At 40.0% G+C, this 62,897-nt stretch overlaps 2 protein-coding genes across 3 annotated transcripts; both read right to left on the bottom strand.

Moving 5' to 3' along the window:
- Positions 1 to 851: 851 nt before the first annotated feature.
- PON3 (paraoxonase 3) lies at positions 852 to 23,080 on the bottom strand (the record flags this gene model as incomplete). Its single annotated transcript, XM_079711452.1, is given in 10 exon segments — positions 852 to 1,010; positions 3,692 to 3,820; positions 4,059 to 4,094; positions 4,097 to 4,142; positions 5,130 to 5,330; positions 6,687 to 6,810; positions 11,446 to 11,611; positions 15,784 to 15,839; positions 20,929 to 20,999; positions 23,007 to 23,080. Coding segments are annotated over 10 exon segments (1,062 nt in total).
- A 12,706-nt stretch (positions 23,081 to 35,786) lies between these two features.
- On the bottom strand, positions 35,787 to 61,834 carry PON2 (paraoxonase 2; the record flags this gene model as incomplete). Of its 2 annotated transcripts, none has more annotated exons than XM_079711450.1 (9): positions 35,787 to 36,406; positions 36,980 to 37,108; positions 37,829 to 37,910; positions 40,482 to 40,682; positions 42,134 to 42,260; positions 42,792 to 42,957; positions 46,454 to 46,509; positions 53,505 to 53,575; positions 61,761 to 61,834. In XM_079711450.1, the coding sequence occupies 9 exons, from the start codon at positions 61,832 to 61,834 to the stop codon at positions 36,248 to 36,250; spliced, it is 1,065 nt and encodes a 354-aa protein (XP_079567576.1). In that variant the 3' UTR covers positions 35,787 to 36,247. The 2 variants fall into 2 exon arrangements, with proteins under 2 accessions (XP_079567576.1, XP_079567577.1); XM_079711451.1 differs by having other exon boundaries at positions 42,134 to 42,224.
- Between the last annotated feature and the right edge of the window lie 1,063 nt (positions 61,835 to 62,897).

Raw genomic sequence — 62,897 nt, 5'->3', positions numbered from 1 at the left:
AGATTAGCCCTGCCCTGCCTTAAAGTAGGCAGTGTGGTCTTTGTCAGATTTTCCAGAATCTGATTTCCTGTGTCTACATTGGGAGAATGCAAGTTCAAGGAGGACTTTGGGGGCCTCCCTGGTGGCGCAGTGGTTGAGAGTCTGCCTGCCGATGCAGGGGATACGGGTTCGTGCCCCGGTCTGGGAGGATCCCATATGCCGCGGAGCGGCTGGGCCCGTGAGCCATGGCCGCTGAGCCTGTGCATCCGGAGCCTGTGCTCCGCGACGGGAGAGGCCACAACAGTGAGAGGCCCGCGTACCACAAAAAAAAAAAAAAAAAGGAGGACTTTGGGCAGTCCCATGATGCCAATTCTTGCTTTTATCCATGGGCTGGGCACTTGATTGGTAGTTTGTGCCTTGTGCAATTGAGGGAAGAGAGGAGGAATTATAAATATTTGAACATTAGCTTTTCTCCTGGTCTGGACTGCAGGAGGCTCAGAACATCACAGTTGCAGGAGGTTAATTTTGCCACACAGTTTACCAAGGAGCCCTAGGTGAGCTTGGACACCTCACTTACCACAGCTCACTCATCTTATTGTAGAAAGAATATTGGAGGCGGTAGATAAAAAGACTTAAGAGGTTTAGTTTCTTGTTGGACTGTCACTATCTTGACTTGCAATTAGGTGGATATTACATAATCTCTCTGCTTCTTTACTTCTATCCATGAGAAAAGCCGGACACATTTTTATTGGTGTGTCCAATAAAAATTTATTATTTAGTTATTGTTATTGTCATTTACTTACAGTTCCAGTTATCATATAATTAAGGGTTTACTTTTACCAAATATGTAGACTTTTTGAAATATCTGGACCCTAGAGCACACAGTACAGAGCTTTGTGAAATACAGTGCCTATGAGAAGCTTCCCCTGGTACACAGAAGCCACAGAGCTGCCCTGAAGCATTGAGCCATTGTTGGCATACTCAGTGCTTATCCTGGGCTTCTCAGACAAAGCATTCCGGATGCGAAGTACCTGTCAAGAAAGATCATTCATTAGTAGACTATGAACAAACAGCCATCAGGGATGTTTTCCTTCCCAAGTACTCCAGGAGTAATATGTTTCTCAGAAATCAATAAGCTAAAATCCATACATCTTCAATCTTTTCTTTTTCTTCTTCTGATGAAAGTATCAGTGTCCTAACGATATCTAGTCAGTCAAGTGGACTAGTGATCTCACATTAGCCAAATTCCTCAACAGATGGTTTACACAATTTTGATAGTTCGGACTTCTCTATAGTGAGAGGTAAGAACTGTGAATGCTCTTATCTAATCTTGAGTGAACGGTGTTGCTCCCTCTGTGGAAAGGTTCTTGCCTTTGACTGGGCATACAGGATGAGGAGGGAAACATGGGACAAGGTAATGAAAGGACAACCAGTTAGCCAGCCAACCCAACCCAGAACCAGTAGATGGTAGTTTTCACAGCTGGACCCCTCCCTCAAGGAAGCATAAAGAATGCATACTTTGGAATTCAATCTGACACATCACTGCCTAGTACTGTTATTGATCCACAGGATTTACACAGTTTAGTTTGCTAATCAGTAAATACATAAGTGCTCAGGTTTCCAAATAGCCTGGATGAAGTTCATTCAAATAGGGCATGACGTGAATTAAATTAGGATTTAATTGAGGATTAGGATTTCATGAGTCATGAGTCTATATCAACATCTCTTATTAAAATAGAATTTAGGTTTTTTTGTTTTTGTTTTTGTTTTATCTTGAGGAAAATCCTACAACTTTATCTCAGGTTTGTTACATGGAAAACTCAAGCTGGAACTCATGTAGAAAACATTAGCCTCCACCAGAAATAAAGGGTGTCAGTGATTGTGAAGAAAGAAGTCTTATCTAAAATAAACAAATGATTAAACTTGAAAATGGAGACATGAAAAAGAGTCTAAACAATTTTCTTATCATTCTATGGATCATATTTTCATTCTCTTAAAGCAGATGTTGTTGGGCATTTGTAGAAAAGTTATATGTATCACTTTGGGGGGCATATATCTGAGGCTAGGGTAGCTTAGGGTAACAATTCTTCAGGTTCTAGTCTCAGGCTGGACTTTTGTTTCTTTTTATATTTTTTGATGTTTTGGGGTGTTTTGTTTGTTTGTTTTTGGTTGTTGTTGGTTTTTGTCAAGAAATTGTTGACTAGGGAATTCTCTGGCAGTCCAGTGGTTAGGACTTCATGCTTTCACTGGTGAGGGCACGGGTTCAATCCCTGGTCAGGGAACTAAGATCCCACAAGCCATGCAGCAGAGCCAAAAACAAAACAAAAAAAGTCGTGACTAATATGTTAATAAAAGAAACAAATCTTTTAAAAAAATTTTTTTATCCTAAAGAATAGCAATATTGGAAGCAGAATAACTGTATGTTCTACTTTACCCATGGGCCAATTACCAGGGTGGGATTTGAGTCTCAATTTCCCAACTCCCCAAACCTAGATTCAAATATTCTCCTCTTTGTTCAAACTTTACCTTGTCAATGAGGCATAGCCTAGTCTCCATATTTAATAAGACCTGCCATCCCTCTGTTCACAGCAATCCTGATCCCTTTTACTGTTATGCTTTTTCTTCCCATAGAACTTACCACTTTCAAAATTACTATCTAATTTACTTATTTCTTATGCTTATTATTCATTGTCTTTCTCCCTCCCTAACAGCAGGGATCTTTGCATGTTTTGTTTTCTGATTGTTTTCTAAGCATTAGAACAAAGACTAGTACATTGTAAGTGCTCAGTAAATTTTTGTGAATAAATCTCTCATAGTATGTGTGCCAAGAATTTATATCTGTATTTAAATTCACTAGAGATTTTTTTATTCTTAAGCTCAATGCTATAGAAATTGCAATGCTTTATACTATTGTTTCTAATGCCATATAAAATTCAATGGCAGGGCTTCCCTGGTGGCACAGTGGTTGAGAGTCCGCCTGCCGATGCAGGGGACACGGGTTCGTGCCCCAGTCTGGGAAGATCCCACATGCCGCAGAGCAGCTGGGCCCGTGAGCCATGGCTGCTGAGCCTGCGCGTCCGGAGCCTGTGCTCCGCAACGGGAGAGGCCACAACAGTGAGAGGCCCGCATATCGCAAAAAATAAAAATAAATAAATAAATAAATTCAATGGCATATGATATTATTTTAGAAGAGATTTAAAGTAACATCTATAAAATGAGACATTCTTCAACACTATCGTATATAATAGAACCTGCGGGCAAAATCTAATTTTGTTATGAGACTACAGTCGTTTAAACCCTTTCATGGGAGCTTCCTGTTGGGCAGTATGAAAGATGTTTCCATATATGACTCTCCCTTTGCCTAACTTTAGGGCCTGCTCAGAGCCTACATCCTGATTGGAACTATGATATGGGAATCTGGGTCAATATGAATAATCAAGCTTATATTTTCCCATGATTCCTAATAGCAAGTACAGCCTTTGCAAGGATGGGATATGCTGTTTAGCACTGATGTTAAACTGTCACCAGGTGTCCTGAAGGGGTTAGTGGGCTGTATCTCCCCATCCTGCCCCAAATCTTTACTCTTCCCATATGCAGAATTTGTTCAATTCTGGAACATCACATATGACCTGCTAAATTCTCCCAAGTCACCTCAACAAATTGTTTGTTCTTGCCGCGTTTCCCATGAGCTTAGAGAAGTGTAAGAACTTACTTCTGACCCTGGAGGATCCTCAGTACTATACATCAGCAGCTTGATGGCATTAGGATGGCATCCTGCCAAAATATCTCCCGTGTCAGGATCAACAGTTAAGTTATCCACTAAGGTGCCCAACTGGATTACCTTCCAACAAAGAGGAAGTAGTGAAGACATTGTTTTGACTTTCTTCCCTACATCCTCCCTCCCACCAGCTCCTTCTGGCTCCTGAAATTAGATTTTTGCTACTGAATTTTAGAAATGCAAGCATAATCTCACCAACATTCTTCTAAAACAGTCTCATTTCCTTCATTCAGGGAGCACATTCCCAGCTTGGGAACTAATGTAATAGAACACGTTGTGTGGGAAGACAGAGTACTTTTACCTTGAGTTGAGTTAAATCCCAGTTGTCATGTTTTTTTTCATTACATGAATATTCTTATCCAGTACATCAGCTACGTAGATATACCTTTGAAGTAAGTAACATTTACATTTAAGCAAGTAGTAATGAGAGATGATACTAACTTTTATTTTGGAGAAGAAGTATACAAATTCACAATAGCTCAAAGTGCCACTACAGTGCCTTTCTAAACCACAGTAAAAGATAATGGACTGCTATTTTTAATACTCTTGAAGTGCTTTAAGTAAGCGTTGAATATGAGATATGACCATAAGGTAATGGAATTGTGTTTCTAGATGACATATAGGCTCAGTCTCATCAGTTAGGAGTCACACTTTATTCTTTAAATTGAATGGAGGTAAGTGGACCTCTCATAAGTCCAATAGAGCCTATACTTCCAGAAACTCGTGCTTGAAAAGAAGTAGCAGATGATCATGAAACTCAATCACAATTATTTTTAAAAAGAGGAAGAATACTTAGCTTTGTTTTCCACAGGGATCACCTCTATTTATTATGTCACCTTTACATTTAATATTCATGGTACTCTTCTCTTTAAATAACCTTCCATTTTAAAAACACTTTAAAAGAGTGTTTCTCATAAAATTTTATGCTGCATAAAATAATGTCTTCTCATAGAAAATTCTGTTGTAGTATAACAGTAAGTCTGAAACTTATACAATCCCAATGCCCAATCTAAGTTGGGTCTCCCTCTCCAGTAAGAACTTTTGGGTAACTGAACTTAGTATAAGTGATTAAAGACCTTCTAGCCTCATAAGGGGCAGAGGTATCCTGCATTTATACTCTTTTCTAGTCACATAAGAATTTGGAACAAGGACCTCATATCCTTGAGTCAAAATCCCTCATTTTGTTGGGGGACCCTAAAGTGCAAGAGGGCAATGGTTGGCTTAAGATCACACATTTATTGTGAACCCTGGCCACGCTGGATCCCTCCACACATATATTGACTACTTAAGCCTCAGGAAGTAAGCACTTCTTCAGGGAAGGAATCCATGAAAATGTCAAGGGTAAAGGGTTGGAATTTATAAAAGAGCTTACTTCTTGTCTGGTGAGATGGTGATCCCATTGGCAGAACTAAATCCTTTGGCCACCACTTTAACCTCTCTTGGACTGTAAAAAAGAATGTAAGTCCAGCGAAGATCCATGACCATCTCTAATAGTACCAAGAAGAAGTTGGTAAAATAGTGGTCTCTGGTGGCATAGAACTGTTCTGCTCCGAGAACCACAATGTCATTCACACTAAAATGAAAAAGAAAAATAAAAAAAGAGACAGAGAGAGGAAAAGAAAAAACCCATGGGCTATTTAAAATCACTAAATCTCAAAGACCAATAAATTCATCAGTTTGAGAAAGTATACATGAACTAGTATGGATTAAAGGATTCCACAGAAAGTACATGACTTTTCATTGTCCTGATGGATTTTCTTTTAGCCATTTGTTATTTTATCACTCCTCCCTTCCACAGAAATCAGCAAAAACAGACAAGTATACGAATAAACCTCTCAAATCTAAATCTGGTGACTTGTGACTGTTTTTTTTTTTTTTTTTTTTACAGGTGAAAGAGGGATTCTATAATTCCCAACACACTGTGAACCTGATAGAACAAATCTAGGGTTTTTTTTATTATTACTATTTTTCTTTAAACAATTGCCAAGACTGGAATCAAAGATAAATAGAAGGCATAACAGTTTTGCTCTGGTTTTGTGTTATTCAGATTTTTAAATTTTTTTTGTTTTTTTCTTTTTTTACAAATACAAATTAAACATGAAACAACTCTACTTCAAAAAGAAATCTAACAGTTCAAGAAAAGCTTATCAGTTGCATTCTAGACATTTAAAACCTATCTCACAATTTAAATTTCAGTGGTAAAAACAGTAGGTTTTGGAACTGTTTGGTGATTGCGTATCCAAAGAAAAACTCCACCAACACATTTTATTGTTTTTAACCATACCAGAGAGAATCTAAATTGTCCATTTTTCCAACAGCAATTTTTCCGCACCAGAAGGTAGTCCTGACTCTCAAAGAAGAGACAATTTGGGGTTTTCCTGCCTTCAAAATGTTTATCAAATCCTGTAATTCTCCCAGGATTTTGAAACATGTAGAAAATAAGTAAGAAATATTCCAATGAACGAAACATACCAAATGTCAGTAATAAGCAAGAAACATTCCTTTGGGGAAACTGTTAAAAAAAAATCCAGGGCTTCCCTGGTGGCGCAGTGGTTGAGAGTCCGCCTGCCGATGCAGGGGACACGGGTTCGTGCCCCGGTCTGGGAAGATCCCACATACCACGGAGCAGCTAGGCCCGTGAGCCATGGCCGCTGAGCCTGCGTGTCCGGAGCCTGTGCTCCGCAACGGGAGAGGCCACAACAATGAGAGGCCCACGTACCACAAAAAAAAAACAAACAAAAGTTGGAGAATATAAAGATATTCAATACCGAAGACGGCAGTTTCTAGTGAGGTGCTGGTCAGTGTCACCATGAGAACCTTTAGAAAGCTTTAGAAGAAAAAGCTTCAAAACAAAAGTTTAACAAAGGCTGTGAACTAAAGAAAACAAAGCAAACAGCAGAGGCACAAATTAAATACTTTAATTCCATACCTTTTGAGAAGTTCGTGTTTTATAGTTTTCAGGTGTACCAAAGAACGTTGTTCCTCAAATTTAAATATCTCCACAGTGGACTCCATGTGGGGATGATTCACAACATAAAGATAAACAATTTGGTCTAAAGTGGAAAAAAGACATAATTTCCAAGAAGTTTGCTTCTGTTGCAACTATCATTACACCTAGTGTAGAACTTGGTCATGTCCAAGGATTTTTCTTATACATCTTGCATTTGATCCTCGCAACCCATCTGATAGGTAAGTCAAACAAATGCCAGAATCCTCATTTTATTGAAGAAACTGACACTCAGAAGGTTAATGACTTGTCAGCAATTTCATAACCACCCAGTGGCAAAGCCAAGCCCAGATGTTTCTGCAATGCTCCTTTCAGCCTCACCTGCACACCCTCTCTAACAGGAAGATGCAGAACTACAGTGGTGCATAAACACGGATGCGGTTTCCCAAGGTGGCCCCTCAACAAGAGAAGTGGGTACAAGCAAGCAAATCTTTGCCGAGAATTCTGTTCTGTGAGAACTGCCTACATTGCAACACACATTCAAGAAGTGTCAGGCCTGTCTAAATATTTTAAAATGAACATTTCCCAGGTAGAGAATGAACTCCTGACACAAGTCACCTACCTGAGGTTGCAGTAACGATATTTAGTTATTCATGAACCCAGTAGACGTGGAATGTAAATACAAATGTAGAAGAAAATAGATTAGCCAATTTTAGGTATAACCAACCTCAGGAATGTTCACCTATCTGTTCTCATACCGGAATGTGAACTGCTGTGAACAGGATTGGGGGCAGTACTCTAGCTTCTCAGAGTACTGTTTTCTGACTTATCAGGACTTCTAAGTCAGATGCACTCTGGAGTTTGAAAGAGCCTGGGCCCATGCTCCCATTCAGGATTTGATCTGCGTTCATCTCCCCAGTTCCTTTCTTGATGGGGTTTCCAGTCATGCAGCGGGGCAGGCCAGAGCCCTGAGATGTGGGGCTTATACTCAGGGCCCCTGAACCACATGGGCACCTTTACCTGAATTAAGGAAAAGTGCTCCCTCGCAGATGAATCTTTCTTTTGGTCTGACCCAACTCTGTTCCAGGGCATGGCAACTCTGTTCCAGGGACTTGGCAAGCAGAACCTGAGTAGCATTTAGCCCTCACATGGCCCTTCGACAAGACACTCTTGCTGGACACAGCATGAAAAATACATTGCTGCCCTGGCTTTACCCCCTTCTTAAGGCCTCTTTTCATATAAGAGATGCTTGGTGAGAAGACTTTTGTTTTCTGTCTTCTCATTCATGCCACTTTATGTGTACTGTTTTGGCCTTATGAATTAAATACATAATTAAGGGAGGTCACTAACAAATAAAATAAGTTGTCAATCATAACATACTTAACTTCTGAAAGCCTGATTATATGCCTGAGGATTAATCTGTAAACTGGTCCCATCATAAAAAAAAAAAAAAAGCAAAAACAAACCAAAACCAACCCTCACCTCCCCTTCCCCCCTTAAAAAAAAAAAAACCCACCTCTAACACTATCCCATGGAATAAAATAGCTCCAGGTTAATCTGATCACTCATTACACCTCCAATGAAGCATCATATGTCTAGTTGGGTGTCAGGCAAAAAAGTGATGACCCTCAAATTATTTAAATAGAGCCAGGAGCCCAAATTTCACCTGAATTAAGGACATAGGATTAGAAGTAAGACCATCTGGGTTCTACTTCTGGCATTGCCATTTACTAATGACAGAAGTGAAGTCACACTTTACTGCATGTCTCTAAACTCCATTTCTCCATCTATAAAACTATCAGTATCTGCCCTGCCTGACTCATAGGGTTCATTCATTTATTCATTTAACACATGTTCACAGAGCACCTAACATGCTGCAGACACTGTTCTAGACTCTGGGAATCTGGCAATGAACAAGTCACATATGTTTTTATGATGGTTACATTCTAGAGAAGAAAACAGGGAGGAAATAATTAGTAAATAAAAGAATATGGGAGTGGGGAGATATGCCTTCTTCATACAGTTGCACCCACTTGAAAAGTGACAGTTAAGCTTGGATCTAGAGATGAGAAGGAGCCCACTATAGAGCAATAGTGGGAGAGGGAAAGAAGGTTGTTTTAACATTAATAAAAAGCATTAATTACCATTTTGATGAGTGCTAAAAGAGGAAGTTCATTGAGAAGAAATATAGCAAGTTTCACAGCCTGAAATAAGATGATGGGAAGGCTTCCCTGAGAAGGTGACATTTTAGCTGAGGCCTGAATGATGAAAAAGAATAAGCCAGAAATAAATGGAAAGACATTCCAGGCAGAGCGAATTACAGATGCAAAGGCCCTGAGGCATGCAGCATTCTGCAGGACTAAGGGAAATCCAGTGTGACTAGTCCAGAGAGTCAGGGAGACAGTGGTGCCCACTGAGGCTGGAGAGAGCATCCAGATGCCAGAATATGTAGGAGTAGCGCCTAGGAAACCATTCTGGAGATTTGGGGTTTATCTTCAGAGTGACAGGAACAATATGGTGAATTTTCAGAAGGGAGTGACATGATCAGATTTGTACAAAAAATAATGCTTGCTTATAAAAACGGCTTGAGTTGGTATAATAGGGAAAGTGCAATCAGGGACCACTGCAGAATCTAGGATAGACATGTTGGGGACTTGGACTGGGATGGTGCAGTGAGGATGGGGAGAGGTCAGCAGCTTGGAGAGATATTTGAGGGTTAAACTGGACAGAACTTTGTAACTAGTTGACTGAATGCGGCAGGGAGAGGGGAAGAGTCAAGGTTGGGCCCAGGGTTTTATTTTGAGGAATAAAATATATATAAAGTGCTTTATAAACTGTAAAGCAATATAAAATTGTTAGTACAATTATCTTTTAAAGAAGGGCTTGCTAGGCAAGTAAACATCATATATTAGATTTCAGGGGAATATTTAACCTACTTAGTAAGATAGTATTCAAGTATTTTAAAAGGTACCCATTTGTTTAAAAATGAACAAGTCTGTTGGTGCAGATGAAAGAATGAAACATTGATCGGTTGGATAAGTGGATTGAGATAATTATTAGTCATTTTTTATTCATTTAAATCACTCTAGCAAATTTAACTTCACAATTAACAATGCCTTGTAACTTCAGTATGTATTTGGAAGAATTAAAACACCATTTATTTAAAATTTTTGATTTGCAACATTTCCATTTGGCCTTCCCTTCACCTATTAATAGTTACTACTAGTGAGGTTTCATTCTTCTTATCTTCTACATGATCTGTGGACCCACAAATATCTAAAAATTAAGTTAGTCTGGAATTATAAACTATAAAGTAAAAAATAATATTGGAAATTATTGTTTTAAAGCATATACAGTGTATTCATAACTATGCTTTGTTTTCTACAATAGCTTTTTTGAGATAGAATTCACTTGCCATTAAACTCACACTTTCAAAATGTATAGTTTAGTGGTTTTCAGTGTATTCAGAGTTGTGCAACCATAGCCACTTTCTAGTTCCAGAATATTTTCATCACCCCAAAAAGAAATCCCATATCCATTGGCTGTCACTCCCCATTCCCTGCCCACCCCCAAGTCCCTGCCAACCACTAATATACTTTTTGTCTCTATAGATTTGCCTATTCTGCACATTTAATATAAATGGAATCATACAATATGTGGCATTTAAGTGACTGAATTCTTTCACTTAGGATAATGTTTACACGGCTCATCCATGTCGTAGCATTCATCAATACTTCATTTCTTTTTATTGCCGAATAATATTCCATTGTATAAACATACCACCTTTTGGTTATGCATTCAACATTTCATGGGAATTTGGATTATTTTCACCTTTTGAGTATTAGGAGTAATGTTGCTATGAATATATGTGTGTAAGTTTTTGTATAGACCTATGTTTTCAGTTCTCTTAGGTATGTGCCAAGGAGTAGAGTTTCTGCATCATATGGTAGATCTACCTTTAACATTTTGGGGAACCATCAAACTGCATTCAAAAGTGACTGCACTCAATCCCACCAGCAAAGTGTGAGGATGCCAGTTTCCCTACATCCTTGCCAATGTTTGTTACTGTCTGTCTTTTTTTAATTATAGCCACCCTATGGGTGTGAAATGGTGTCTCATTATGGTTTTCATTTGCATTTCCCTAATGACTAAGGATACTGAGTATCTTTTCATGTGTTTATTGGCCATTTGTGTATCTCTTTGGAAAGACATACTGAGATCCTTTGTCCATTTTTTAACTGGGTATTTGTCTTTTTGTTGTTGAGATGTAAAAATTATATATTCTGGATATGAGCCTCATCAGACATCTGATTTGCACATCTTTTTCTCTTATGCTTTAGGTTGTTTCTTCACTTCCTTGATGGTGTCTTTTGAAGTTTTTAATTTTAACAATGTCTAATTCATCCATTGTTTCCTTTTATGTTGCTTTATAAATGTCATGAGATTATTTTCAAAGGGCCTTTAATTTATATGTTAGATTTCTGAGAACAATATCCCAACTGGTTTTGATGGTCAGATGAGAAGAAAAGGGGGTAGGGGAAAGAGGGTGTGACCACAGTCTGGTCTCCCCCTCTTTAACATGACATTAAAAAATGTTTTGATACATATTTATTATCTTATAAATATACATCTTCATGGTAAAATAGCATCTTCCCTCCTTTCACATACATGTTGAATAGCTGAGGATGAGTGGTTTGTATTTCCCTCATTTTCCCCTTATTCTTAAGCATTCAAGCTTTACCTTTGTCGATGAAAGTACTGATCCCATGTGGATTAAATGATGCTTTGTCAAAACCATCACTGATGTTTAGTGCCTGGACCCTTGGGTTTTGCTCATTTAAATCCATCAAGAAGATTTGTCCTGGCTCATCTGGTGCAAAGTTTGGCATGCCTGGATATTTTAATCCCTTTAAAATATAGAGAATAAGTATGCACATATACACATATCAAAGCAGCATTTTCACATGGAAGCTAAAATCTCAAGGCCTAACAAAAATGTTCAGAGCTCTAAATTTCTTTTAGATTTCTGGGATTTTTCACACTGTCAGGTATTGCCATTATCTGATCTGAGGGATTACCAATGTCATCTAAGCCACTGCAGATGGGAATATGGGAAGAACCTATGTTCAATTTTTAATATATAGAGCAGAAATTAGACCAAAAAGCATAATGCAAGAGACTAAGCTGTATTACTTTGTTTGAGTCCCTTGACCTGCCTGTACTACAGGTTTCTCATTTATAAAATGAGGAAATTAAATTATTTAATTGCGAAGGTTCTTTCTAGTCCTATTGTATATATAACGAACGCTCCTCAAAGCAGAGAGAAGGGGTGTATGGGTTTATTGCACTGCTCCCATCCTACATCCATTATATTATGTAATGACAAAGAGAATAATCAGCCAAGAATTAACATAGGGGAACCAGTTTCATACAGTTTACTATTTCTGACCTATTTTGTTCCCACAGATATGTCCAAAGATTTGGATGTGAATCCTTTGCTCCAAATATTGTAAAAAGTTCATTCCAGTAACTTGGACAGTGGCTCTTTCTCCTGGAAGAACCAGGTGTTTATCAACCAATAATAGGCATCCTGAATGTATTGGGCCTTTGCTGCATCCCAGGTCATTGTGTCAAAACTTGGGGTTGGTTTATTCTATACCAATTACAAAACTCAGCCCACTTCCTCCCTGTATCCTTCCCGCATCACTCTGATGTATATCAACATCAACAACATTGTATTTTTTCTTGTACCCTCATTTCCACTTATAATCAGTTTAAATTCTTTCCTTCTCTCTCTCTCTCCCTCCTTCTTCCTTCTTCCTACTCTACCTTCTCCCTTGCTCTCCTTCTCCCCTTCCTTTCTTACACACACACACACACACACACACACACACATACTCTCTTACTTACAATTATACTATTCTTGGCCCTTCCACTGTCCTTCCCTTCCCGCCCCCCAACCCCTGGGGTAGTAATCTTCAGTTTCAAACAACCCCACCTATATCTTCAAGCTTTTCTTAGAGCAGTTCTTCTATGCTTAAATCTTATGGGAAATCTAGCTTTCCCCAGACAATACTGGCCACTGAAGCCCATCAGTGGAAGGTCTGTTCCCTCTATCATTCCTTCTCCTTAAGTCACCACACCTAGAGGAGAGATCGGCATGTCCCTAGCCACGAACTTCTGCTTCCAGAGCTCGAATCTGCCATCGTCAGTCAAGAGCCCGTCTTCTAAGGAAGGCTCACTCTTTGCTTACTGCTTCCTTATCAAATTCTTTGCCAAATCCCTTTGCCCTGTTCTAGCTCTTATACTGCATAGGGCTAGTCTAAATTCTCTTCCTGCCCTTTCCTCCTCTGTCCTCATCCATCCCTCTTTCCTTCTCATTCTACACTCTTCCCTTGTAGCTCTTACTTATAAGGTTACAGGTATTTCTTCTATACCAGTGATTTTCAAATATGCACATTTCCCGGGAACCCCTCTTTGGAGCCCTAGCTGGCATCCCAACTTCTTCCTAAGGGCAGCTCAAAATCAAATGGTCAAAACCAGAATCATCTCTCCTAGAATCCTTGATCTCATTTGTATCTATTCTTCTCTGTTAAGGGAATCACTGCTCTCCCCAACATCAGGCCAGAAAATTGAGTCTCCAAGTCTACCCTTCCCTCCATAGTCAATTTGTCACTAAGTCCAGTAACATTGGGGAAAAAAGTCAGAGACATCTAATTCTTCCCTTTTTCACCTAAGGAAAATTAAGCCCAGAGAAGCGAATTGCCTAAATCACTCAGATCATTAGTTGTACAGCCTCTTTCTGCCACACCATAAAGAAAGGTTTGACAGTAGAGAAGATTGCTCAGGAAGGCAGCTCAAGGTGGAACACCACAGCAAGTACCGTGGGAGCTAGAGGGAATGTGAAGGCACTGACAGCTAGTAGAAGGACTGGGTGCTCTGGAAATGGAAATGATTTGATTGGGGAATAAGGGTAGGGCATGGCAAACAAACTTGGCCTACATTAAGAGTCATGATAAATGAAACTCTTCTAAGAAATGGCTTCACACTTGCCTGGTTTTCTGTTTAAGGCAGTTGGGTAAGAATCTGTGGCAAGTGATTGCAAGCAATTCTTTTGACACCATTCACCACTGAAAATGGTGAAAATCACCTGGATGTGCAGGCATCTTATTTCCACCAGCAGACTACAGGTACATGTGGACAGGCATGGAACTCCTCCACTGCCCTCATTCACCAGTACATACATTCAGTAGGTAGTCAAGCACCTGTGTATACCAGGTAGTATGTTAGGTGCTAGTGTGGCAATGTACATTCCAAAGTCCTGGTCTCAAAAGGATTGAAATCCAGGGAGGCAGCACTGAGCAAGTGTATCAGATATGGTGTGGCATCTAAGACCCTAACCACAGGGAACCTGTAGGACCATCAAAGAGCCACCTTGCCCAGAAAGAGAGTGTTAGGGATTTTCCTGAGGATGATGACCACGATGCCACCACGTGCGTCCACCATCGTGGATGCCACCACGATGAGCCCTCATAGAGAAGTAGGAGTTAGCCAATAACATTGAAGAAGGGAGTAATCTTGCAGGCAAAGAGCATGCCCAGTCCCAAGGTAAGGAAGCAAATAGCCTGCTTGGCACCTCTAAATAGACTAAAGATATCTATCGCACAGAATTACTCTCTAAATCAGCATCTTCCAAACATGTTCTAGGATGGCAAGAAAGGGCAGTAGGAGGTAACCAAGAACAAGGACTTGAATTTATTGCAGTACAGAAAGATTAAAAATAAGCAAAGAACATTATCCTTATCCTATAAGAAAGAGTTGTTTGTTATTTTGCAAAAGGAGCTAACATTTCTCATGGAATTATTTGTGATGAAAATCTCTACTTTCTGAATAGCAAGAATTTAGTACACTTAGTTCTAGTGAAAATAGAAAAGAAACATACAATAGGAACTACAAATATTATTTCCTAATAGCAAAGAAATCTCCTAGCTGTAAAGTAATTATTTTTAAAGGACTATTTGGCATAACATTGAAAATCTAAATTGACAATAGGTAATTTAAGTCAACAAAGAAAAAGCTTTTCTAGACAGCTTTGTTTTATTTTTGGTTTTGGAGGAAAACTAAAGAAATAAAATCCCTCCCACCCACCCTCCCACCCTCACATGTACCACCAGCAGCAGCAATTTAAAATCCAAATGAGACCCTGACTATACTTAAGAATTTAGAAATTGGGGCCATTAAGGAATATTTTATGTGCCCTGTTTCTGGCCAAAAAGATATAGATTTTAAAAATTTATGTTATTTGGTAGTATTTCATTGGCCAAAATGGAATATTAGAGCATGTAATTCCAGCAATCAGAATTCACATTGGAAATGTAGTCAATCTCCTTTTTTCAAAATCCTAGGTCCTGTTCCAAATGCAACTGATTTAATAAGTACATGATAATTTTCAACATCTTCACAACATATACATTTTAATTTATTTAAATTCAGTCCTTCACATAGCTTCCTCATCATCCCAAACCTGTGAAGGTGGTATTGAGAATAAAATGCAGGTTTTTCCCTACTCCTTTTTGAAAGAGCTTCTCTTTGAAAGGCAAGGTACCCAAGATGGAAAATGCTCAGGGTTTTGAATTGAGTAACATGGTTATCATTCAATCCACAAACATTTACTGAGCTCCAAACACAGGAAGGCATGATGAGAGGAATACTAATTAGGGAGAAGATGATTTCCAGAAGCTGAGGCCCAGCAAATAGGGCGATGATGAGGATGAACAACAGCTGAGCAAATCTGGAGCCTCATCTAGGAATCGAATGGAATTCAATATACATTTATTGAGACACTACTGGGTATATAACTGCCCACAGGGAGCTGCCCACCAAGGGTTAGGCAAGCCTGGCATTTCCGTGGTATCTTAATTAGCCTCCTGGAATCCCATTTTGGCTTTTTTGGTTGACTAGTTTACCCATGGGCGGGATGAATGTGTAGGGATCCATCTGGCAGCTGTAGTCAGCAACATTAATGTACTGTCCATGCAGCTATTGACATGAGCATCTGAGGGGCATGGAAAATACTCACACTGGAGATAAAAGCCAGCCCCCTAGGAAGTATATCAATATCTTCAGAGCCATTTTCTGCAAAAGAAGCAGAGGGTCAGAAAGATGCATGTACAAAGGCTTAAAAAGTAAATCTCGCACATAGTCAAGACTTTGAACTTCTTTTGGAAACTACCTTAACTTTTTTTAACTATTTAACTATTTTAACTTTTTAAACTATTTTAACTATTAACTTTCAGGACTCCCACAGGCATGATACACTCCACTAAAACCTGAGCCAGACTCTTGAAATACTAAATTCTTTTTTTTTTTAGAAGTCCCTTTTCAGGAGAAAAAAAGCAAATAACTATAAAATAAATTCATATCCTAGATTTATTCTTTAAATTAAAACTCTCAGGGTATGTCCTAAGAGATTCAGCTTTATTCCCCACAGAAGACTTATCTACAGACCAAGTGATAACATTTGGAAAGTCCTCACTGCGAAGCTCTCTTAAAGGTCTTTCTGCCAAGTATTTCTCCTCTCCAAATTGTTGAGGCCTGAAAAATCTATCCTTCTCCTATCATATTGGGAAATTACTGAGTAACTGTTCTCTGTTATAAAACCAATAGATCTTAGGATGAACTATTGGAAATAATTGAATTTGAAAGATTTTAGTCAGATCTTTTTCTCATTGAGAGCTGGTCATGAGCATTTTTCTATGGAAAGAGGCATATGATAAGTAAGATATGACTAAGAACAGGATGAAAAAGGGGCTCGCGTAGCTTCTCATAGAGAGATAGACCCACATATAATGTGAACCCAAGAAGGCAGCATTGAGGGTGAAATGAAGGCAATGGTTATTGAGTGTGGTAAACTGTAATTTACAAATATGGTAGAAACAGGATGTAACAAAGCCACATGCTCTTCTTTTTTTTTAATTTGAATTTTATTTTATTTATTTATTTTTATACAGCAGGTTCTTATTAGATATCTATTTTATACATATTAGTGTATATATGTCAATCCCAATCTCCCAATTCATCCCACCACCACCACCCCCCACCCCACTTTCCCCCCTTGGTGTCCAAACGTTTGTTCTCTACATCTGTGTCTCTATTTCTGCCTTGCAAACCTGTTCATCTGTACCATTTTTCTAGATTCCACATATACACCTTAATATATGATATTTGTTTTTCTCTTTCTGACTTACTTCACTCTGTATGACAGTCTCTAGATCCATCCACATCTCTACAAATGACCCAATTTCATTCCTTTTCATGGCTGAGTAATATTCCTTTGTACGTATGTACCATATCTTCTTTATCCATTCGTCTGTCGATGGGCATTTAGGTTGCTTCCATAACCTGGCTACTGTAAATAGTGCTGCAATGAACACTGGGGTGCATGTGTCTTTTTGAATTATGGTTTTCTCTGGGTATATGCCCAATAGTGGGATTGCCGAGTCATAAGGTAATTCTATTTTTAGTTTAGTTTTTTTTTTTTTTTTTTTGCGGTACGCGGGCCTCTCACTGCCGTGGCCTCTCCCATTGCGGAGCATAGGCTCTGGACATGCAGGCTCAGTGGCCATGGCTCACGGGCCCAGCCGCTCTGCAGCATATGGGATCCTCCTGGACCAGGGCACGAACCCGCATCCCCTGCATCGGCAGGCGGACTCTCAACCACTGCACCACCAGGGAAGCCCTATTTTTAGGTTTTTTTTTTTTTTTTTTAGATGTTGGGAGTAGGAGTTTATTAATTAATTAATTAATTTTTGCTGTGTTGGGTCTTCGTTTCTGTGCGAGGGCTTTCTCTTGTTGTGGCAAGCGGGGGCCACTCTTCATCGCGGTGCACGGGCCTCTCACTATTGCGGCCTCTCATTGTGGTGCACTCTTGTTGTGGCAAGCGGGGGCCACTCTTCATCGCGGTGCACGGGTCTCTCACTGTTGTGGCCTCTCGTTGCGGTGCACAGGCTCCAGACACGCAGGCTCAGTAGTTGTGGCTCACGGGCCCAGTTGCTCCGTGGCATGTGGGATCTTCCCAGACCAGGGCTCAAACCCGTGTCCCCTGCATTAGCAGGCAGATTCTCAACCACTGCGCCACCAGGGAAGCCCCTATTTTTAGTTTTTTAAGGAAACTCCATACTGTTCTCCATAGTGGCTGTATCAATTTACATTCTCACCAATAGTGCAAGAGGATTCCCTTTTCTCCATACCCTCTTCAGCATTTGTTGTTTGTAGATTTTCTGATGATGCCCATTCTAACCAGCTTTGATTAACCAAACAACTTCCTAGTTAAGACAATCCTTGAGCCTCAAAGCCTTGGAAAAAGGATGAACTTAACACAAAAAGATCTTTGAGGTATGGTTGTTGGAGGTTAGAATTATTTCACCTTTCAAACTTTCTTCCCAGAAAGAATACTGGGGAAGGAAAACAAAAAGAGGAAGAGTTTGTTAGCCAATAAAATTAACCACAAAACTCTAGGTCTTGAAGAAAACACAAATCAGAATTTTTCCCCAGCTCTGTTACTGCCTACCTACCACACCCTGCCTTCAATCCTTTAGTGTTTTCCATTGTTTCATAAAGCTTTTCACTCTGGAATAGTTGGGTCTTGCGAGTATTATCTTATTAGTGAGCTTTATTTCAATATCTAGCCTGCCTTGTCTTGGTCAGCTCTATTTATTAATATTTCACCTTTTTGCATCTCAGATTTTCTGTTTTCTGCTGCTATCATACTTCCCTGAAGTTTCATAATAAAAATGTGCTGTCAGTAGATAAGAAAGGCAGTGTTACACAACAGAGAGTACAAAGGCATAGAAGAAAACTGCCCTGGTTCATAATCTAGGCCTGTCTGTCACCCTCTAGTTCTGGACCACTGGGCAAGTAACTTCAGTCTTCTGGGTGTCAGTTTCCTAATCTACAAAGACAGATGGCAGCACCCACCTTACAGGGTGGTTGTGAGGATGATGTAAACGTTTCCAAAGGACTCAGCAGAAAGCTCATAGACACTAGGCCTTTGATAAGGCAGTATTATTATTTTTAGATATATAGCAATATTGTCCTACTGACAAATGACCCGTGATCATTCTCACTTGTTTAGTTCTGCAAATATAAAATGTACACATGCCAACAGACATGAGAAGTGACATGGCATTTTTTTCTTCTGCTCTAGTTTTAACTTCTCAAGTCTGTTTGAATCATACAATCTGAGAGGTGGATTAGATATTAGAAATGATCTAGTCTAATTACCCCTCTAAATTACTTGGCAGGCTCTTATCTTTTGAGAGATATATGTGTAGTCAATATGAATATTATTCCACAAGACAGTGAACAAATGATTAAATGTTATATTTCCTTATTTTTTAAATCAAATTAAATCTGACCCTGAGCCCACATTCCACTAAACTGGAGGGAAATTCAACCTGAGTCTCTCTTTCTGACTTACTGCCAGGGTTGTGCAAATACCATAGGTGGTGAACTTTAAAACGAAGCTGAATATTTGGGAAAGTCCATCTGGCCTTTATTCTATGCTAGTCACCACTGAATTACTCACTGCCAAGCCCACGTGGTCCCTTTAACTTAGACAATTTTGCCACTTCCACGTCCTGCGTGTGTGCGCATATAACCTTTGCTCAGGCTGTGACGCACGGTATAAAGGATCCAGCCTCCCTAAAGATACTTTCTAACCATTCCTTCCTAGGTCTTCATCTTCCCCCAGAATGGGGCAAAGGTCCCTGTTATTCAAAAAAACCACATATTCTTCTCCCGTCTCCATCAGAATCCCTTGAAGGAGCTCAGGTTTTTAAAAACCAAACTCAGGAAGTAGTTTGTCATCAGTTCATTCTGCTTTCTAGCTGGCAGCACAGACCTCATCTAAGACTAGTGAGCACAAGGACCAGGCTACTTCTCTTCTTTTTTTAGAAGTTGAGAGGGAAAAAAGACAGAAAACTAAAATCAAAAGGGCTCTTATTTTTTTCTGATATATGTGTATATCAGAAAAAATATATACATATATATATATTAGTAACATATCTTAGAGAGCTATATAATATATATAATATATATATATATATCTTATGTCACAATAAACTATGCTTTTATCCTGTCACATACTGAAATAAATCACAGTCCCTGACCCTAGGAGGTTTACTGTCTGATTGTGAGAGAAAGAAAGAACACTGCTGGCTCTAAAATAAAGCATGTAGTAGGTGTCACAAGTGAATCAGAGTTTCAGAGTGCTGTGAGAGTTCAGAGGTACGAGAGGAGTTTCCAGCTGATTTCAGCCAGCAGAGATGAAGAAATCATTGGGGGTAATTTCATGAGCAAAGGTGAGAAAATGAAAGAACACATTCCCAGAACAGTGAACAGAATCTAGCTAGAATTTTGTTTTTCTAGTAGTATTGTCAGGGAGAGTGAAAGACTTGGAGCCAGAATAAGCAGTTGAGGCAGTAAGGAGTAGATGAGATCAGCTCTGTGTGGCGGCCCAGGAGAGGCCAACAGATCTCACGTGAAACAGTGAGGGATGAGGGGACAACAAATGGTTCCTAAATTTTGAACTGAGTCTCTTTGACAATGCGGGTACCATGCTTAGGAGAAGTCTAGAAGAAGAGCTGGTTATAGGTGGGGGTATGAGGGAGGAAATGACAGAAAGGTAAAGTAGATTTCAGATGGGAAAATAAGGCCTGCAGTTTGAGTGATTAGGGATCCAGCTATGGATTTTCAATTAAAAAAAAATACTCAGTCGGTTGTGAGGTTCTTGAGAATAAGGGCTAAGTCATACTCCTCTTAGTACTTGCAGATAAATTTTGAAGGAAGTGACACTTGAAGTTAGAAATATCATCAAGGAGAGGGGAGGGGAAAAAAAAGAAGTAAGACAGGCAACAGAAGAAGACAGAGAAGGAAATGAAATTTCACAGAAGGGACAGGAGCACAGTTCAGCGAGGGACCAACCAAAGAGTAGTCAATAACATTTTTCAAATGATTGAGAGATGTCAGTAGGAAAGAGGACTGAGAAAAAGGCACAGATTTTGACATTTAGGAGACCTCTTGGAGATGCGGGATGAGGTAGCTTGGGTAAAGCTGACGAGGCTGAAGCCTCAATAGGAGGGTTTAAGAAGTAGCAGGAAATTAAATTAGCTGGCAGCCTCTGTCAGGTGGATGGTACCAAGAAATTGTACTGTCACGTACATACCAAGTCCCTCAATAAGGTGGCAGTTCTGGGGTTCTACTGGCTCCACTTCTCGATATGCATTAGTTCTTTCTCTGCAGAAGATAAAAACACTGGAGGTCAATGCACAACATCCAAAATCAACATCTAAACATGGTCTTTAATCACCTTCATATTCATTAACTCTCTTTCTCATCATTTATGGATGATATCACAAATAAGTAGACATCTCCTTTTATTTATTTATATAATGTGGACATTATCTGGGTAATGTGCCTATATTATTTATTTAATAGTAAATAAATATTATTAATTTAAATGCACAAAATAATATTATTTAATGTGCTAAAGTATTGTCTATTATAAATCTACACTTTGGTTCCCTTAACCCCCTATAGTTCTGCCTTTTGATCCCTGTCCCCCCTACTGCTTTCCCAAAATTCAACAGGGTATTTTAATAGCTAAACCCTGTAACTTTTGTTTTAACTCTATTATTTTTAAAATTTTATGCTAATTTACTTTGCAAGTATTTAAATTCATTAAACTGACCACAATTTAAACAATTGGCCAAACTATTTCTGAATAGTGTTTTTGTTTCCACAGTGATACATTCTTCTAAATACCAGGAATAATTTTACATTTTTACTAAATTGTATTCAGGAAGACTCTACACTTAGAGTTATCCTACTGTCACTTTAAAAAAAATACTCCTTAGATCAGCTTTATAATTATTATTATTTTTTTATGATTCTCTCACTTGGGTGCATTGGGAGCAAATGTAACAATACACTCTTTCAAGCTGAACTAGAAAGTATTATCAAAAGGCATTAGGCTCGGGAATTCCCTGCTGGCGCAGTGGTTAAGAATCCGCCTGCCAGCGCAGGGCACATGGGTTCGAGCCCTGGTCAGGGAAGATCCCACATGCCGCAGAGCAACTAAGCCCCTGCGCCACAACTACTGAGCCTGTGTGCCATAACTACTGAAGCTGGTGTGCCTAGAGCCCGTTGCTCTGCAACAAGAGAAGCCACCCCAAGGAGAAGCCTGCACACAGCAACAAACAGTAGTCCCCGCTCTCCGCAACTAGAGAAAGCCCGCGCAGCAGCACGAAGACCCAACGCAGCCAAAAATAAATAAATAAATTAATTAATTAATTAATTAAGAGGAAGAAAAAGGCATTAGGCTCCTCAGTAGATTCTAGACGTGAACCTCTGAGGAGACGACCAGTTTCTACTTAGAGAAATAAATAAAAACAACCCAAAGACAATTGAAAACAAATAGAGGCTAATAGATCCACTCAGAAATGCACATCATCACCTAACGTTTCTTCTTACCAGCCCAGTATTAACTTTTCCTGAGATATTTCTGGGATGGCTATCACCAGGAGATCTTCCGCTTCAAAAGGTCAGATACCTACAAAATGCCAGTTTCCCCCTGCAGGTTTTGGCTAATTTCCCTGCTGTCCACCTAGCCCTTTTTTTTTTTTTTTTTTTTTTTTTTTTTTTTTTTTATGCGGGCCTCTCACTGTTGTGGCCTCTCCCGTTGCGGAGCACAGGCTCCAGACGCGCAGGCTCAGCGGCCATGGCTCACGGGCCCAGCTGCTCCGCGGCATGTGGGATCTGCCCGGGCCGGGGCACGAACCCGTGTCCCCTGCATCGGCAGGCGGACTCTCAACCACTGCTCCACCACGGAAGCCCCACCTAGCTCTTTTAATCTGGGACGAGTTGGTAACCCAGTACTCCTCAGTGTGGAACTTCCCCTGGGCAACCTCTGAGTTCAGCCAAAAAACATCCGGCTGGTAGCCTGGCTCCCTACCCCAAGTTCAGCGCTTCCAAAAGAGTTAGTTTGTTCAGGAGCCGAATGCTAAGGGCGACCTGGGAAAGGGGAGGGGGGAGCATCTCTGCTCCACCATCTTAGGAAAGGCAAGAAGTCAGCTCACTTTCCCTATGTGCGCTTCTCAAGGGACAGTTTGCTAGGTGGGATTGAGGAATGGGGTCCCAAACTGCTCATTCTTACCCGCTATAGGAAGGCGGCACCGGGCAGCCCTTAACCTAACTTGGAAGAAGAGAATAGGAGCCGAGGACGCTCCCAAGATGCCAACTCACCTAAGCGTCATTAGCCTCTCCCCGATTAGGGCCAGGCCGGCGCCCAGCAGGGTAAGCGCCACCAGCTTCCCCATGGTCTTGGGGCGCGATGCGCGAGCGCAAGCGCTGGGGAGGCGCTGCGGGCTGGCGCCTGCCCCGCCCCTGGTGGTGCCCAGCCCGCCCATCGTTTCCTCCCGGGCTGGTGCGCTGCCTGGGCGCTGGGCTAAGGTCACGTTGTCCCGCCCCGCCCCGTCTCGCCCCGCCCCGCCCCGCCCCGCCGCGCCGCTTCTGGTTCAAGCCCACCTTTATCCGCGTTGAATCAAAGCTACCTTTATGCTCGAGGTTCAAGGAAACTTTTACTCGCGGGATTCTTTTATTCTTCAAGGCTCAAAGTACAGAGACGGGAGCCGTAGCCCTGGGTTAAGGTCTGGTGTTCTCTTGGCAGCTTTGGCAAGTTCCCACCGGTTGCTGGGATGATAGAGGAGGCGGTTTGCTGCCCAAAGCTGCGGAATTCTACTTCATCTCCTCGTGTGGCCTGAAGTGGAAACTGGAGGGGCGGGGGAGCGCGGGGAGCTAGAGTTCAGAGCCCGAAAGTTTGCGTTTGTGGAGGGCAAGGAGTAATATGAGACGGCGAATTGATCTCTTGACACAGGGAGCACTGATAAACGGAAGATAATCGAAGCGAAGAGCTTTACGTCACTCTTCTCCAAGATTTGGAGCACAGGCCCTTATGTCCTGGCTTCATGGCCTGTCTCTGAATGCTAACGGGGTGGGTACCCAGTTCAGTTTGTTGACTGGGTGGATTTGTTAATATCAGCATCCGTCCCCCAACGTTTGGGATAAAGAAAAGTCGGGAGAAGTGAAGGAAAAGAAATAAATAGAATAGGTAACAAGAAGATGAGCAGAATGGGGGGAAGGGAAACATCGTTTGTTTGGCAGGTTAAACTTTCAAAAGACTCCTAGATCCTTCTTTTTTGGGGGTCTTCAGATCCTGCCAAGAAAAGAATGCACTTCCCCTGCTCATGATGACGACCAGGTTGGAGGGAGAGGGGCGGAAGGTGAGGAAGACTTGAGTTTGGGCAGAGCAAAGTAGCATCTTCAAGCATGATCTGTTTTTATTTACCAATAGAAAGAAATAGTACTAGTTCTGTTGAGTTTAACTGAGTAAATATGTTTGAGAGAATACAGAACTGGAGATATTAAGGAAAGAAAAGGAGGTTTCTGACCTGTGGGATACATGAATATAGTCTGAATACATAATTACTGTAGGATAATAAAGCCTTCCATTTATGCAGCACCCACTATGTGCCTTGGATTGTGCTTAGAACTTTGCCTACTTTTGATTCTCGGTACTTCTCTGAGGTAGGTAGCATCCCAATTTTATAGGTGAGAAAACCAAAGCACAGGGTAGCTGTGTAACTTGCCCTAGGTCACACAGCTGGAGAGTGGCAGAGTCAGGCAGTCCGGCTCCAGACCCTGTGCCCTTCCTTAACTGTGCTGCTTTTATTAAAGCTGTGGAAGAAGGGCTACTAGAGGAACACTGTAACATCTGGAGTTGTATTGATAAGATAATTATTTCTAAGATTAATTTTAAAAGAGTTCAAGCAGAGGAGGAATTGAATGCTGTTTTCATGAGGACATAGGAGGAGAGATATGAAGAAGAGAGGAGTGCTCCCAAAGCTGAGGGGCCAGGAGGCGTGGTGCAGGCATGCGTCCAGAGTTTAAGGCTCAGGCTACCTGGGTTATATCCAGCTTGGATAAGGTGCTCAACTTTTCTGCCCTGCAGATTCCTATTTTGTAAAAGAATGTCTGCCTCATACGTGGCTTAAAATCAAATGTTATGATGAGAGCAAAGTGCTCACCACTGTGCTTGGTACATTGTAAGAAGCCAATAAGCATTAACCATCATTTAAATCTGAACCTCCTCCACCTGAGAGTGTAGGTTAATTGTAGGGAGAGACCCCCATCCCACTGATCACTGGGTCGTCCAGTGCCAGCCACAGAACTTTGCACTTAATAGTTAGTCTCTAAAAATTGATTAGATGGGTGGATGCAAGATATGGACCTGGGAGAAGTAAATGTTGGGAGAATAAAAAGAAAGGATGATGAAATAGTAGTAATTGTTCCTATGTACTAAGCATTTTGCGTGCTTTATCATATTGCTTCTTATTATCCTCATTTTACAGATAAGGAAAGTGAGGCTTAGAGAGGTTACGTGATAACTTACATAAGGTTACATAACTAAGAAGTGTGAGAAATTCCATTTGGATTGAGATCTACTGACCCTAGAGTACTTGTCCCTATTTCGCTGTGTTTGCTTCCTCCCAGCATAGCATGAAGAAGAGGGTAAGAAAAGAGATATATTCTTGGGCAATTGATTGCAGGTGCTGTGTCATCTATAATTTGTTTTAAATTTCTTCACGTTAGGCAGAGGAGTGTGTGTGTGTGTGTGTGTGTGTATTGACTTTAAGCCTTAGAGGTGGATAGTTATCATCTGAATACCATAACCAGTGATTCAAACCCCTAGCCTGGTTAGTTAGCATTAAAGAAGTCCAAACTTTGGAGATCACCATATCACGTGTCACCATCAAAATCTGCACCTGGAGAGTTCACTCATTAGCTCAAGAGTAAAGCTAGTTTGTTTTTTTTGTTTTTTGCAGTACGCGGGCCTCTCACTGTTGTGGCCTCTCCCGCCGCGGAGCACAGGCTCCGGACGCACAGGCCCAGAGGCCATGGCTAACGGGCCCAGCCACTCCGCGGCATGTGGGATCCTCCCGGACCGGGGCACGAACCCGCGTCCCCTGCATCGTCAGGCGGACTCTCAACCACTGCGCCACCAGGGAAGCCCAAGGTAAAGCTAGTTTTGTCCAAAATATGTGGATTAGCAAGACATATTGTATCAATCTAAGCAGCTCCAGCTCTGCCTAGAGTAAGAACAAGAACAAGGAAGCCAGCATACTCAAACCAGTGAAGTGGGTTCTTGGCTGTCTTAGTCCATTCAGGCTGCTATAACAAAAAACCTATAAACTGAGTGGTTTAGAAACAAGAAACATTTATTTCTCACATTCTGGAGGCTGGGCAGTCCAAGATCAAGCTGCTGGCAGATTCAGTGTCAAGTGAGAAACTGCTTCCTAGACTGCTGTCTTTTTGCTGTGTCTTAACATGGTGGAAGAAACAAGGGAGTTCTGTAGGGTCTCTTAAAAGGGCACTAGTGCCACTCATGAGCGCTCCACCCTCATAAGCTAATCACCTCCGAAGGTCCCACGTCCTAATACCATCACCTTGGAGGTTAGGATTTCAACATATGAATCTGGGGTGGGACAAAATGTTCAGACCATAGCACCAGCTCTAGAACACTGTTGTATGCTGTGTCCACACTATTGACCAAGGAAGATTCTGCTTTCTGATCTGAAGTGAGCTGAATCCACCCTTCAGAACTTTGTCTCAGACTGAAACTTTCTGTCATGTGCTTGTTGAAATACACAGGACAGAGCTGGGACTTCACCGACTTTACAGAACAATGGATCACAGGATGATTTTCATGCCTCCTTGGCATGCCTCACACACACATTTGTGTGTGAGATTTGAGTTTGAGCTTTGTGTTTATTGAAACATACTGGCAGTGAGACTGTGGGGAAAGGGACCCATAACCTCTCATCCATATCTAATCTTTGAAGGCTAATCTTTGAGTGTAATGGTCACTCAAACCCTGTCAAGAGGCCAAATTGGCTTGGTACAGAAACCACTGAGTACATCAGTGTCATAAAAAGGGACTTACTGTCATTGAAAGAGCAGGACAAATGAATTCAAAAGTCCTGAGGTCAAGTCCCAGTTCTGTGTGGAAATGACTCTTTAGTCTTTAGAAATCACCTATTCCCTCTGGGCCTTTCTTACGTATAGAGTGGGGCTCCTCAAAGAGCTAATAGGACCGAATGGAAGCATGTTTGTCTAAACAGTAAGTGCAGTACATAGATCTAGTTAATCCAACACCATGGATAATCAAAGTGCCATTCAGGGGGATGCAGAATGTACATACATATCACCCTATGGTGGAAAAATTAGAGGAATTCTATGTTTTGCATGTGTATGATATGCATAGAAACAGTCTATGACACAAACTGAAGAGTCGATACCTGAGATTGGGGTCATGGAGATTGGGGAGGTCAGTGATCATGGAAGGAAACTTTGCTTTTGTTTTGTATGGCTTATGATGTCTGAACATTTTAAACCATGTATTTTTATCGTGTTTATTATCATACAATTTTTAATTTAAAAAGATCATTCATATTAGTGAATCTTGACCAGGAGTGATAGAGGGAGAGAGCAACAAATCACAAAAGAGAATGTGGTTATATCTCAATAAAGCTGTTTCAAAAAAAAGAGAATATGGATTTTAGAACATTTGAAAAAAAGAAATGTGCAGAACGGTGTATAGTCTGCTACCTTTTGTGAAGTAAAGGGGAAAAATAAGAATATGTATTTGTATCTGTATTTATATAAAAATATTTGAAAGATACACAAGAAACTAATAAATTGGTTTCCCATAAGTGAGGCAGAGGGGATGGCAAGGAGACTTTTCAACTTACCATTTTATATCATTTTGACCTTTGAAAAGTGAAAAGAAACTCCTATGAAAACAATGACGCATATTTCAGAAGAAAATGCTTAAATACACACACACACACACACATACACATACACACACACACCATGTGGAGGTTCTGTGGCTGCTATTGCTTCACATTTCTTCATTTACTCAACACACTACATGTTTGTTTCAAAAATGACAGACCCCACGGATCACTGTGTGGTGATGACTCTCCAGATACGTTCATGCCCAATGAGTTTACATTGTTCTCTAGAATAGCATGTGAGTGAGTCCATGGGAGACTGGGAAGGAAAGGAAGGAACATTGCTTGTCATTCACACTTAGCACTATTTGGTGAGCACTTACAACTGCTTGCTCTGCACTGAAGACGTTGTGTGAACAAGATGCCCTTGCGTTCAAGGAGCTTACATTCTAGAGGGGAAATATATTTCAGGAAAGGAAGGAAGGGAGGGAGTGAGGAAAGAAAAGAAGGAAAGAAGCAGGAGGGAAGGGGAAGCAAAAAAAAAGAGACAAAGTAAAAAAGTAAATTGTTTCGTATTCTTTTATGAAATAATCAGTCATGTGTAGCTATAAGAGGAGACAGGCTCAGGAAAAAATAGTTTATTATACTCACAAGACCTAGAGACAGGAGGCACAGCACGTGGTGCAGGGCCACATGGGAAAGACACCTGGGTGATCAGGAGGCAGAGGACAGGAGGGGAGGGTTTAGGCTGCTGCCTTTATTGGGATTTCTGCAGTAAAGCCAAGGCAGGGCAGGGTGAACTATTTAAGATTGGCTAGTTTGAATAATTTTGGCAAGTTTTGGGCTATAGAAGTGGTCACTAGTTTCCTGGCACCTGGCCCTGGGATGATTATGGCAGAGGAATATTTTCTCTTGGGGTGTAAGGGCCAGATAGAGGGGATATGGCTCTGGACCCGTTAGTTTGGGAATCAAAGACATGCTCCCGGTGGAGCCCTTTGCTGTCTCTCAAAATTGGAAAAGCCTCTCTCAAGAGGTTACATTAAATCTGAGACCTGGGACTTCCCTGGTGGCACAGTGGTTAAGAATTCTCCTGCCAATGCAGGGGGCACGGGTTTGAGCCCTGGTCTGGGAAGATCCCACATGCCGCGGAGCAACTAAGCCTGTGCGCCACAACTAACCTGCGCTCTAGAGCCCGTGAGCCACAACTACTGAGCCCACGTGCCACAACTACTGAGCCCACATGCCACAACTACTAAAGCCCACGCACCCTAGAGCCCGTGCTCCGCAACGAAGAGTAGCCCCCGCTTGCCGCAGCTAAAGAAAGCCCGCGTGCAGCAACGAAGACCCAACGCAGCCAAAAATAAATAAAATACATAAACAAATTTATTAAAAAATTAAAGAAGAAATTAAAAGAAAAACCAAAACCCTGAAACCTGAAGAAAGAGAAGAAACTAGATCTGCAGAGAGTGGGAGGAGGGGCATTTCAGTTGAGGGAAAGATCTTGGTGTTTGTCAGGACCTGCAACAACAGTGTGGCTCAAGCCCTTGCAGGGAGGGGAGTGGTGCCAGATGAAGCTGGCGAGGGACATGGAGCCCAGATCACATCACACAGCACCTTGCAGGCCTTGGTGGAGAGATTGGTAACACAGAAAGGTCTTGGCAGGACATGATGTGATCTGAGTACTTTGCTACCGTGTAGGAAATAGATTGGAGAGGGGATATACTGGTAGAGAGAAGCCCACCTGGAAAACTCTTTCAGGTAAAAGGTAATAGAAGGCTCAACCACAGAGATGGCAGTGGAGATAGGAGACCAGATCTGAGATATCACTTGGAGGTAGAATCAGGTAGAGTTTCTGATGGTTAAGGACAAAGATGAAATTAAGGATGACTGCAAGGTTCGAGCTGGCAATGTTCATTTTGGAGTAATCCAAATTACTTTACATACAGGCGGTATGTAAACCCATTGGAATGAAAGGGAGAGAGGAAAGAGGGAAGGGCACCCAATTTTGGCCCTCAAGAGCCATTACATTTCTATTTGGATGAGTACAGGAAACAGCAAAGGAGTCAAAAAAGCGATAATGAGGGAAGAAAGAGAATAAGTATTGCAAAAGCCAAGGCAGAAGCGTGTTTCAAGAAGGAAGGAAGAGGAGAGCATGCCAAATGCTGCTAAGAAGTCAAGTGAGATGAGAGCAGAGAAAGATGTAATTGGATTTGGCAACACAAAGATCCCTGATGATCTTGATGAGAGCAGTTTCTGTGTGGCAAGAACAGAAGCCAGACTGTAGTTGGTTGAGAAGTGAATGGGTAATGAGTAAGAGGAGACAGTGTGTTTCTCGAATAATTTACTTATCGCGGGTGTATTAATTATGTGTTATGATGCACTAAACTATCCCCCAACAAGGTAGCTTAAAATACATTATCTCAGCATTGTTGTAGGTCAGAAATTGGAAGCAGCTTAGTGAAGTGCTTCTGGCTCATGGTCACTCACGAGGTTGCAGTCATCTGAAGGCATTTCCAACATGACTCACTTGCATGGCTGTTGGCAGGATTTAGTTCCTTGCCACGTGGACCTTGCCACAGGGCTGCCTGAGAAATGTCCTCACAATAAGGCAGCTGGCTTTCCCTAGTGAGTGAGTGACCTGAGTGAGGGAGCAAGGAGGAAGCCTCTGCCTTTTATGACCGAGTCACATGTTGTCACTTCTGCCTTATTCTGTTTATTAGAAGTCAGCCACTAAATACAACCTACTCTTAAGGAGCAGTGCATTAGGCTCCCCTTTTGGGGAGGAATGTCAAATTTGTGGACATATTTTAAGCCACCACAGTGGAGTTCAGAAAAATGATGTGGTGGTTAGAAATGTAGAGTCAAGGGAGTGTTGTTTTTAAAGTGGGAGATGCAATTAGTATGTCTTTGTGCTGATGAAATCAGTAGGGAAAGATGAAGGTGAATCAGTAGGGAAAGAGTTTGATGAAGCAGAAGAGAGACGGGATAATAGAAAAAGTGAAATCCTAAGGACAGCTGGAGGACACCTTCTCCACTAACAGTAGAGATAGGAGGAGATGGATGTAGCTATAGTGAGAGGTGTAGATTTGGTGGGGAAATGTGAGGGGACTCGCGTCTGGTTGCTTCCATTTTCTCAATGAACTATAAGGCAAGTGTGAGTAGATGAGGGATGGTGGGAAGTTTGAGGAAAAGGAGGAGGTAAAAAATTATTAACTTAAAAGGAGAAAAGCTAATCTGCTAAAGAAATTGAGGATTGCTTGACATTTTGAGTACTGAATATGAGCTTTGACATTCATTCAAGAGAAAGCATTCAGCTGTTTTGTGATTTTCCCAAATAACATACAGCTGCTCAGGTGCATGTGTGAAGTAAAGAAATGGTTTGAGTTTTGCCCCACAAGACACTAGGAGAGAAGTACAAAGGGGTTGAGAGTATATTCAAGGAAGTGATTAAAGGATGGGAGCTAGATTGGACAAGGAGAGATGTTATGCAGAGTGGGGACAGTTGGAAGGGGAGAAAGTTCTGAGGCAGGCATTGTCAATGGATTTGAGGTTGGAACAATTTCAAACATTTTAGAACAATAGCACTACCCGAGCAAATGACTTGGAAATGCAGGAGGTGGTTGTTGGAGAGTCTCAGACTTGAAATAAAGGTTTTACAGTGAGAAAGTTTCTGATACAGAAGATGGCCATGGGAGTGGGTAGCTGAGGTAGTGGAAGAAAAGGGTATTGGGAGTGAAGAATCAAGGCACTGAGAAGGTATGAGTTGGAGGATTTATCCATGTAGAGTTTTAAATCACTGGGAAAGAAAATGGGATAGAGACTTTCTGTTTTATTAGATCATTGTACTAATTTCCTACAAAATAGGGGCTTCCCTGGTGGCGCAGTGGTTGAGAGTCCGCCTGCCGATGCAGGGGACACGGGTTCGTGCCCCAGCCCGGGAAGATCCCACGTGCCGTGGAGCGGCTGGGCCCGTGAGCCATGGCCGCTGAGCCTGCGCGTCTGGAGCCTGTGCTCCACAACGGGAGAGGCCACAGCAGTGAGAGGCCCGTGTACCGCCAAAAAAAAAAAAAATTTCCTACAAAATAAATATTATCCTGATTTTGGAGATAGAAATTAAGGTAGAAATCTGTAAAAAAGGTAAGGAATGGCTCTCTATAAACTGATAGGAAATAATTTCCAGGAAAAAAAAAGAGAGAATGTAGAAGAGGGAGAAGGGGAGTTCAATAACAGAGAATTTTTTTTTTTTTTTTGCGGTACGCAGGCCTCTCACTGTTGTGGCCTCGCCCGTTGCGGAGCACAGGCTCCGGACGCGCAGGCTCAGCGGTCATGGCTCATAGGCCCAGCCGCTCCGTGGCACGTGGGATCTTCCTGGACCGGGGCACGAACCTGAGTCCCCTGCATCGGCAGGCGGACTCAACCACTGCGCCACCAGGGAAGCCCAACAGAGAATTTTTTAAGAAATAGAATACTGCCTATCGATATTAATGCTAGAAATAGTAGAAGTAAAATCACCATTTGCAACTCCAATATAATAATAATTGGGCAAGAATCATTAATGGGTGCTAAAACCAAACAGATGAAAAGTTTTAGGGAGCAGAATATTCACTTGGATCTATAAAGAGAAAGGAAAAATTAACCCTGTTGATCTGGTGGTCACCAGCTTAATCAGTTACTCAGATTTAGCATCACAAAGAGTGGAACAACCTGTGTTTATATTCTGATGCAACGCAATGTGAAGTCCATGTCACTTATTAGTATTCGTGTCAAAACTGTTTAACCTGAATCTAATCAAGCCTCAAGTAACTTCTAATTTACAGGAAATATGAGGGCTAGTGAATTAAGGACTCCAGGAAGAAATAAATTCAGAATGTAGGTTATTCCAGAAGATATCTTGCTTGCACTGAAAAAAAGTGTCATGAAAAACAAAAAACAAGGATAGAAAGGCTGTTTTACATTAAGAAGGAGTTTTTTATAAGACACGAGTGAATGTGAATTATGATTCTTGATTGGATCTTGGATTGGGGGTGGGGTGGGAGATGGGAGGGTTAGCAACTATTACAGGCATTTGGAGACGACTGAGAACATTTGAATCTGGATCAGGTATGAGATGGCACCGCCGATGCTGGTGGGTGTTATAATCACATTGTGCTTATGTAGAAGAATGCCCTCATATGTAGAAGATGCAAGCTGAAGTATGCAGAGGTGAAGTTTTCTGATATCTCCAACTTACTTTCAAATGGTGCAGAAAATAAAAGCATCTTTACTTGGAAAGGTAAAGCAGAAGTGGCAAAATGGTAACTGGTGATTGGTGAATACAAGTGAAGGGTATATAGGCAGTCACTGAACTACCCTTTCAATTTTTCTCTAGGTTTAAACATGTCAAAAGTGGTGCAGGTTGGGGAAATTAGGTTTCTCTAAATTATTCTCTAATTTTTTTTTTTTTTTTTTTTTTTTGCGGTACGCGGGCCTCTCACTGTTGTGGCCTCTCCCGTTGCGGAGCACAGGCTCCAGACGCGCAGGCCCAGTGGCCATGGCTCACGGGCCCAGCCGCTCTGCGGCATGTGGGATCCTCCCTGAATCGGCAGGCGGACTCTCAACCACTGCGCCACCAGGGAAGCCCTCTAATTTTTTTTTTAATTAATTAATTTTATTTATTTTATTTTTGTCTGTGTTGGGTCTTCGTTGCTGTGAGCGGGCTTTCTCTACTTGTGGCGAGCAGGGGCTACTCTTCATTGTGGTGCGCAGGCTTCTCATTGCGGTGGCTTCACTTGCTGCGGAGCACGGGCTCTAGGAGCACGGGCTTCAGCAGTTGTGGCTCGAGGGCTCTAGAGCGCAGGCTCAGTAGTTGTGTCGCGCGGGCTTAGTTGCTCCGTGGCATGTGGGATCTTCCCGGACCAGGGCTTGAACCCGTGTCTCCTGCATTGGCAGGCGGATTCTTAACCACTGCGCCACCAGGGAAGCCCTAAATTATTCTCTAATTATATTTCTATGTTTAGTTCCTTCTAATCACCCTATCTGCCTATCTGTCCATCTATCTATCGTCTATCATCTATTTTCTCATTTGTTGAATCTCTTACTAGAATATAGGCATTGTATCTGGTTCATTGTTGTATATTAATACCAAGCTCAGGGCTGGTTACAGAAAAGTCATTCAGTATATTAAAAACTTTTTTAAGTGAACTGAAAGTTATTCTTTGCAATTATGAAAATTAGACTAGGCTCTTTTTCCTTCTTTTCTGCCTTCTGCTTTATGGAATAAAAAATCTTGAAAACCAGAAGCAGAAAGCTAATAGAGCGCTACTGGGATTCTTCCAGCCCTCCTCTCACACCCAGAAATGTTTGTAGAAAGCTGAGGGAGTAAGGAAAACTACAGGTGGCCAGAGAAAGGATGTGGGTGGTGTGCTGGTAGGTGCTGTTAATTCTTCATTGTTTTGCCAAGTAAATATTCATCAGCCTAGATAAGCTGTGTCTCCGAGAGAGTATTCAAACTGAGCAACTCCGGTCCAGAAAAAGGATCACCCTTAGATTAGTTGTCATTAATAATTAATCCATACACAAAATGAGAAAAAGAAATAGTATAGCTTATATTTAATTTTCCTTGCTCCCCGTATTAGGTATCCATGTTCACATTCAGCTGTTGTAAAAGAGCTGAGGTTTTGTAAAAAAAAAAAAAAAAAAAAAAAGAAAAGAAAAGAAAAAGATACTTATTGTCACTGAACAGGATCTCAGATTTAACAGAATTAAAACATACACACACACACCCCCTGAGACCTAAATCCACCTAGTGGTGGCCTATCCCAATTGCAGTTTCAGTCCTTTTGAATGATTTGACCTCTTAATAACCAACCAAATTGTTAAACTCAGTGTATGATCCTAGTAAGATCACCATAAATAGGTGCACAATATACTTATGAATCCCTCATGGCCCATAGAGGCCGCCAAAAACCAGAGTTTATTTTATAAAAACTTTTTTTAAATTCTAAGATAAATAATACATGTGCCTATTAACTTTTATTTACTTTTGTCCAAATAAAATTTCTAATAAATACAATGGAAAAAAGTCTACCTTATGCCTACTGTATTCTGGTACTTTTCGTGAATGTAGCTTTTTAGATAGGCATTGCTCATAGTCTAAAATCTAAAACATATGCTTCTTGGTTTTGGATCCCTAATGAATAATATTTAATATTGCTTTATTCACCTGTGACTTAATGTTTTCTCCATGAATAATGCAAACAGAGAAAATGATGATTATTTTAGCATGAAATACATCCAATATACATTAGTAACAGACTATTTAAAAATGTAAATAAGAACACAGGCCAAATGGACAGAGGCCAAGATTAAGAATACTTATGCAGTTTACATTTAAGTCTTTAAATGATCCATCTAAAAGCAGAACTCAAGTTGATAACTATAAAAACAGAAGAAACTATATATTAGGAAGAAGAGTAAATAACGAGATCCTCATTAGTTCCATAGCAGAAGCATCGTGCAGTGGATAATGGTACAGCCTCTGACATCAGAAATAGATTGAGAGCCACCCCTTACCAGGTGTGACCTGGAACATCTGTGAAATGTTAACAGTGATATAATATCAATACGTACTCCCTCAGGGCTGTAATTAGGGTTAAATGAGATAATGAATGTACCATTTTTGATGCATTGTCTTTCACTTTATAAGTAACTGACAAATATTTTGATTATAATGATGCTAAAGATGGGGGAGAGTGTGAGAAGTGAAGTGCTTTGATAAGTTACAATGGAAAGAGACACGTGAAAGTCTCTTTTCAGGGTTTAAGATGAATGTACAGGAGGTACAGTGAGTGGAAAGAACGCTTCTCTATGAGGCAGACCCTGATCCTGACATTGCTGGGATTAACCATGTGGGCCTGGATAGCTGACTTCATCTCACCTGATGAAGTTCACGGCTGTGTTCAATAAGGAGGGGGCACGATTGACCTTCCAGCTCCAACCTGTTATCTCCTCTTTGTATGCAAGTTGGGCTCCCATTAAGAAATAGAGCTGATGGAATACTCCATATTAATTGAGAATTCCAGTTGCCATATTTAGTTATTCTTTGTTTTATTTCATTCAAATAGTTTAGTTTTGCAGCTGAGAAAAATTAGTATTGCCATGCCTGCACATCCCAAGGAAACCCCGCAAAGAAGTGGCCACTTTGTCATTCCCCCGCTGAGGATATGCCTTGAGAATTAAGCACAGACAAAACTTGGATTTTAGTTAGTCTTTAATGTAACTCCAACTCTTTAATAGTAAACAAAGATGTAAGTACAAAACATCAAAACATGTTACCTATCAGTAGTTCTGAGTCACAGTGGTCACACTGGTGGAGCTGAGGTCACTTACATTTTAAGGAAATATAATCTACCCTGTTTCAGTGGAATTCATGCTCTGGCAGTTGGAAAGCAGGCTTATTTTATGCAAAGTGTATTCACTTTACCGAAAGCAGCTTTCTTCTCTCACCTTTACTTGGCAATTTAAAAAACTGTTCACTTTCCTTTTACGTTAAAAGTGCTATGTGAACTGAAGGGGGGCTTTCGTTACTGAAATAAATTTACTATACATGTCATACATTTCTGGGTCAACGTTGCTGGTTAAAGTCCCCCAGAATTAGCAATTCATAAAAAATTGTTAAGAGAAGCTAGCATGCCTGCATAGCAAAAGGACCATTTAGAGTTGACAATACAGGGCTCTGTGGTATAAAGTGCCTATAAGCAGCTTCCTATCATACACCGAGGCCACAGAACTTCCCTGGAGAACAGACCCGTTGTTGGCATAAACTGTAGTCACTGTAGGCTTCTCAGATAGAATATTCTGGATGCGGAGAACCTATTCAGGAGATACAAAGGATTAATATAGAACCACCATCCACCCATGTCACTCAGTCACCAATAATCTTCCACAAAGACACAATGATTAAGAGGACATGCTGTTGAAAATAGCAGTTACCAATTTTTTAAATGTTTAAGTTACTTTGTTAAACCTTCAAAGAAAGTACTTTCTTAAACCATCTAGTTATTGCATGCCAACACAGGATTGAGTGTTATTATAGTAATTGAGCATTAATAGAAATACTTCCACACTAATGTGCCTACTTTCTCACTACTTTAGTACGAACAAAAGTAGTGACATGTGGAGAGCTGACAATAAGCCAGGTATTTAAAAAATTGCCAGTATACCACACAAGGAGGGCACATGTCTTTATAAAAAGGTCTTTTGACTAGTTTCCACCATAATTTAATACATCAAAAGATTACCTTTCTAAAAGTATTTGAACAATGTGAAAATCTGCCAATTATTGGCTTAAAGCAATTACAAAACCAACCACCACATAAGTTTATTGTATTATTAGTTTAAAAGGACTTGAATAATTAAGGTTGAAAAACTAAAAAATATAAACACCTCTGATGAGGGAGGATTGTTCGGGTCATAAATGAAGAGCTTCTGGCCATTAGGATGACAGCCTACCAAGATGTCCCCCGAGGAAGGATCAATAGATAAATTATCCACCAGTGTATCCAACTTGAGTACCTTCCAAATGAAAAAATGTAATATCTAAGTGCCATGAGAAATTTGATTAAATAATTTAGGGCTAAACTTTCTTGCCCCTATGCATATGGGGAAAGTTCACCCATCTCCTGCTTCCACCCTTTAACACCAATATTGCTTAAAATAAATTTAATACACTGGTTTAGAGTCACTTTTCATTTTTCCTAAAATTAAGAAAGTTGGGGCAATAATCACTCTCTCTAAAAAATGAATTCCTTTCCCCTTAAAAGATGCACAGTGATCAGTTAGCTCAAGGAATTCATTCAAAGCAAAATAGGAAATTCTTAATCAATCTAAAATATGTGTTGTCAAGCAGGAAGAAAATAATAATGGTGTGGAACCCAATTTCTACCTTCATTTATTATTGAAAGAACTGACAACTTGCATAAATCTTCATTTCAGAATTCATCTATTAGTCTTTTCAATTGTGAAAATTCTTATTGGAATTCATCAGGTGCCATCAGTACTTCATGGAATGGGCTCTAAATCTGATGCAAATATCCCTCCCAACACACTGCTGCATGTAATCAGTCAGTTCTTGTGATTGTGGGAAACAAGAGACTTGGCCAGTTACAGAGAGGAAGCAGTGAAAAAGCCAGAATAGCAACACTGGCTATTCTGTTCTAAGTGAGGAATTGTTATAGTATAACTATGTAATTTCAAGATTAATGTCTATCTTAGATATAGAAAGAAATATTTTACCTTCAATTGAGTTAAATTCATATTAGGGTGTTTTTCCAAAACATGAATTTCATGAGCCAATATATCAGCAACATAGATGTACCTTTGCAGGAAGGACATACTGGTTAGAGCCCCAGGCTAATATAAAGCTTCATTAACACAGTATGACGAATAAGTCTTAATAACCTGCCAAGAAGTTAATCAATGATGGGCCCTCAAGGAATGCTTGATAAAGGTCAATTTTTATTTAAAAAGTAAGCTTTCAAAATCAATTCAGTGTTACTACAACAATCACGGAATTGTTAAATTATTTTCCAAAAAGTTTGTAAGGAAAAATAATATAGGACATCATATAAAATATAAAGTCTGTGATATTTGCCACTGAAAGGACAGTAAAACAAATATTTGGTTTCAAAAAAAAAGCTTTTACATTCTACAACATAATTTGATATTTCAAGGGATCATTTACATGTAGAAACATATGGTATAAAACAGAACACATTTTATTAGAATATTAATACTTATTAATATTTAATAAATATTAACATCAAGAAATGTAAGAGTTAGAAATAAGTATCTATTCAGAACAATCTGTCTATATCTAAGGAGGGTGAATTAATGGACTACTTCACGGTAATTTTTCTCATTGAATTGCCTGTTCCATGGCAACTGTTCTATTGAGCAATTATAGTGTGTAAAGCCATGAACTCAGTATTGTGACAGATATAAACATGAAGAAGACACAGCCTTTTCTCCTGAAAAGTTTGTAGTGTGTTGGGGTGATCAGATGGTTTAGACACATTAAACAAATAATACAGCATGATTGGTACCGTAAGACATATTTCAGGTCTAGAGACTGAAGAAATCTCTAACTCCTAAAAAAACAGAAGGGCTTACAAAGGAAGGGGCATCTGCAGTGGACATGGAAAGAGAGACTGGATTTGAGGATATGAGGACAAAGCATCTTTTAGGCAAAAGAAAACATGTGAACAAAGGCACGGGGCAAGAATGAGAGGCAGTTTTGCAAAATAATGAGTTCTTGTCTGAAGCATAGTAAGTGTGGAAACAGTAGATGAGGGAGGTTGGAACTAGCTTATTAAAGAAAGTCCAACCCATTAGCCTGCCTTGATTTGATAAGCAACTGGGGTCCACTGAATTTCTGGAATAACAGAGTGGCATGATATCAAATGGTCAGTTCTGTTCAACAATTACTAAGCATGTGCTTTGTGACTGGCTGTGCTCAGTATGAGGATTCAAAGATGAAGCAGACTGAGGCCCCTCTTTTGGATATCTTGAAAGGGCAGGGGAATATAAAAGACAAAGTTGGCAACAGTGCGAAAAATGGAAGTGGACTGAAAACAAGTGGGAAGAAAGTGTAATACTCCAGCCAGAGAGGATGAGAACCTGAACCAAGCAGGTGTCAATGGGAAGGAAGAGGGGGTGAGGGTCAGGGACGGAAGCACAGATAGAACCAGTGTGACTTGCTCAATGGCTGAATAGGAATGGTGAGAGAGATGGAGCTAAAGCTGGATGCCCTATTGTTATTATTTTTAGCTTGGGTGACTGGAAAGTTTGACTCTCATAACTGAAAGATGAGAGTTGAGGAGAAAAAGAGATTTGGTGGGAGAGGTTGGATTGGATCAATAATAGACAATTTAAATTAAATGATTCTATATTCATTTTTCTGTAATCAACAAGAAAGAAGAAATTGTCATGAAAATAGACATTTAGTTGTCACAGAATGCCAGATTTATTTCATGTTATATTTGTAGTAGTTTAAATTGTTCAGTGTGCTAAGGTAGTAAAAGGGAAAGTTAATAAAGACTTTAATATCCTTCCTATAGGTTACAGTTAGACATATAAAAATAGTGAGAAAATTTGGGGAGGCAATTTGGCAGTATCTATTAAAGTTAACATTTAAAAGGAGCACCCTTTAAGTGAGTAGTTCTATTTTGAGGGGTTTGTTCTACAGAAACACTTGCACAAATGTGCAAAGAGGAGGCGCTCATAGCCCCACATTTAGCCAGTGCCCAGTGGGCATCTGAACCTAGGTCTATATGACTCCAAAATCTGAAGATTTAACCAGTATGCTGTATGTAATTCTCCCTTGGGGGGTTTTTCCTTAAAAATATTTGGATAAGTTTCAGTGGTAAATGAGGAATAAAAAATGGTTTTTATACAGAAAAAAAAAAAACCCTACATATCCATTTATAGAGAATTGGTTAAATTAGTTTACAATCATCCTGAAAATGGAATAATATGCAGCCAATAAAACAATGATATATTTATTTAAAAGGAAAACACCTACCTAATACTTTAATATGAATATATAAATATGAACCCATTTTATAAAAATTTACATTTATAAAATTAAATTCTACAATATGTACCAAATTTATATACTGTATATAAATATATATTTATATATTACATGTAAATATATAGTACATATATGTATATATTTTATATAAAACATCTATTTAATAATATATTACATATAATATATGTATTCTATATTATAGTAATATTTGTAAATATTATATATAGTATATTTATCATAGACCAAAAATATCAAGTAAGCTATTTCTACATTGAAAAAAAAAAAGCAAAGTAAAGAATTTGGCCCAGCACCATGACTGAGAAGAAATGAAAATACTTCTATAAGAGACCATACTTTTTATCAGGTGAAATATTGATCCCATTTGCTGAATCAAATCCTTCCGCTACCACTTTAACTTCATTTGGACTGTAGTAAACGACATTTGTCCAGTGTAAGTTCAAATATGTTTCCAAATACTTTAAGAAAGGATCAGAGAAATAGTGGTCATTGGTAGCATAGAAATGTGCTGGTCCAACAGCTATGATATCATTTACACTGGAAGAGAAAAATAACATGTGAGAGAAAATAAAAAGCCAGTTGGTCTCAGTATTAAAGATTAAGTCTCCAGAAGGTTTACATAATATGTGCTTTAAATTTTTGGTGAGAGGTTTCCCAGGAAAAGCTCAGCTAAAATCACATGGCTATAGTCATATGTAATCTACTATAATATCATTTGCTGGAGAACAATTTTTTATGGTACCAGGTAATTTGAAGACAGGCCATTTAGCAATCATGGCAGGTTATTATAAAAGGAAAAAGAACTTGGTGCCAACAGAGCGTGTTTTTTGACAGCAAGAAATGTAGGGTTTAACAACAATACGAAAAGACACAGCTGTCCAAGGGAGAGAGCTCGGTGGAGCCTCATTGGCTGGTGAGCTGATTGGGCTGTCAATAACATTTATGTAGCTTCCATTTTCTCAGCTGCTGGATTTTCCTGAGTTCCTTTGCTTAGTTATTAGTCAAACTAAGGTTGACTGTTCAATTTCTACCTGACTCACAAAGCCGACCTGCCGAGAATGAACAGGCGCTCAATAAACACTTGCGGAGAGATGAGATGAATGATGAAATTGCCATAGTGAAATGCTTCAGGTGAGAGATTTATATGCTAAGAACAATTACATTTTTAAAACCAGTTAGGTAAGGGTGTTATTAAATTTAAATTCCAATTATCCTATGCAAAAATGTCTGAAAGAGCGGCTTTCTCCTTTGTTAAAGGAAAAACAGAGCTACAGGGAAGGTGGGTCCCCTCTCTGAAACAGCGCCCTAACGCAAAGGCTGCCTGGATGGTACTTATGCTCCTGTTTATTATGAAGTGAATTTTTGGAAGAATGGTTGGCAGTTACACACTTAAGTCCTAGATAGGGAAGTAACAGAAATTAAAAATATTCATCAAGTTCAAACTTAAAAGATGCAGCTGAGCCAGGGAGGGGCACATCATTCTTTTTTAGTCACATTATCAACCAGCTTTATGTTCTTGAAATAGCAGTGACCCACTTCCAATTCTGCAGGGCCATTGGCCCACAGCTACCTTGTGAAAACAGTTCTTGCTAGCCCCATACTAAGCATACAAACTCCATATAAAGCAGACTACTCTTCCTTGGCAGGACAGGTGTTATTACTATTTGGATGGTGAGTCATCTGAAATGGGAGGTGACAGAAGGAAAAATGGTGAGGTTTGTCTTCTACTCTTAAGATGTCCCTGAAGAGCAAATCCCCGGTAGTCCAGCATTTCGTTATTTCTCAAGGGAGCCCACACAGAACACTGATATCGACTTTCCCTGCTCTACAAGGAAACTATGTATACACACATACACATATAAATACATGTATTTGTTTATGTGTATATATATGTGTATTTCAGCTCTTACAAAAGGTGAAAGGACCATCATAGGGAATATTTGAAAATGCTACAGATAAATCAGAGAATGAACAAAAGGACTAATTACCTTGGAAGAAGCTCATGTTTGATTGTTTTTAGATGCAAAAGAGAATTTTCTTCCTCTTCAAATTTAAAAATTTCTACTGTATTCTTGAATTCTGGGTGGTTTACAACAAAGAGATAAACTGTGTTATCTAAAGGATTGAAAGAACAGAGTTAATTTACAAGACATAACCATAGGACCTCTGGGCAGACACTGACATTTAAATACCACGAGCAAGGAAAGGTTGAATGTATAAGCTGTTAGACGACCTAACAGATCATTCTTCTTCCCGTCTTTCCCATCACTGTCTGTCTGGTGTTATTTCTGATCATTGGTCCCCTGACCTTTAAGAAAGAGTGTTTCCCACTCCATATACAGAATTCATGAATAATCTGTTAATAGTTGAATTCACAAATATAGCTCTTTTTCAATGTAATGATAATATTTGAAAAGGTTATGAAATCTAAACATTCTTTCAGGTGTTAACCGTTAGAAATTTCTAAATGTAGTATAACTTACTGCCAGCTGAAGAGGCAAATGATGGACTTATTTGTATGAAGAATACAGAAGTAATTCATGAGTTAATTGTTCTCTGACTACAGATATGATCCAAATCTATTTTCCACAGTCATTTGCAAACCACTGTAAGTTTTTTTAATGTTGGTAGCTCATCAGCTCTTACCACTGTCTATGAAAGTGCTGATACCATGTGGATTAAATGAAGCCAAATTAAATCCACGGCTGATTCTTAATTCCAGTGCCCTTGGGTTTTCTTCTTTTAGATCCATCATTAGTATTCCTCCAGGCTTATCTGGTGCAAAACTGTGGAGGCCTGGACATTTTAGACCCTTTTTAAAACAGAGGAAAAAGTTAAATATAAAGGCTTAAGTATTTTTACTTAAGCTAAAGTGGCAACTATAAATAAATGATAGAGACTTTGGCTAAAGGTGGTGGCATAAACCTGCAGACACAAAGAGAGCAGAGAGGAAACAATAAAAAAAATAATAATTGGAAGCTGGGAGGCTGAAAGCTGAGCAATAACTGATATTTCTGAGTTGAGGCAGAAGACTAAGGGTTTAGTCTCTTCAGAGGGTAACCAGAAGGTTGGTGGACTGGGAGATAACACAGAGTTGAGGGCGGGGATAAGCCACTATCTGACGCACATTCATTCTCTCCCCATTGTAACATGAGGTGGGACTTCGTCTCATTTGTTCACTGCTAGACCCCAAGGCCTGGATCAGTGCTTGGCGTGTAGTCAGTCTGTCCTTTTCCTACTGATTCCAAATGTTGCTTTTATCATGTACTAGATCCCTGTTTACATATTGGTCTGTTTGGACTCATGCCTAAATCCTGTGATAATATGCCACTTTTTAATTACTATAACTTTATTTATAAGATACAATACGTATATATATATATATGGCAAGTCCTCACATCCCACACCACATTGCTTTACCTTTCCAAAATAGTCTTAAATATTTCTGCTCATTTATTTTTCTGTATAAATTTCAGAAATTAAGTTGCTGTTCAAATGGAACCTTACTATTACTGGTAGTAGTAGTAGTAGTACATTTCCTATTTGTTTTTTCCTAGTGCATGGGAAAGCCATTGAGTTTTATATGTTCATTTTGAATACAACCATATCACTCAACTCTCCTATTAGGTCTAAGAGTCTGTTAGCTGAATCTCTTGGACTGTTTAAAAAACAGGTAATCACACTATCTGAAAATAATGTCAGTTTTGTCTTTTTTTCTACCTCAAATTTCTTTTTCTTGGGTTATTAAGAACTCTAGTAGATTACTGATAGTTACAGTATTTTAGGGCATTTTCTTCCTTTTCTAAACATTAATGAGAAGGCAGTTAATGTTGCACCACTAAGAATGGTATTTGCTGTAGGTTTCTGGAAGGTTTCCTTCTACTTCTAGTTATTTTGGAGCTTTTAATCAGGAATGAGAGTTGAATTTTATTTAATGCTTTTTCAGCACTCACTAAAATAATCGAGGTCTTTTCTCTTTTAAATCTTTCAAGTCATACTTTATGCAAATTTAAGAGTACCAAAAAAATCTCACTTTATGCACAAATTGTATTTAATAGAAATTTTCTCCAATTAAAAAAAATCTATCAAAATTACACAACTTCAAGGCCCAACAAGTAGAATAAACTGCAATTACGCTATTGCTACATGGCAGTGCCAATTCAGTGGTTAATAATCTGTATTCTTTATTAATGTCCCATAAATGATAGGGTTTCAATGCTCAGGAAGCTCTACCAGGGATGTAATAACTCTCCATAGTTATTGTAATACTCCCCATCTTTTAATACTCCCTATCATTTTAACCTGTTTTTTCTCTTTTTCAAATTTTATTTTATTTCCACCTGTGGTAAAATATACATAACAGAGAATTTACCATTTTCACTATTTTTAAGTGTACAGTTCAGTAGTGTTAAGTACATTCACACTGTCATTTAAATCTTTTTTCTATTCTGTGTCATCTAATTCCTCATTAAGTGTGATGTTAGTTTTGCGATGCCCCTCAAGCCTATAACTGTGGAATAGGATGGGCTAATTGGCTACAATGCTTGGAAGAATAAACAAATGCCATGATATAGGAGTTATTCATTTAGAAAGGAGTGCATTCTGGGAAATATTAGAGACAATGCTGAGTAAATTAAAAAACATCAGTAAAATGAGATTGTTTCTAAATTTGAAAAAAAGAAAAGAAAAAGAAAAGTCATATAACCAAGGAAGGATAAGAGAAAAACACGCAGAAGAAATTCTGTTGACTTGGCTACAAGGTCACTGTGACTATATTAAGCCTCTCAGCTAAAATGGCTGTAGATTTATTGGGCTTGGAGACCTCACCCCTCCTAATTCAGATTTATTCCTGTGGGGAGAAAATCTTGAAATAGGTGACTTCTGGATTACGCAAATCTCTGAAAACAGCTTCTTTGCAAAAAAAAAAAAAAAAAAAAAAAGCAACTGCCTTCTACTCTACTCTGGATATTTGCATTTTAGTTATGAATAATGTTGACTAGGAGTCTCAGTGTTTTTTCCTAAGAATATAAGATATGCACGCAAGCATGTGCTTCTACACAAACCCAGAGTCCTCCTAGAAATGCCATTTTACTCATTGTGCGTAGGTAATTAACTAAAACTTTTAAAGCCATAGTTTTAAAATTTAATATTGGGCTGGCCAAAAAGTTCGTTTGGGGTTTCTGTACGATGCTATGAAAAACCCGGACAAACTTTTTGGCCAACCCATGTAAATATCAATGTTTCTGCTAAATTCTACAGTATTTCTTTTCTCCCTCTGTGGTAAACAACCAGCCACTCACAGCCTTTCATATAAAAACCATCAGGAACCTGAAGAGTGTTCTAACCCTCATTCTCATCTCAGCTGAGTTCTCTCACCTTTCTCCTAAGTCTGACAACTATTTTATTAGTGTTGTGACTCTCTTCTGAAGCATCTCCAAGTTTTTCCCATCTTTCCTGAGTCTCAGTGCCTGAAAGTAATGGCTGCTGAGAGGGAACAGAATAACTACAGGCTGCCTTCAAAGTTGGATACTTCTTTCTCAAGAAAAACTGAATCCATGAAGATGCCAAGGTCCCTCACCTTGGCCCACGCCAGGGAGGAGAGAGAGGTGGTCAGAACTTCCTCCTTGGCCCACATATACAATTTTCTAATTAGAATGCATATTGGTGTAGCCTAGCATCACTCAGGCCAATCAATTTTAAAGTCTTTGTAATGTATGCCTGAAAAGGTTGTTATTTTTCAGCTTATAAAAATTAAGGCAAAAGTGAAGGGTATAAATAAGCTCAGTCAATGACATTCCACTTACGTTAGGCTATTTGGGGAAAAAGAAAGAAAGCAAAAGCACTGGCCTTTGTCTAGGAAAGTTGGTATATTGTTTGAAAATAAATAATAACAGCAAGAATACTAGTTTGAAATTGAATATCTAATGGAAAGGTAGACGCTGTATTTAAAATAGCATAATGTAGTATCAAATATCCATAATAATGCCCGAAATACCCTTTTTAATAACAAACTTTTAGAACACAGATTGCATTGGAATATTTTAGTGCAAGGCAGTGGGAACATAAAGAGTAATAAATCAATTGGCAAAGACTTTTTCATCCCTACATTCAGAGAAGCTGGAGGAAAATTTCCAAGGTCCTGTTTGACCTGTCTTTTTTTTTCAGAAAATTTCCAAGATCCTGTTGGACCTTTTTTTTTTTTGAAAGTCAGGAATTTTAAAAACAAGTTACTGCTCTGAAGGCCTCATCAAACTCCCTTGTACCTCCTCCACTGAGACTGGGGGGTGGGGGGGAAGGAAGATACTCACCACACTAAAGAAAGCCAGACCATTGGGAAGTATGTCAATATCTTCAGAGCCGGCTTCTGTTAAGTTCAAGAAATAGATAAATGTCATGTTCGAATTCTGTGACTTGTTAGGTAGAGCTTTGTTTACTTTATCAGTATCTGTATTTTTCGGAATGGTTCCGATTTTTTCTTCCAAGGAACCACTCTCTTTAATAAACGTCAGTCTAAATCCTTTCCTGCAGTGAACTTCTGACTTTAAATGTTAGAGATTTTATGTCTACTCAAATCAAAGTCAAGTAATCACCACATTTCCAGCTATAATACCGAAAAAGTTGACATCTGTACACTCTTATGATAAACATCCAGATGTCTGTACCAAAGTAATTGACATCAGGGGAATATTACTTTCAGAATGAAGGGCTCATCATTTAACCATGCAAATATTCTTGTCCCTTTCTCGGCTCACTCAATCGGAAGCAAACACAGACATTTCTCTCATTAACAGAGATAAAACACCTGGGATTATATAGTCCCTCTTTAAAAAACAATGCCTGCTTGTTCTCATAAGCAAAGAAAGCTTTCTGTTTAATCTTTAAATTTAGGCTTTAAATTACAGGAAAAAAACTAGCAAAAGAAGATTAATGAAAAATACCATGCACCTAAGCCAGGTGAAACTTCTAACAGTGTCTCTGAAACAGGCTACAATTACTATTGATTGTTTATCGATTGTCTGCAGTACACTCCACACAGCACAGCAAATAATTAGACATAAGACCTTGCCATTGGTCTCGCTGTGTAAATTCCACAGACAGAGAATAGACCCAAACACAAGAAAAGCGGAATAAAAATGGCTTAGATTAAGCCAAATCATGACACATTCTTTGAGTCCACAAAATCCAACCTTCCACTTTAAGCCCTCTCCAAAGGATTTCTCCACGATTATTTCTAGGTTGTCAAAAACAAACAGCATCTATCCAGCTATATGGATTTTGATTCCTCAGTTTGCATTTGGCTGGCCACCTCCAGTGTTGCTGGCTCCATCATAGTGGAGAAAAGCAAAAAAAAAAAAAAAAAAAAAAAAAAAATGACCCATATGCTTGCTTCTCAGAAAGAAGAGAGATATAAGTTTAAGTATTGTATGCTTGAGTTCTTAACCTGCGGTCTGTGGACCCCTAAGTAACCACATATGGATTTCAAAGAGTTTATGAACCCTCTGAAATTCTATGCAATGCAAAATGTCTTGTGTATGTACAGATAAGACATTTTCTGTGAAAAAGGTTCTTGGCTTTCAGCAGATTAAAAAAAAGGGTCTGTAATACCTCCCAAAAGTTAAAAACCTCTAGATTCTAGTGCCATGGTATTTCTCAACTGATAAAGAGCAAGGACCAAGGAACACTTCACCATGTATACATACACAAACACACGAACACACACACACACCTGCACACAGAATTCTAGTCCAAGTTCTGCTTTCTAGATCCACTGAGTAGGAGCTCAGTTAATTAAAATTTGTTGTTCCTGAAAAATCATTTAAGACAATTTAACTTCAACGTGCGCATGCTTACACACATAGACAAAGAAAAGATATGTAGAAAAAAACTAACAATGTTTTTTGGGTGGTGGGATTATGAGTGATTTCTTTGTTTTAAAAATTTCCACAAATAATCATATTCTTTTAATAAACAAGAAAAGAACAATGTTTTTTAAAAGATATATTCATGTCAACCACATTGCTGCTTCTTTCTGTTTAATCCCGTTGCCTAATTCCAAGGAAAAAAAGTCGTATCTGTAGCTTTCTTTAGAATATTTTCCAGATCTTCTCCCTGATCTTTATTTCTATAGCCATTATGACAGTAGGCTTTTATCATCTCATAACACCTAATTTTTTCTCCTCTAATTCAATAATAGAAATAGTAGTAGTGTGAGTAGTAACAGTAATAACTACTAACATATATTAAGTGTTTATCAAGTACCAGGCTCCTTATACATACTTTACATATGTTAATTCATATAATTTTCGTAACTCTAAGAAGCAATATTATTATCTCTAATTTTAGACTAGAGAATATGGAGCCGTTGAAAGGGTAAGTAAATTGTTCAAGGTCACAAACTGGGAAGCTGGGATTCAAGTCTTTTGTTCTGACTTAAAAGTGCATAGAAAAAATACAACCTAGCATTTAATGAAATTTCTCTCTCAGAACCATCCCCTGGTTCCTCTCTGAAGACACTTTACTTTGTAAATCCAACTGTGGTCAATTACATATGTTGGCTTTTCCCCCAAAATGTTTGCTTCCATGCCTTTCACCAAGATCTTCATCAATTCATATCCTGTACTTTTCTTTCAAACACTCTTTCTCTGGAAAGTCTTCTAACTTAGCATATCTGATTTTGATCCCTTCTTATTCCTTGAGCAATTATCTATCTGTGTCAGAGATGGCCAACTGCTCCCCAGTATCCATACTCCCCTTCTTTCTTTTCAGCTACAGGTACACGGCCACATAGCTACAGACATTTTCTACCCCTTCTTGCTGATAGAGGTGGCCATTTATCTGAGTTCAGGTTAATGGGACATGAGAGTACAAGGTAAACTACTTGCAACTACTGGGTAAAATAAAGTAAAAATATCCATGTAAATTTTCTTTCTACCCCTTCCTGCTGGGAAATGGCAACAATTGGAGTTCTAGTCTTATACCAAGATGGAAGCAATATGTTGAAGATAGCTGTGCTGCTTCATCAGCCTTTGTCCCAGAATGACCACATGGAGTAGAGTCATCTAATCACCCGAGGTCATTTGCTGATCTTTGGACTGTCACATAAAAGAAAATCAATTTCTCTCTTCTCTAAGTTACTTATTGTAACTTTATAACAGCAAATCAGCCATTGCCATACCCAACAGAGTATCTAAAATGTAATGTAGCCCATTATTTTCCATGTTTTTGGTTCATTAATCAGATGTGTGTATTAATCACTCTGGGAGAAAATACTATATTGGGAAAAAAATTGCAAAAGTTATTTAACCTCTCTGAGCCTTAGGTCCTTATCTGCTATAAAAAGAAAAAATATGTCTATATCTCACATAGTGGGTTTTTCTGTTTTCCTTTTCATAGGCAGATTGTAAAGTACTTGACAACAAGGGCTACAAACTTTAATGCTTTTTTTAAAAAAAATCTCTCAAGCAGCAGTTATTATAAAGATCTTGACTGCCAAGTGTATAAAATCATTTATTAACTCAAGAGAAATAATCCATTCAAAATTTTGTTTTAGTCCAGGACTCTGAATGCCAGCATTTTCAAAGACATTTTTAAATGTTTTAAACTTTTAAGCCTCAAATAGAGTTAAATAGCTCTTTAATTATAATTTTTATTATTTAGATGTCGATATTATACCAAATGTTAGTTTCTGTCTGTTAGATACATTGGAAAGGAATACAATAGAATAAATAGTGAGCTTACTTTCTGACCCCCTGAAGGCACACATCCTATATGATATGTGGTAGTGATTATTACTTATTAAAACAGAAAGACATGAGATGATATGATATGTATAAAGCACCTAAGAATTGCAAAGAGTTCATTTCTAGTCATGGTGAATGTAGCCTTATTTTATGTGTGTGTGTGTGTGTGTGTGTGTGTGTGTGTGTGTGTGTATGTTTGTCTTGATGGGGACTGGGGGGACAGGGGATATACCTGTCCCCTTACCTCTTGGAGGGATTCGTTGGCCTCAACTGCATGGCTGCTACTGTTTCCAAAGTGGAAACTAAAAAAGAGAACCCCTCTACTCCTGCTGCCTAACAAGAGACATTGCTTTTGCCTATGGGAAAGTAGGCCCTGTTATTCCTTTGTAGTCAAAGGACACTGAATAAGCAACTGTTGTTAAAAACGTATAACCACAAGCTGTTATTAACCATTATGCATCACTGACATAGCATTCAACGAATGTTCATATAGTGTATGCTAACCACAGAGCAAAAGCAAAGAAGGGGGAGAGAAAAAGCACAGTTCTAATTAGATCTAAAAATGTATCCCAGGGGCTTCCCTGGTGGCGCAGTGGTTGAGGGTCCGCCTGCCGATGCGGGGGACATGGGTTCGTGCCCCTGTCCGGGAGGATCCCACGTGCCGCGGAGCGGCTGGGCCCCTGAGCCATGGCCGCTGAGCCTGCGCGTCCGGAGCCTGTGCTCCGCAACGGGAGAGGCCACAACAGTGAGAGGCCCGCATACCGCAAAAAAAAAAAAAAAAAGTATCCCAAATGTGCTTCTAATCACTCATCGTCTTCGCTCTGTTGCCTTTTGAAGTGCCTCAGAGGCATTAAACACTTCACAAGAGGGGCCATAGGTGACATATTTCCTCATTCTTCCCAATTCCAGACAGCAGCTCACACACATCACAACATAAAGGTCACAAACACAGACAGATGCCTGTTCAGAATACAAATGTTGTTGGACTTGTTTTTCTCTGAGGAGCCCTCCATTCCAGTGAGTTGTAGCAGCAATACACTTGGCAGTTTGTACAGTAATGTGTCTGGCTGTGCCCTATTGTCTACTCTGAGACTTGAATTCGCAGAAGGTGGGCTTCACAGGGCCAAGGGCTGTTTAATAATTTGACATTTAACTCAGTAGCAAAAGTAACCTCCGAGATCACTGACTCAACCTCCCAACCTGTACAACGTCCCTCCCAGACGCCATCTGGCTTTTGCTTAGTGACCGGTTCCAAGGGGACTCTTCGTGATTGCGGCCAGAAGGCAGGATGCAGTTGCTGGGTTTTTTGGGACTCCAGACAACCTTAATTCTAGGACAGTCTGCACTATCCAGCACAGACCTTTTCAATCTGGACAATCTGGTATTTGACACTGAGTTTGTATCCTCCTGCTAAGTGTTTGGGCAATAAACAAAGAGGGGAAACCCCAGGAGAGAGAAGTCCAGGAGTCTTGTGAAGGGAGATAGGACTGGGAAAAAGTACAAAAGTAGCAATGGGAAAAGGGGACAAGAGCACAGAGGAAACAGATGTGTACAGGAGGAGCAGTGAGCAGAAAGAAGCTCTGAAGTAGAAAAGGCTTCTCTGAAAACAAATAGTTTCCATGAAATGGAAGCCTTCTTTGTGTGATCCAGAAAAGGCTCACTACTTTGTTTTTGATAAAAGAGCATTATGAATCCTGTCTGGAGTGAATGTGGTTATAAACATGGGGTACTGAGTTTATTAGTGTTGCCAACGCGAGAGCAATTTAGCAAAGACTATCAAAACTTTAAACATATGTGCTAACTGAACAATAATCCTGCTATTAAAGATTTATCCTTCAGATAAACAAATGCAAGAGCTATATGTACAATGAAGTTCACTGACTTGCTTGTAGTTGCAAAAAACTATAACCACTCAAATGTGCATTAAGGAACTGGGTAAATAATCATGGTACATGCAAATATTAAAAAGAATGAGGTAGATCTACCTGTGCTGATGTGGAAATCTGTTCACACTGTGTTCAGAATAAAGCAAGTTACAGAATATAATCTTATACTAAGATGCCATTTGTGAAAACAATAGATATAAATGTATATGCATGTATTTGTTTGCATTTGCACTGGAAATACCAGAAAGGATAAAACAGAAACTCTATCTCTGAGGTTATTTTTGAGGGAGGTAGAGATTTTTATTTATTTATTTATATTTTATTGAAGTATAGTTGATTTACAATGTTGTGTTAGTTTCAGGTGTACAGCATAGTGATTCGGTTATATATATGTTCTTTTCCAGATTCTTTTCCATTATAAGTTATTACAAAATACTGACTATAGTTCCCTGGGCTATACAGTAGGACCTTGTTGTTTTTTTTTTTTTTAATTTAAGTAATTAATTTATTTTTGGCTGTATTGGGTCTTCATTGCTGCGCACGGGCTTTCTCTAGATGTGGCAAGCCGGGGCTACTCTTCATTGCGGTGTGCAGGCTTCTCATTGTCGTGGCTTCTCTTATTGTGGAGCACGGGCTCTAGATGTGTGAGCTTCAGTAGTGTGGCTCGCAGGCTCAATTGTTGTGACGCATGGGCTTAGTTGTTCCGCGGCATGTGGGATCTTCCTGGACCAGGGCTCTAACCCGTGTCCCCTCCATTGGCAGGTGTATTCTTAACCACTGCGCCACCATGGAAGTCCCTATCTATTTTATATATACTAGTGTGTATGTGTTAATCCCAAACTCCTAATTTATCCCTCCCTCCCTTTCCCCTTTGGTAACCATAAGTTTGTTTTCTATATCTGTGGGTCTATTTCTGTTTTGTACATAAGTTCACTTGTATACTTTTTTTAGATTCCACATATAAGCGATATCATATGATACTTGTCTTTCTCTGTCTGGCTTACTTGACTTAGTATGATAATCTCTAAGTCCATGTTGCTGTAAATGGCATTATTTCATTCTTTTTCATGGCTCAGTAATATTTGTGGGGGGTGGAGATTTTTTTTTTTTTTTTGCGGTATGCGGGCCTCTCACTGTTATGGCCTCTCCCGTTGCGGAGCACAGGCTCCAGACGCGCAGGCTCAGTGGCCATGGCTCACGGGCCCAGCCACTCTGCAGCATGTGGGATCTTCCCGGACCGGGGCACGAACCCGTGTCCCCTGCATCGGCAGGCGGACTCTCAACCACTGCGCCACCAGGGAAGCCCTGTTGGGAGATTTTTATTTTCTATTTTATAACTTCTCTTCCTTCTGACTTACCTTCACCAGCTGACTCCTGGGCTAATGGTACACAGAATTCAGTGGCCACACATAATCCAGACTTGACAAAAATACAGACGACAAAATACAGAATACAGATGACAAAACGAGTTCAGCAAAGTCACTAAGCAAGCAAGAAGTCTAAAACAAACATAGGATTGTACAAATAATTAATAAATCACAGTGAGAGTAAGAGAGAAGAAGAAATAACAGGGTGTATGAGATCAAAAGAGATTGACTGAAAAGGTTTTTGCTGATCTAATGTGACTTTTCCTCTGATAAACAGTAATTATGTGCCAAAATACTGTTAATGAGTTTTCTAGTGTTGTGGGCCAAGGAATGTAAGCTGTGTAACTAGCATTTTCTCAGACGTACCGATTCCTTTAATCAGGTGGCAGTTTGGAAGGTCTACAGATTCTACTTCTCGGGAGGCTTTAAGTCGATTCCTGTTAAAAAAAAAAAAATCTATCTGTTTACATATTCCCTGCTTTGTAGCAGAAAGGGTTTAAAGAGGCTTACAGCAATACATGAAACACAGCATAAATCTAAAGCAGATGAAAGAGAAGACAGAAAACAAGGGTAGGAACATAAAATAGCACCAGAAATGAAGTTAAAATAAAAATGCATATCACAAAGTTCTATATGTGAACATGGGTCGTAAAAGGAAGCCAATAATTCAACAAATACAACTTGGAATGCAAGTTCCTATGCAAATGTATACACGGCACCAGGTCCCATTTCTCACAGCTCTTGTGTTGTGGGAAGAGCTTCAGATGTAGAACCAGAAGCCCCGTCTTCCTTCTGAGGACCCAGAGGGGCTATAAAATGCCCAGACTCTGCAAAATGACACAGTGACTGAAAGCAGGCCAAGAGAAAATGGCATTGTTCAGAGCCTGGCTCACAGAAGACACCTCATAAATAGATATTAAGAAACAAGTGGAGAAAGTCCCATCCCCGTGACTGTTTATTGGGGTGAGAAGGTTGGAGAGCACCAACTACTCTAGCCAAACTACTTGCTGTTGTAATTTCATAAAAACGGAAGTGAAGACATAATGAGAAAATGTTGAGTTCTAATAAAGCATCTTCCCTCCTCCTTCCCCCGCTGGAGTACAGGGCCACCAAGCAGGATGGGCAAACACATCTGGGCTCTATTGTTTGAAGGCTTTCCCTGCTCTCACTGTCTCACCTTCTCTTTCTGTTCTCTACATCCACAAAGAATGACAAGCGTGCCTGCAGAGTAGTTTACATGTTTCAAAGTGATTCACACGTACCACACGTTTAAGAGACAACATGACAATTTGCCAGTTGTCTCTCTCCTATTCATGTCCTTGCCAGCTTCGGACTTCTAGACACCGAATATGGGGAAGGCTACTGGTTTCTTGGCGAGATGGAAGAAGCCGAGGCCTGGACAACCCAGAATTACCAACAGGTGGTGGCAACTATATATTTTGGCAATTCATATATATATATATCCATATATATATGAAAGTTTCCAATTAAACTGTTAATCAGTATGTATTTGGAATCATATAACTCAAATACTGTTAAACTTCTTGAAACAACATAGCAATAAAGCAATAAAATAAAAATAAATGAATGAAATAAAGATATAGGGCTTCCCTGGTGGCGCAGTGGTTGAGAGTCCGCCTGCTGATGCAGGGAACACGGGTTCGTGTCCCGGTCTGGGAGGATCCCACATGCCACGGAGCAGCTGGGCCCGTGAGCCATGGCCGCTGAGCCTGCGCGGCCGGAGCCTGTGCTCCGCAACGGGAGAGGCCACAGCAGTGAGAAGCCCGCGTACCGCAAAAAAAAAAAAAAAAAAATATATATATATATATATATAAAAAATATATTAATAGAAAAAATAAAGAAAATAACATATAAAAAATTTAAATAAAGCAGTAAAAAAAAAAAATACAAAAAAATCTCAAGTCTACGAGTCCCAGCAGTGATTTAAAGGGGAAAACAAGTACGCTTAGCCTTACATAAGTAGTAGAAGTAATACTAGTGAGGAGGGTGCTGCTGATAATCATGGGTGGTAAAAGGAAATCAATACTAAGAAGGGCCAACATGTATTGAGCCTACCACTGTTCTATGTGATTTACCTGAATGAATTCATTTAATTCTTAAAACAACCCGAAGAAGTAGGTACCATTATCCCTATTTTAGAGATAAGGAAAATGACTTCCCTGAAGTTCAGCACCCAGCCAGGAAGTTCCACCCAGAGGCTCTAATCTGCTGTTGTATCTTTCTCAGAAAGGGGTGAAGAGACCACGTTTCTGTCATAGCAGCAAGACTGCAGGACCTTCGGCAGGTCAATTAATCTCTGCAGGCCTTAGTCTTCTTTATGTATAAAAATAAGGATGAGACTAAATGACCTCCAAGGTTTATTGACATTGTGTGATTCCAGAAACAGATGTAAATTTAAGTCAGTAGGTCACAGCTGAAGTTTCATCAAGTTTCTGTATCATGTGTTGGTTTGGGTGTCAATTTTATACAACTTACTTTTATGCCCATTTGACTAAACAAAGATGGGGTAATGTTGATTACCATCTACCTTTCTCAAAAAATTCTATGGATAAAATAAAATTCATATGTGTTCGGACACTTTGGTATGGGTTATTTTTCAGAGACAACTTAGGTTTGCATCAATGACTAATGATTACACTTTGCTGACAGGGTGATCTTCATCAGCTAGTTTAGTTGTACAATATCATCTCTAGATATGCAGACTGCCCGCTATTAAAACTGAAGAGTAACACAAGGACTGTTACTAGTTAATCAAGTCATTTTTTCTTGTGTTTCCTTTATGATTAAAGAGAGAGGATTTTGCTTCCATCCTTTGTGGCCCATCAAGACTTTCAAAGACTTTCAGTAGAAAACTGCTAGGCTTTTTGCCTGGCAGAACTATCAGTTCCCTACTCATTAGTGGACTTCTGTACTCCAGAGTGGCAGCCACTATTAGCTAACAAACCTAAAGCCATTCACACCCCTTTCTTCCTTGCTCTTTTCCACTGCAGAAGCAGGCAAGCCAAATATTTGCTTCCAGCCCCCTTCGTACTTTAGGGGTAATCATATGACCCAGCCTTTTGGGAAAGATAAATTTATTACTGGTAGAAAAGGCAGACATAGGAAGAGAGCTAACTGGCAACACTCCTTCCTTCTTCATGATTTGACCATATATGTGGTACTTGACTACAGCAATCATTCAGCATCCTTAACACAAGTATGAGGACACAAAGCCAACAGTGGAGGATCAAAGAACAAAAATATCAGAACCTAGTTCCTTGATGTGATCACTGACTCAATGGACAAGCTCTAGGATGAATGACTCACAGAGTTTGTATCATGTGAGAGAAGCAAGCTTCAATATGTATAAGCTACCATTAATTTGATGTATGCTACTTGCAGCTGAAAGCACTCCTAAATGATAACAGATTTAAGAAGTTTGGAGAATATACAAGAGAAAGCTATACAAACTCTTTGGACTAGCAGATCAATAAGCCTATATATATTAATGCCAAAAACAGATAAATAAATAAGTGGTACAAACACAAATAAGTCATATTTTTGCAGCAGCCTATTTGCTCCCTAACACTTTATGTCCACAGCATGCTTATGAACGTACTAGATCAGAGATGGTGTGGCAGTTGCCACTCTGTTGTCATGCAGACATTGCTAATCAATTACAGCACTCTTTCTCTTTAACTCAGAGCCAGCTTAGACACAATGTTCCAGGCCACCACTACTAGTCTATTAAAATGGACACTCTAGATGAAAGCTATTTGCTTTCTTTGTTCTAGGTTCCTTTTGTTTTTCTCACTTTCCTTTTCCTTTTCATTAGAATTTGGTTATCTTCCTTTTAGTTACGAGTATATGATAGGTATAATACAGGAAAGAATGCATACTGCCTTCCTTCAACTGAGCCAGAAATCATTCCTCCAATGACCCCCATCAGAAACATGTACATCATGATTCTTAATCTGGGGTCCAGTGACCCTCACAGAGTCCATGGGTAAAATTCAGGGGTTTCTGAATTCTGATGGGGGGAAAAATACACATCTTTAGTTAAACCTCTGACTGAAACTGAATATTTCTTTTGATGATGAGTGTAGGCAACAAACCACTGAGCTTTCTACTAGCAGTACCTGTGACTCTGTCACTAACAGAAATTACAGACATTGTTTCATCACATTTTAGTTGTTGTAGATATCTCAAAATACCATTTATACTCATCCCTGCTTCACAGTATCTACTGTTAGGTATTCAACTACTTCTAGATCTACTTAAGGTTTTAATAAAGAAGGCCATGTTATTATATCCTACATTAGATCTTTTAAATAGTTTGGCAATAGAGTTTAAGTATTTAAATTAGTATTAACTTAGATAGTATTTCAGTTTGGTTTGTAATCCTATGTATTTTATTTTATGCATTTAGAAACATGATGCTTGCTGAGAAGGAGTCAAGGCTTCACCAGACTACCAAAGGGATCTATGGCACAAAAGAATCTAAGAACCCCTGCTCCAACGTCATTGTCATCATAGGTAACTTTATTGAGCACTTACTACATGTCTGACATTGTTCTAGCACTTTACAAGAATGAACTCATTTATTTTTTACAGCCCCTATATGGAGCATATGGTACTATTATCCCCATCGTACAGATTAGGACACTGAGGCACAGAAAGGTGAAATAAAAGCCAAGGTCTCATGTAAATAGTGGAGAATTCAGGTGACCTGGCTACAAAGCATGAACCCTTAACCAACAGTCATTACAATGAAATGAATCTCTATTTCCTTCACTCAGGAAAAGGCGTTACCCATCCAAAGTGGAATGGGTCACGGGCAGTTACTGATTATCTTGCCTCATCGTGTGGTAACAGTAAGGATGCACCAGTTTGGTGTGCCAGTATGCTTTGAGCAAACTGGGAACACAGTGTTACTACCAGGTTTGTTCCATATCTCACTGCCTTTGAATTTACAAACCACTGATGGGGCTTTATCTTTTACGTACAGACTTAAATTCAGACAAACTGGGGCTTTATCTTTCACAAACAGACTTGTAAAACCCCTTGGAATTCACCACTTGGTCCCCTGTAATGCTCTTACTTAATTAAGAATTTGTGCTCAGGCTTGTAAAGCTGGGGAAAGTTTGCTCCAATGGCAGAGAAGAGAGGAGGCCGTGGTGGAGCTGGGACAAACTGTATTTGGAATCAGAAGACCTGGCTTAGAGCACAGGTTTGGCATTAACTTCTGAACTAACTAGGCAGCCTCTCCAAGCCTCAGTTAATATTATGTATAATATAGGAAGGAAGACATATATGAAGACTGGAAGAAGGCAGGAAGGTAAAAGGGCTTTCTTTCCAAATGTCAGTAAATGTATGTTTTAGTTTAATATAATGAACTGCTGATACTTTCAACACAAAGACCAGCACACAGTAGTCACACAATAGATAAGGAGGATGGTGGTTGAAAACAAGTCTGCCCCTTCAGAAGTGTTCAAAAGCTGACTGGATAGCTTCTTGGTGGAGCTGTCATAAAGGGTGTCAGGCAACAAGCAAAAAGTTCAGACGCTTGTATTTGGAGTTCCTGCTCAGGCATAGGTCTCTGATATACTCAAGTCTCATGATTCATTCAAGGGTGTGTGCTTTGCAACAGGGAGCACTGGCCTGGGGACATGTTTGTATTTCTACTTTTTCCTTTATTGCTGCACGAGGGAGGAGTGGAAAAGTTGGGTATGACATGCCATCCTCCCCCGAGAACCTTAGCCAGTTATAGTTCAGAAGGAAAGAGACAACCTTGATTCCATTTATCCATGCAGGACATACTTATACTAAAAAATCATTCACTGTTTATCTGAAATCCAAGTTGAAATTTAAGTGGGCACCCTGGGGGAGAGAAATAACCTGAGTGCCAAAGTGCGATCTCTAAAAATAGAATAATGAAATAGAAGGCAGCAGATGAGAGAAAAAAACAAACCAAAAACCTGTTTTTGAAGGGCCTTTCTTTATGTGGAGGTGGGAACATGCTGCTTTTCAAAATACTCTAAGGGTCTGAAAGGAGAAATATTATGCATTTCAGCACTCCACCAAACTTTGTAAATAGCAGGCACTTGATATTCTGCACTCATAGGGTTGCCAGATAAAATGCAAGATGCCCAGTTAAATTTGAATTTCAGATAAATAATGAATACTATTTTAGTCTAATTATATCCCAAATATTGCATGGGATATGCATATACTAAAAAACGATTTGTTGGGCTTCCCTGGTGGCGCAGTGGTTGGGAGTCCGCCTGCAGATGCAGGGGACAAGGGTTCGAGCCCCGGTCCGGGGAGATCCCACATGCCGCGGAGTGGCTGGGCCCGTGAGCCATGGCCGCTGAGCCTGCACATCTGGAGCCTGTGCTCCGCAACGGGAGAGGCCACAACAGTAAGAGGCCCGCGTACCACAAAAAAAAAAAAAAAAAAAAAATGATTTGTTGTTTATCTGACATACAAATTTAACTGGGTGTCCTACATTTTTATTTGCTAGATCTAGCCACCCATCATTCACCCCAACATTCTCACATCAGCCAGTATAAGGCTTCAACTGTCCAATGAGGTTACAACCCCATGAAGTCACTGCTCAATAAAGTTTATTATAGTCAAGTCTTTATAAAGAAAAGATGCATTCAAATTTAAATGATCTATCAGGTGCATTCTATGTAAATTAAATAAGCTTTATTTACTTTTTCTTAGGTTCGCATCTACATTTATCATTTAAAGGGACTTAAATTTAAAACCTTAAGATTAGTAAGAAGAAAAAATTGACTGCTAATTGAGAAAACTTCAACTTATGGAAACACTGGTGGTTTGAACTTTAGGGATAATTTAATGAGCTTGAGAACTTTAGTGGTCCTGCCTTTGAAACCAAGAGCTGGACAGATCATACAAAATCACCCAACTCAATAACGTTCTGCAGAGCAGGATGGTCATTTATATAACATGAAAATTAAGCTCAACATGTCCGTTTCTTACCAGTAAATGTTTCTCCTCCAACTCTGATGCTTCCTGTTGCATAGACACTGTTCCTCCTCCTGGCATCCCTTTATGAGCAGATGAAGCTGCATCTAAGACAGCAGAGCTGGAAACTGTAGTATCACCTTGGCCTTACCCCTCATCCCTGGGGTTCCAGAGTTTGGGCGAATCTACTGCAAGACTTTAACTAGTTTCCCCAGGTCTATTTGCTCTCTATTCTGGTACTTGTCAACTCCAACTGCATGTTAGAATTGTCAGGAGAATTTTTTAAAATAAAAAATACTCATGCCTGGGCCCCACCCAGAGCAACAGAATTGGAACTGCTGGGGGTGCAGCCCAGACAGCAGGCCTCCAGGAGATCCTAAGGCTCAGCCAGGACTGAGAACCACTGCTGTACTCCAATCCAGCCTCCCAGGTCATCTCTACACAGCCCAACTGGTTATGCTTTAGATGGTTCAAAGAGGTTCCTGTTTAAAAAAATAAAACACATACAACAAACATTGCTAGTTCCCCTTGGCCTATCTAGGCAGGCCCCAATTTTTCAACGTAGGTTTAACCATCTCAAAACCCTACTCCTACTGTTCTCATCCCTTAACTTTATGCTCTGCTCAAATCTAAACTTCCCCCGCCATTCCCTTTCTTCACGCTGCACTCTCCATCTGGGACTGCCTCCTTCATCCCCACTTGTGTTTCACCCATCCCTCAAGGCTAGTGTCAGATGTCTCTTCCTCCTGAACTCCACCTTCAGGAGTTGTAACTTCTCCTCCTTAAGCCAGCAGGGGTTGATTTGTACCTGTCCTGAACATCCTAATTTATCTATTTGTTTTATTTCTCTCCTTCCCTTTAATAGGGTAAACTCTTTAAAGGTAAGGACGGTGCCTTACTCTATTACAGGAGGCTAAGAGTGCACAGCGTACAGAGAAGGTGCTCAACACTTCTGGAATTCTTTCACGTGAGGCTTAACGTAATTTGAGTTGATAATTTAGAGACAATGACGTCTGATCACCCACGTTTTTTCCTTATAACTAAAACATGAGATGGACTAGGCGTGTCCTGTTTGGCATTCTGGCTTCGGTGTTCCCAGACGAAGAGATAAATAAGGAAGTGATGTAAGAACAATAGCTGACTATCTTAAGTATCTTTGATCAACCGTGCCAAGATTAGAGAGCAGAGGAAGAGTTTCTCAAACTCTGCAGGGGAGAGATGGAGAACAACTTTATTAAAGACGGAGGCTGGTTTGGGCAACAAAGGGAAGCAGCACCAATGACCTGAAATAAATCTTTATAATTAAAGTTTCAGTGCATGAGTAATAGTTTTGTTTTCAAGTTAAAGCACTAGGTTCGCCCCTGGGTAAATCGCAAAGCACTCGCTTGTCAACTTAGGTAAGAAAGACCTGGGTGCGCAGCAAAAGCTGACAAAAACTCGCTATGAAGTCTCGCGATTCAGCCCAAACTGTGCCGGGTTTTGCTGGCGGCTGGGGGTTGGGGTGGAGGAGCTCCGCCGGCCGAGGAGCAGAGCGATGCAGAGGTCCTCCGCGGCCGCCGGCTCCGGGGTCCCAGCTCGCGCGCAGCCCCGGCCATCCCGAGCCTGGGGACCCGAGAGGGCCCCACCTACCTGAGCGCCAGGAGCCTCTCGCCCAGGAACGCCAGCGCTATCCCCAGCAAGCTCAGAGCCAGCAACCGCCCCATGGCGCGGAAGCCGCGCCGCCTCGCTCGGCCGGGCCCGGGAGCACTGTGGGCGGCGCCCGCGGTCCGGCTCTTGCGCGCGGGCCGCGCTCCGCCCCGAGGCCGGCGAGCCCGGTTCCTGCTCACAAGCCGCGGCGGCTCCGCCCTCCGCGCGGCCCTTGGCCTTTGTCACCGCAAACCTGCCTCTTGAGACACCTTCCCGGCAGTGGGAACCGTCCTCTCCCGCCCCTGGTTAGGTCAAGGGCATGACACTTTGAATTCCTTCACCTCCCTTCACTAACAGACAACCCCACGGGAATCTCAAGCAGGCTGCAGGCCTTTCTCAGTTCTCGATTAATCTTCAAAGACATTCCTTCCGTCCTAGTCCGGTAAGAAACTTCTGGAGGACAGTTTTAAAGATTTTTTTTTTTTTAATTACAGGAAAAGATACTGGGCCATGTCTTGTAAATACGTCATGTTGGAATCACTGCTTTTTATAACAGGATGTAGATGGGAGGAAGGAAACATTCTATTACGTAATGCTTCATCTAGACTAGAGACCTCAAAACCTGGACACTATTTATTTTATTTTATTATTATTTTTTTGTCAGTGCCCTGCGGCACGCGGAATCCCGACCGGGGATTGAACCCGTGCCCCCTGCATTGGGAGCACCAGGGAAGTTCACCTGGACACTATTTTTGCTGTAAATTCAGTTTATGGGAATAAGACAAAAAAAACCACCAGAAACAAACCCCATTTTAAAATTTAACAATCATAACGTGAATAAAGAAAGAAAAAAGTATACAAGAGAACCTTCCCCATTAAGATTGAGACAGTTATAATAAGTGAGTATGGCTGAAACAAGCTTCTGATGGTTGCCAGTACTTAATTGCCACCCTGTAGTATGTAGGCAGAAATGGTCACAATTGCCAGTTTTCAACAAACATCGGTTTTATTAACAACCAGTAAATAAAAGCAGATGCCAGTTTCTCACCTGTTCTGCACCCAGAAAAAAAAGAGACCCCTCAGTTTCTGTATGTCTCTGATTCAGCCCTAAAGGATATTAGGTTATATTGCATGGTAGAC

The sequence above is a fragment of the Hyperoodon ampullatus genome (genome assembly GCF_949752795.1).
Source record: "Hyperoodon ampullatus genome assembly, chromosome: 9".
Taxonomy (NCBI): Eukaryota; Metazoa; Chordata; class Mammalia; order Artiodactyla; family Ziphiidae; genus Hyperoodon; species Hyperoodon ampullatus.
The sequence above is the reverse complement of the archived record's forward strand: the minus strand, read 5'-3'. Positions and strand labels throughout refer to the sequence as shown.